Here is a 60948-nt window from a genome sequence, read left to right as displayed (position 1 = left end):
CACCTCTTACTGGGAAGATAGTGGCAGCTTATAGTTTCTAGGGGTGGGAGTGATCTTTTTTAAGGATGTGGTCGTGGGTAGAATTCCATGCTCCCAGAGAGGGCTCCGCACTCACGCATCTGTACCTAACAGGACTTCATGAGCTATAAATAAATAAATAAATAAAATGAATAATGAAAAAAACCACATACAGTTGGGATGGAAACAGGTTGAGGAGGATATGAGCAGAGTTAGTGGAGCAGATAGAGGCTAAATATGACATATGACAGATTTTATTGTATGTTTTTTTTCCTTTTTTGAATTTTTTTGGTTTATTTTTTTATATTTAAAAAAATTTACATCTCCTCCCTTCTTCCTCCCCCTTCCCTCCCCTCCCCTCCACCCATACCCCCCTCCCTCTTCAGGCCAAGGAGCCATCGGGGTTCCCTACTCTATGTTTATATGAAATTCTCAATAATAAAAGAATTTAAGACAAGATTTTGAAGAAATTCTAAAGCTGGCCCGAAGGAAACCTCCAGCCTTTTGTTTTCTCAGCTCTTCTGTTATATTTTGCATTTAAATTTTTTTCAGTCAAAACTAGGTTTTATGTTCCAAATATCTTGTAAAAGTTTCCTCAAATTAGTGCTCTGTAGAAGAATACAAGCAGCTAAGGTTGCTGTCTTAGGTCACTTTTCAAGGACCCATCTAAAACAATAACTTAGGATCAAGTCTTCAGTACAGTGGCTAAAGTGATACCCAGGTTTTGAAAATGTTCTGCTGTTGTGGGCACTCGCTATGAAGGGCACAGCAAAAAACAGGCACGGGCTACATGAAAACAAAGTTGTTAGCGAGAAGAGTTGGCACAAAGCTGTTCACAGATGCCACCAAAACTCTCTAATGTCAAGGGCAGCTCTGGCCCAGTGCATGCTCGAGGCACATCTGGGAGAGAAGACCGTGTGGGACCAGGCCTGAGGGGCTGGTACTGACCTGGCAGCATCTGCATGAACTCTCCATGGATTGACCATCCTAACGGTGATGTTGTGGGAGGCTGAAACAGTCTGACTCTAGCACCAGAAAGCCTCCACCAATCTCTCACGAAAAAAAAAAAAAAACACTTTCTGCTGTTGCTTTTACAGAAAAAAAAGAAAGCTATATTGCGATGTGAGGCAACTTCTACTTATTAGTAAATGACTCATTTGATACTCGGCAATTCAAAATGTTAACCAGTGATGTCCCCCTAAAGTGCACGTTTCCTTCAGCAGCGAATGTGAGGGAACCCAAGTCGCACAAAAGGAGTCTCCAAGAGTCAGAGTTAGCAGACATCTCTGAAATCATCTTTATTCTGCTTGCAAGGACACAATTATTAGTTCCGATTTCACTTGTTCCCATTTAAAAGTTCCAGAGCCTGCCACATTAAACAACGCCTTCACTAGCAAACTGCTATAACATGACATTATGAAAACACAAATGTTAAGCAAGATAACCCCTTTTACAGCATTCAGATTACTGCATTAAACATTGATTTTTAAAAGGCAAGTGAGTTCATTGGCAGACATCTGATTTTTATTCTAATAAAATATGGTTAAAAAAACGAATGGCACTCTAAATAAACTATAAATTTAAGTGTCAAAACTTGTGCAAAAATTAAGTCCCAAATCTTCAAGTGTGGGAAAGTTACTTTGTGATAATGACTCAAAGATACACATCTAATCAGTATTCTGTAGAACACAGAACCACAGTACGAAGACTGTGCAGTGCAATAAGAAACTGGAATCTTTAGCATCTAAACAGAATAGATATGGGTGTAGTTTTTCAGGCAATTCCTCCAAGTTACACAAAACATTCCAGTCCCTATGCACTCCTTGGGACACATCGAACTGAGCAGCCCACATGTGAAGACAATCTATCCTAACCATCTTTCCTACACAATACACAGAAATGTATATATACACACTGGGAACTGGTTCATGGGTTCTATTCAGAGAGGACAAAAGCAATCTGATAATGAAAGATCAATAATGATTGGCACTGCTGTGAACCACAGGGGATAAAATGTCCCACAAGTAGGTATGGTATGGTTTTGATACTGAGAATAGTGGCTGAACAAATCAAATTTAAACCTGAATTTAAAAAAAAAATGATAGCACAGTCTGGTTCATGTTACATAATGCAGGGGTGCAAGCAGAATACACATACCAATCAAATAATTCCCCAAACTCAGTCAAACAATATAAATAAGTTATAAATGAACATCATACACAATGTGAGCAAAATCCAACAGTCATTGAACTAAAAAGCATGGATGCTATACCAGCAATGGTATTTAGAAAAACCTTCAGTATTAGAAATTATCAGATCGAATCCAAAAGAACCTCCTTCCCCACCCCCAACAAAAATGACATAGTATGGGACCATCCTTTACACCACAGCCTTAATAACAGTAGAAAGTGATCCCGAGCATCTGCATACATAACCTAGACGACGTCATGCAGCGGTCCACTCCTTCCCGGTTCAGCCTTTCAGTCCCCATATGATGAGACAGATTATCACAATTCCGACCACGAGGATAAGAACGATGATGCAAAGCGTTTTTCTGGATTTGCGCTGCAGAAGCAAGAACAAGACACAGTGACAGATCTGGTGAGGCCACTCCAGTGGAGCTGACAGAAACTTGTCTACTTCAGGAACAGTTTGCAGCCCTGCCATTCGGGGTTGCGATTTTTCTTCTTAAAAACCTATACAACACATTTATTTTAAGAAATATTTTTCTTAGAATAAATGTTGCTTTTTTATTTTTAATTGCTGGTAGCATTCCTGGGAGTATGGTTGAGCTTAAGAAAGAAGAAACTGGGCCAGGAGAGATGCCTTATGGTTGAGAACACTGATGATTCTACCAGAGACACAGGTTCAATTCCCAGCACCCACATGGTAGCTCACAACTGTCTGTAACTCATGCATGTAGTTCACAGACATATTCAGGCAAAACGCCAACACACTGTCAGAACATGGTCCAGGAATAGAATCGTGGGAGGAAATTCTGAGTGCTTGTAAGAAAACAGAAAGAAAATAAGACAAGAGTTTTATGACCTTACTTCCTTAAAAAAAATGGAATTTTTCTTGGAATGATCTTCTGTGCTCCTCCCAGGTGTAGCATATAGGAGTGAGTTTACTTCAGAATATTCATTACACCGGCTATTGTTACTTGTGTACATGTCTCTACGGAAAAACATGTTCTTGCCATGTGTGGATTGTCCATGAGATTGTACACTTTGCTCGGGTGATTCTTCCTAACCTCGAGGATGAATCGTCTGGTGCTCTGAATAAAGCTGGCTACTACATGAGACTCTAGTTTGCCTCATTTTCAAGCTTCAATCTCCTGGGTTTAACCACCTTTAGAGCAGTAAAATGCACATAAATTAAATAATAAAATTTACTGATAGATAATAGATAGATAGATAGATAGATAGATAGATAGATAGATAGATAGATAGATGGATGGTGGATGGATGGATGGATGGATAGATGGATGGATGGATGGATGGATGGTGGATGGATGGATGGATGTATGGATAGATGGATGGATAGATAGATGAAAGAAGAAACCATGTCAGGTACACATTGTACAGTGGCAAAGCATTTGCTTGGTGTACAAGGCCCTGGGTTAGATTCCATGTTCTATCAAACCCCATAATGCAAAAGAAGGGAGGAAAAAAAGGAAAGCTACTGGTTTACGTGGTACAATTAACCCCTAGGAAAGAGGATAGAGCATAGCCCCCAAATGCACCAGTGTCACATAGTGCCAAATACACAGAGGTTTACCTGGTGGGGAAAAATAGCACTCATTTAAGTTTCCAGGTTAGAGAGGAAAGTAAAAAGCAATGGAAAATATCTAAGAAGTCACAATATTGTAGCAACAAGGCCCATGAAAGGGGTCATTACAGCAGCAACAAAAACTGATGTGGTAAGAGGAGAACCAATGGTGTGCTATGACGGCCTTCAGAGGCTGCAGAACAGATCCGCCTCACTCTTAGTGAACAAAGATCAACATACTGTACAACTGTTAATAGTTCACAGCCATGATATCTGTATAGTATCTGAAGCAAGATTTATATTTCTCAGACACATATGGACTCCCCATGTTAATGTGATTACCTTGAGAAACAAATGTATATCGATTTGAAAAGTTTCTGCTACCTGATGACATAGTATGTAATGATTAACGTCACTCCTAGCTAATATAGCTTCCAGAGACCCTGGAGAGGCCTTTCTAGTACAAGGACATCTGTCACTCAGTCTGGAATACCACAGACAAGAAAGAAAAAGTGGTGGGTCAGACAGGAGTGATACACACTTTTAATCCCAGCATTTGGGATGCAGAGACAGGTGGAGCTCTGAGTTCAAGGTCAGCCTGGTCCATCTGCTGAGTTCCAGGATAGCCAGAGCTACATAGAGAGACTCTGTCTTTAAAAAAAAAAATCAAAAGTAAAAAGTAACGGGGAAAAATGGGAAACGAGGGGAAAGGCTACCCAAGAGGTCTCTTCTTATGTTGGGCTATCCCTGTCTCATCGGAGACTATCATGGGATGTAGAGGGCACAGCTTACAGATAGCACTAAAAAAACCCAGATTGTTAAATTCACAGATTGTTTCTTCTTCAGTGAATAAACTGATACTCTTTTCCATGCAGAAAGATGTGAATGGACAATGTTACTACCTGGTAATCTTCATTAGTGTGTAAAGCCAGCCTTCGTAGAATCTGTCAATAGAACCCATCTTCATACACAATACAAACCCTTCCTCTGTAGGCCCAACTTGCTTCTCAGGCAACAGAACTCATTCTTGTGTGAAGGTCACAAGTGCTTTGCTAAAAAGATGAACTCTGGTGTAGCCACGCCTGAAACTTTGCTATGATAATTCTCACATGGAAACTTCCCCCAAAGTTTTTCTGTGTTTCACTATGTGAAAAATAAACTGCTTAGCATCTGACTCCAGAAGTTTTTGATCCAGTTTTTGAAGTTGTACTGACCCGTTTCATTTTCACCTTACCCGAATTGTTCCCCTGCCACCCGTGATGCTTGTAGGGACCCGCACAATGGGAAAAGCATGGAGTGGTAGTCTCTTGCAAGCTTCCTGATTTCCTAACTCTGTAGATCGATGTTAGAATAAACATGTCCAAACCAATTTACATTGACTGGCACATTTCTGATCTTCCCTTTCCACAGAATTCTAAAGTCAGCATACGCAGCTACTTCAAGCATGAGTCAAAACTCTTAAGTTGTAAGAAAATGGATCACAGTTAACCTTACCTGATAATCTGCCGCTCTTGACAGCTGCTGGTTCGCCTGTTGAACGTGTACCTCTGCACTTTCTACATTGGCTTCTATGCTGTCTTTAAAATAAAATGCACACATACATAGAACTGTTGAATACAAACTGATGTGCCAATAATAAACCACCAAATTTCATTCAGCAGACATTTAAGGAAAAGACATGATCCAACCAATGTACAAATGCATAAACAATGACCTTAATCATCTTCTCTAGCTCTACTGGACACAACAAAAGTACTGCCATTTTGCAAATATCAGATCAGCACGGCACAAGCTCCTGTTGGTTTCTAACCCTAGAGCTTGTGCTCTCTCAAGACCAATGTGCAAAACAGATCAACCCCCTTCTCCCAAGGCCCAAAGTCTTTTGTCATCACATAGGACAAAAGCTACCTCAGCTTCCCAAAGAACAGTCTCCTCAGGACCAAAGAAGGATCTAAACACTAGAGTTCAGTCCTTTGTATATTTATTTATTCGAATTGCCCTGCTAGTTCTTAGTGTTCCTCAGCTTTGTATTTGTTTCTGTATCGCAACTCACCTCAAATCATTCACCTAAACATAATGCTCTACCTACTTTGCATGGTACAAAGGTCAACTTCACAGCAAGGATCTGATAACTTTAATTTATTCTGTTTTCATTAACCTGACGGCAGTGAAGTGTAATTCCCACCCACAGGCCTTTAAAGGATGGCACCCTCCTTTCTGCTTTACTCTATCCCAGGGATGGAACAGACACCGACTCGCGGACTGGAGGCCCTTGCTCCTCCCTACGACTCTCAGTTTTAAAGGTTGTTGTGTCACAGTCTTCCAGCCCTCCCCAGCAGCAGACATTCAACACTCATAGCTCTCATAGCTTCTTCAGTTTTTGGCTATTTTGACCCCTGACTCAGGGATGTTCTTTCCCATCCTTCTTGGAATGTCATAGCTGGTGACTGCATCATTCAATGCTGAGCCCTTCTAACTAATGCCCTGGTCTCTCTATAAACCAACCACTTACTCGTGTGTGTGTGCACGCACATATCTGGTGTGCACATACTTGTGCACATGGAAGTGAAGGCCGTAGATTGACTTCCAGTGTCTTTCTCATGACTTTTTGAGACTGAGCCTCTCAGTAAATCTAGAGCTCATTAATTCAGCAAGAAAAACTGGTCAGTGAGCTCTAGGCGTGCCCTTGTTTCTGCCTCTTTAGTTCTAAGATTAGGACAAGGGTAGCAGGTGCCCACATCTTACTCAATCTTTTTATACAGGAATCTGAACTCAGGTTGTCAAGGTTTGAGAACCAAGATATTTTACCAACTGAGCCATCTCTCCAGACTTACCATACTGTGTGAGGTGTGTGTATGTGTGTGTGTGTGTGCATGTTGTATGTGCATAAGTGTATTTGTGTACATGCCTCCTATGTACAGAGGCCAAAGAAGGGCTCCTGGTTCTATCAGTCCCCACCTTGATTCTTGGAGAGAGGGTCTCTCAGGGTCTCTCGCTGAACCTAAGTTTACAGAGAAAAAACCTCAAAGATCCTGCTTTTGAACTTCACAGTTCTGGGGTGAGGAACATGTGTTGCTACAGCAGGCTTTCTCTCCTGTGGACTCTGATCTCAGAGCCCCTGTGCCTGCACAAGAGCTCTTACCCACTGGACTCTCCCTCCAGCTCCCACCCACCCATTTTTAAACGACCTTGTCTATTACCCCACCCACCCACCCACCCATTTCCATGGTTACATCCCAAACCTAAAGCTTTGATGTCAAAGGTCTCAGTACCCTATCATCTAAATGTGCTACACTAGTCTATGAAAAACTATTTGGTAGTTGGTTAGACTAATGACCAGGCAAATAGCTAACTATTTTCCCCAAAACAAGACAATATACACAGCTACAAATATCATGAGTTCCCCCAGTCCTCAGCATGATGAGCACCAGACGTGGATAAAAAGGAAATTGAGGAGGCTCTGGAAGTAGGCTAGGGTGCCACACGGGCCTCAGGGACTCAGCAGTAGGAGGTCCTGATTAAGCTCCTAGCTTCTGAAGCGAGTGAAGCTTGCTTCAACCAGCAGGATTGCAAACAGAGGCAAGGGCAGCAAACCGTAGAGACTATGCTTTTGATTTCAGAGGAGCCCAACGGGACAGAAAGGAAGTGGTTTCTTGCTTGAGAAAGCTGCTTCAGGTGAACTCAGGTAACTTGTTCCCACCTCACAGTCCACACCAGCAGGACTTACCAATCACATCTCCTTGCTCGTGAATCATCATTCCCAAGTCTTTGAATATTTCATTAATGTCCATAATATCAGCCTAAGACAAAAAAACATGCATTATTATGCATTATTAGAAATTTAGTCCCCACTCCCACAAATGAGGAAATGAAGAAAAAGAAAGGAAGAAATTTATGCCTATTCATACATATATAATATGCATTTAGAAGTAATATATAAACTTTGGGAGCACTAAAACATATACTACTATAAGCAACCTTAACAAAGAGCTCCTGGACGGTCACTAATTGTCCAAAGTAAATCTGTGACACCTGCTGTATCAAATAAGGTAGGATGGAAATTAAGGACCTATAACCCTATAACGGAAGATCATGGGGTACTACATCCAACCTGATAAGCTTTCTTGTTAAATGAAATATTTTTTAAAGAATATTGATATTCTTATATTTCAATGAAAAATCACCCATCAATTTGACAATTTCAATGAATAAAACATTATGTATAAATGCAAAGCCCTACATTAATAAATTTGAATACCCAACAGACTATGTGAAATTATAAATGTCACTAGTGGGTAAACAAATTATAAATTTATTGGCTAAAGAAACTATAGCTTTACTTTTCTTCAATAGATACCTACTTCTTTGTTCCAACTAAAGACTCTCGTTATTTAAGTGTGTAAGGATTTTGCACGCCTATCACGGTCTTAGTTTCCCCATCTGTAAAGTGCCAGTGATAATGACAGTTAGCAAGTGTAAGGAACTTTTATGAGGACAGAATGAGAAAATTAGCAGTTATCACAGTTCCTTGGCGCATGGGAGACCTTCAGTGAACTGTAGCCACTGGTAACTAGTATTAGCCCACTTTTGGGGGGCTAGGTCAGTTCCACAGGAACAACAGCTTAAGAAATCCTTCATCTCTGATACAGCAGACACCCTAACACAGTTCTGTCTGTGCTTCTGTAAACATCTTATGCATGGAGGGATAGTGTCTGTGTGCTGACGGATGTCAGTTTCCCAGAGTCCCTGGACAGATGCTTACTTCTAACGGTATTTTCTCAACACAAAGGAGAGCTGTGAATGATTTAACAATGTAAACGAATCATGGCCTCTCGCCCTAGCACCAACAGCATGAGTTCTTAAACAGGAATTATTCCAGATGCTATACTAAAAATTTCACCAAACTGGCAGATGTTCTTAGCGTTTTCTTCCCCAGCATCATCCAAGTGTGAAAATGTTCAGAGACAGGAGCAGCAGGGTAAGGGGCTTACTTCCAGCTGCCTGATTGAAGACTCTCTCTCGTGAATAAGGCGGAGGTCATCCTCTGTAATTTCTTCATCTTGGACCTGCACTTGAGGCTGTGTTTGGCTAAAAAGAAAGAAAGAAAGAAGACAAATTATCGACTAAACAGGACATTTTCATCCTCAAGACCAGAATATAGCTCATTTTAAAAAGTGTTATGAAATAAGTTAGGCATGGTGGTACATGCCTGTAATCCCAGTATGCAACAGGCTAAGGCAGACGGATCTGTAATTGAAGGCCAGTCCTAGCTACACAGTGAATCCCAGGCTAGCTACACAGTGAGATCCTGTCTCAAAAAAAAAAAAACAAACAAACAAAAAAAACAAACAAACAAAAAAAAACTCAATAAATAAGCAAAAACTTCGAAGTATAAATAGATATTTACTCAAATTTTATTTCATTTTCATTATTGTAATATTAAGCTGGGTGTGTCACCCCAACCCTCTAACACCCCTATATCCAAGAAGTCTGGGATGACTGGAAGCCCCTAGCCTGGCAGTTGCCCTGGCTTGGACTCCAACTCTCAGCCTGCCAAGCGGTGACCCCTGCCCGGGGAAGGTCAGGACCACTCCCCAGGCTATTTAGGCTTGAACTGGAAAGAAGAACACATGGTTTTTGGGTTTGCGTGGATCCCCCTTCTGTATCTCTCTCCCTTGCCATGCTCTCCCGGCCACCCGAGAGTGCAACATTGATTAAACATGAGCATTTGATGTGTTTTAATCTGGTCTGATTGGATTTCTTTGTGCTGGCAGAGCAGCTTGTCTTAAGATTTTTCCTAACAATTATACTTATGATTTAATCATATATAGGTTTAGAATCACTTGTGTCAAAAATTATACTTGGCAACTTGACATAAGAATATTTCACTCTTAAAATTAAATAAATAATTTTATTTGAGTGTTCTATTTATACATTATATAACATCTTATAATTATTTAATTTTTCCAAAATTTACTATTTATTTATATATAATAAATTATTTATCTATAATACAATAAAAGCTCTCATTCTACTCCATGGACTATAATATATAAAAGTTGAAAAATTATATGTTGATTTATAATTTTTTTTTTTACTTCTTACCTTTCCCAGGACACAAGATTCTTTTCTCTTGCGCTGTCTTCAGGAAAACCACCCTGAATAATTTAGTTAGAAGACAGAAAGGAAGCAAGAATAAGGACAAGTAAACACACTTATATTTTCCTTTAGATGACTAATCTGTATTTTAAGTGGGTATGTGTTCATGTGTGTGTGCATGTGTGTGTGCAAACATATGGGGGTGTGTGCATACATATGGATGTGTGTGTGTGTGTATATATATGGTGTGTGCATGTGTGCAAGTATACATACGGGTGTGTGCATGTGTGTGCACATATGGGTGTGTGTATACATATGGGTGTGTCCATATATGGGTGTGTGCATGTGCAATAGGAGCAAGGAATAATAAGTTCTTGTTCTAATTTTCTAGGTCAACTGCTTAAGTAATGACAAAATAATATATTAAACTGACAAGGAAGGAATTCACTATTTATAAGGACAAAATAATAAATATAATTTAGCTAATACTTAATGTCGTTGTAAAAGCTCTACATTAAAGAGTGAAACATCAACTAACGGTGGATCCTGTGAGAATTTAAGACTAGATTAACTCAGAAGTTCACTTCAGATCATCCTTTCAATTATCCTTTCCAGGCTCGTATTCATTCTCAGAATTCCTTGGCATATGCGTTACATTCATCACCATGCCCTGGCATACACTAAGCACCAAACTGACTTGCCATTTAAAGACCACCTGGACTTGACATCTAACTTTTAATAAAAACATGTTTTTCCATTTTTGTGTAGTCTATACTCTGCTAATGCTCCACAGGAAGTAACTACAACAATACACACTATTCTTCTTAAAACCCGAGGAGAGAGTCCTTAAAACAGTCACAGATTAAGGAGTGTCACAGACACCAGGATGCTGCAAAGGCCACACCTTTACCACGTCACTCCCAGTACTCACCGATACCCTGGAGCTGGCTCTCACTCGAGCGACAAACTCCTTCTCTCTCTCAGCAGCTTGCCTCTGGGCCTTCTGAAAGTTTGTCAGAGATGTTGTGAATTCCGCCACTAACCGGTCCTTCTGGATCTTTCTTTGACGCTAGAGGGAAGGGAGAAAGAAGCAGCCTGCTGAAACAAACTGAGAAGCTCACTAGGATTTACAGCAGCCACTTCGCTACTCTGAATCTTTATGTGATTCTGAAGTTGTCAGTCAGCCCCCAGTTATGGCCTCCAGTTACAGACACTATCTGGTGGACTTTCAGGCACCTTTCTAACGTGTGCAAACACTTGCACTTTTATCTTGAGGCAAAAGGCATGCCCTGCAGGATTTCTCACCTTAGACTTTCATAGTGGCTGATAAGAGGGTCATGGTTTTAAGGCTAATTTTGGGTAATCCCCTTTTAGGCAAATAAAACCTATACCCTTATATATATAATAACTTGCAGTAAGTAAGCAAGGAGCTAACTGTACCCTCAGGCACATCTTAAGTGTGTACATGCTGAGGGTGTGTGTGTGGCAAGAGCCCTGCAAAGCCAGGAAGCAATTAAATAGGAGGCATTTTCTCAGCAAGCAGTTAATTATGGGCCAGAGCAGCTACATGGAAATAATTTCTGCTTTATGCAACCACATGATACTACCTGAACAACTAAATACAGTTTTGTGTTCTGGTAACTAATCTCAAATACCATTTTTTGTTGTTGTTGCCTAACTTCCTTTGTAGTATCATTGTTCAAAGATCCGGCCATGCACTTAATTTCTTTTACATTCAGGACATCAAAACATGGGTCTGAAAGCCTGGTACCTGTTCACTGGGGGTGGTGGGCAGTGATCCAAACTCTTTAATGTACTTGTCTGTTTCTTTCGCAAGTTGGTTGGTATATTGCTGCTTCTGCTGCCTAAAGCGAAATGAGAAAAGAAAGAGAGAAACAGAAGGCACACACATTATAGCCAAAGAAAATCTCTGCCACATGTATTAACCATAGTAAATGGTTGTAGAAAAACTAGGTCTTTGTCAAAGTATTTATAGTTTCAAACTATAAACTGTAAAAGTACTAATAGTTTTTCTGAACGGGTTGTCAATTTCTTCTTTTAAACCATATCTTTATGTTCTATTTTTTTTTCTGGGGCAAATACTAAGAGCTATGATATAGAAGGGTCTTCATTCACCCAGAATAACCAAGCTAAGAGAAATAAATAAGAATTGTATAAATAAATAAATAAATAAGAATTGTAATTACCTATAAGCGAAAATCATTAGGTATAAATAAAAATGACTCCAGTAAGAAGGGCATGTAGTCAAGACACTGATGGCTATCTGGTTCTTTATATTTGAGAGACTGAATATGTGTACAGCTCTTATCTGTGCCTCCCCTCGGAGGGCATCTGAAGAAGAAAGAGGGTTTTTTTGTACAGTTCCTAGGTATGAGATAGATCTTGCACGTTTTATGTCTTTGTGTGAACACTTACATTCCACAAACACAAAGGTGGAGGAGAAGCGGTGATAGTACAAATTTACTAGTAGTTAAACTTGATATGGAAAACCTAACAGGGCTTCCTTATAAACAGAAGTGGATATAACAAAAGGGATAAATTATACCTATACCTGCATCTTCCTATGTATCGTATGGAGGAAAAAGTACAAATTTTAATGGGAAGACTTGATATTCAACAATATAATCTTGCATTAAAGGGGTGCTGAGAGACCAGGGCCTTCCTTGTGCATTCTGTAAGTTACACACGGACTGTCAAGAAGATGCTCAGATGCAGATGGCCACACAGAGCTCTAGACACCAAACGTCCTTGCTTAGACTTAGACCTCTAAGTCTCTGGAACAGGAGAGTCAAAGTTCTCAAAAGGCAACCTCTATGATCACGTCTACGGATTCAGAATTTCCACTGTTAACTGCACCAAAATAATGTGACTATTTAGTACGTACCTCCATTGCATTTCATTTCAATGAATGATGGTGTACCAGCTATGACTCACCCCAACATCTACTCTATCGTAGAAAATAAAATATAAACTACAGACAACTACAAGTACTTCAAATGGTACTTTTTTAAAAAAAAAAAAAAACATGAGTTTCTATATATCTTTTCATATCTTCTTTGTATTTTTGTTCTAGCTAATTGTTGTATGGACATAATACTGTATGTGTGCATGTCTCTGTGTGTGTACACACATATGTGTATGTGGGTTTGTGCATGTATGTATGTTTGTGAGTTTACTTGTATGTGTTTGCGTGTTTGTATGTGTATGTCTGTGTCCCTGTGTGTGTGTGTGTGTGTGTGTGTGTGTGTGTATCACTTGTACTCTGAAGCTATTAAAGTGCTGAGGACTTAAGAGGTCCTGAAAAATATTTGGCAGAGCAAGGCCCTGAACGAGAGATTTTTCTATGAGAAAACTGGAAATGGTTCTAGTGTGTACATCACTCATATTTCACGAAGTTCAGACGGACGAGGAAAGATGAAGAACACTATAAAATGTATAAAACACACCAGGTACTATTATTCCTCTACTGGCATATTTACTGAAACATATGCAGTGTGTGTGTGCGTGTGCGTGTGCGTGTGTCGAGTCTCACTGTGTAGCCCAGGCTGGTCTGGAACTTACTCTGTAGGCCTAACGGGCTTTAACATCTCAGCAATCCTCCTGTCTTATTAATTTTCCATAATTTTTCCCAATAAAAAGCCACTACAAAAGCAGGTTCTCTTTTTTCTGTCTTAAAACAAACACAAACAAAACCAACAAGCTGGCAGTGGTACGATGCACACCTTTAACCCCAGCACTCCAGAGGCAGAGGTAGAGATCACTGTGAGTTCCAGGACACCCTGTGTAGTTACACAGAGAAACCCTGTCTCAAAAGACAAAAAAAGCAAAACACAAACAAACAAAACCAAACAAAACTTACAGCTGTTGCCTCAATTCTGGTGAATCTTGAGGTGTTCCAAGTTGATTCAGAGTCCTTTGTATATCCACAGCTATCATAATAGAGAATTAATGGACAATTGTTATAAAACTTTTAGCCACAGAAAATATTACATTAGAAGCAATTGTGCAATTAAATGATGAAAAGAAAGAAAAACAAAGGCATGGTGATAGATAATAATAATCGCAAAACAGAAAAAGTGAATGGTTTGTTTCTATCTAATCAGCAACAGCAACAGACTGATTTCCCAAGAGAAAACTGAGTGGGAACACTGACATGTAAAACTGTGCTCATGACCCAAAATGGCAATCCATTTTCCATGCTACAAAGACTGTACTAAGAGGAGTGCATGTGAGTTTTACTTGAATCTCCTAGCATAAAAATTACAGGGCAATTACTGTGGCAATGACATGCTTTATTTTAATATAAAGTGAGTATTACAGCTTTAAATGAGAAATACATAACAAAATTACAAACGATTCCTGTCATTTGTGTAACAATTGATATAGGTAAGAGTAACTAAGGAATGCTAAGGCCACAAGTAGTCTCAGCCATCCCTGAGAGATGATATTAAAGAGATAACCTTTCCATTGATAAATTCATTGCTTGAAATGTAAGCTCAATGTCGGCACCAACATGGGACAAAATGGCACTGTGAACCATAGGACAGAACGTGATGAGAGAGAGTCACAACAGTCCTTACCTAGTTTTTCTTTTGCCAAAATGTTTAACCCAAGTCTAACCGTGAGAAAAAAATCAGACCAATCTAGCCTACTGGCTAATCTATAAGGCAGCCGGTCTGGACTTAAAATATCAAAGACGCAGGAATTTTGTGTGTGACAGAGCCTATCACAGCCCGGTAGAGTGTGATTCAAGGATCTTTCCAGACATTTGTGGCCACCATATTCTTCCTTGTCTTATTCCACTGAAGATTAAAGATACAGACATTCCTGGGAGTATGCGAAGTGAAAACCTACTGTATAAAGGAGAATTCATAAAAGTTAGAAATTAAGGAAAAGTGAGAGAAAGTTCCAAGAGAGCAAAGAATTTTGAAGACAGACAAAGGCCGTTGAATTCCTTGTCTAGAGTTTTTACACGGCTATGGCAGAAACTGGACAAAGGTGAGGTAACTCTTAAGCTTGGTTACTTCTCTAGAGTATCAACAGGCAAGACAATGGGGCCCTGGACATTCTCTTCATGTTGCCCTGTCCATGGGCTACCTACTAAGTTATGGGATGTTGAAGCCCCTCTATCCATTTCTGACATATGTTTTATTAGCTGCCTGTAAACTGTTAGTCCTGGCCAATGTTGCCATTACTGATCTTGCAGGTGTCTTGGGTCACACATTTACATGATCAACTTGTAGCTTTACCATGGTAGAGACCTAACTATATCCCAGCCACCAAGATACAGTGTCAGTCCTTCTTGGCCACCTCCTACTTAGCTCTTTGTCTATGGGGAGTCGGGAATGGTCTCACAGGTAGAAGCCTACTGTTCAAAGCCATTCTTACCCGCAGTCTTGTCTGCCATAAATAGCTACATTAGGATCAAGGATGTGCAAAAGGACAACAGTGCTTTCTGTGTGTTCCCCCAAAGTGCTCACGGGGCCAGCTGGCCACCTTAACTGGTTGAGAATCCTGTTTGAACTTTCTGCCTCCTGCCCTATCCTTTCTCTCCACTGTTGGATGCAGGGTGTGCTGCATACAGGTTACACTTAGACTCTGGTCCACAATCTGAGGAATTCAGTTCTACTAGAGAGAAGGAATGTCCAACTAGAGATCACTCACTAGGGACTGCGCTGGGCACATGGACAGAACAGATCTTACTTCAGCATCCCTGTGGAGAGAGTAAAGATGATCCAGCCTATGAAAGCAGAGGCAGTATGCCATTAGGAACTTTTCTTCTTTATATGGCTTACATTGGGGGTTTTGTTTGTTTTTGTTTGTTTTGGAAATTGTACTTATTGTAGGAAACAAAAAGGATGAAGCATAATAGAAACATATCTGGCCTAACACTCAAAAGTCTTATGATAGTGGTATCTTTTTAGTTTGTTACATCATGATCAATAAAAAGTAGCATCAGAGAACTAATCTTTAAGGAGTAAAAATCCTAACTGTTAAAGTAACAAACTGTGTGGAGACTATTTTAGAACAGCCTCATCAGATGAGTTTGAGGGGAGTTCTAGTAGCCACCACAGACAGAAAAGACCAGAATCTTGTAATGACAGTTATAGCAAAAGGCTTTATGCACAAATTCCTTACAAATCAAATACCTTGATGAACAAACCTCTTTTCACTCTGAAGCAATTAAGAACCATGCTATTGTCTTAGAGGATGCATTCAAATGAGTGCGCGGATGCAGGCGAAGGGAAGACACGGGATTCACACAGCATCCACCCCAGAAAAGGGAAGAAGAGTATCATGAAGACCCAAATAAAAGATATAGAAACAGATGCTACAAAAACTGAGTCAAACAAGGACCTAAAACATCTGTGTTCTTCTGGAGGTCAATCCCCAAAGCAACAGTGGGGTGACATCTCTATTACTTGGTGTAGGAAATAGAAAAGTAACCTCTAGTTGGGAGAGTTAGCTATCTAATTCCGTACTAAGATGTGGAGTGAAATGGACAGATTAGCTACTATACACCGCAAGTAGAAAGTAAACTCTTTTTAGGCAAGGACTAGAACTATATTTTATCCATTTCTGTATTTACAGGATTGACCATACTATTGATACTCAATAAATACTTTTATAGCATAAATACAAAAAAGTACTGAATAGATTAAAATTTATATAAGAAACTACATGCATCTAAACATATAATAAAACCTAAATCTAAAACATAAAACAAAAGTAAGTGAGTTTAAAATTGCCAACTGCTCAATTGTAATTAATTCACTCATTCGGCAATGACTGGCTAACCACTGTGGGTCAAACACAGTGGGAGGCTCTGGATATAAACAGCAATTCTGCAGCATCCTTTGACTCAAGTAGGTGTATGCTTGAAAATCAACTAAATCATCAAACACTGGATAAGGTCTATGGAAACATAAATCTGAAATTACCAAATATATATATATATATATATATATATATATATATATATAGAGAGAGAGAGAGAGAGAGAGAGAGAGAGAGAGAGAGAGACTCAATCTCATTTTAGAAAGGCATTGATAGTCATAGAGAATAACTGATGTCCAAGAAACTGTATGTATTTGGTAAAGTAGCTGGGATTAAGAGAGCGATTTCCTGGCTTTCAAGGTGGTATTTTTCCAGTGTGACAGAAGCACTGACAAAGGTCGTGTCCAGGTCTGAGTGTTCGGTCACCATGAAGGAGACAAACGTCAAGTGCGTGTAACTTAAGGAAGCAATAGGGATAAGTCAAGTGAAGGATGTGTGTACCCAGCACCCTGAGTGAGTTCCAGGCATCACAAGTCAAGTGGAAGATGTGTGTACCCAGCACCCTGCGTGAGTTCCAGGCATCACAAGTCAAGTGGAGGATGTATGTACCCAGCACCCTGAGTGAGTTCCAGGCATCACAAGTCAAGTGGAGGATGTATGTACCCAGCACCCTGCGTGAGTTCCAGGCATCACAAGTCAAGTGGAGGATGTGTGTACCCAGCACCCTGCGTGAGTTCCAGGCATCACAGGTCAAGTGGAGGATGTGTGTACCCAGCACCCTGCGTGAGTTCCATGCACAAGTCAAGTGGAGGACGTGTGTACCCAGCACCCTGCGTGAGTTCCATGCACCACAAGGGGATAGCAAGGCCCACTGGATACAGATGGAGCCAGCCTGCTTTTGTTTCCTGTGGTGCTATGAACTAAGCACTAGAGTCGTCATTTTACACACTACTGTCACTAGCACCATCCTGTGCCAAGGCCATCAAATGCCCCATGAGCTCAGGATTTGGTTTTGTACAGTTCCCCAAGCTAAAAAGGCTATAAGAAGGCTATTAAATACAAAAAGTAAACACAAACAACAAAATGAAGAATTTGTAGAAAATTGTACAATGACTGCAAAAGTCTAAAATATTTACTATTTGATGCTTTAATAGAAAAGCTGACACCCTGCTCTGATTATTAAATATTAACTAAATTTTGTATTCACAGGCTCCCCTCAGAACCGAATATACTAAGAACTCTTTATATTACTATGTCTATTTGGCATAAACACTTACCAATGTGGCAAACTTTCCACAAAGGGCGCCTAGGCATCAAGGTGAACCCCTATAATTTTCCCGAAGGTACGTGTTGCTATTGCTTGGGAGGCACAGGCTTGAGCAGGCTATTCTTATCCACTATGTTAATTTAGAAGCTGGATTACAGTTACTCTGCACCTGCTAATGAACTTCTTTGTAAAAGACTCCATGCCTTGCACAGATGTTTTTCTCTTGAAGAGGAATGGGGATAACTGGCTTTGGCCCAGCTCAGTTGCCCTGGTAGCATGAAGATGCCTGAGGGAAAATGTACCAGCAGAGAAAGGGCAAGATGACTCTAGGCTGATGGCCAGCAGGCTAGAGAGCTGGACAAAACCCCATAATCCTCTCCATCAGTGTATGGTTCCTTTCAGTTTATGGTCTAGGGGTGTTCTAAGTTTACAGGACAGTCACGTTCCATTTCAATTGTAATAAGTTCAATTAAAGAAAAACATGATGCGTAAATATTAAGGAATACTTTTCAAATCACAAAAGTCTACAAAATGCAAATCAAGACTTCTATGAAAATGAAATAAGGAAATCACTTCTGCCGCTGTCTGCCATTTTGCACCATTTGTACAAACATACTACATTTTTCATAACAGAAATATTACATCATCTCCAACAAATTCACCCAAAAGTGCTTTATTGTTTCATCAAAACCAGGTAGTTCCTACCCTCTCTTCCTGTTAAACACGTGTGGGTGTGCTGCCCTCTAGTGGACTAGGACTTAAATGCTTCATAACGAAGTGGATGCCCTTTCAGTCAGAAAACTGCAGATGGGGTTAAGTGGACTTGCAGCCTGGGCAATGTGGAGCTCTGGTAAATGTTTGACAAGGGAGGATGACAGGCTGTTGGGGACTACAGATCCTGCTCTAACCCACACAGAGCACCTCAAATAACCCCAAACAGCCAAGGGCAGAATGTACCATCATTGTTAGCAGAAAACATCTCTATCACTGAATCCAGGATGACACAGTTGCAATGCATCAGAAGCAAAATGCCTGGTGCAACCCTGGTGTGACCCTGATGCTCCCCAGAGGACAGATGAATCCGCCCGCACCTACCAGGAAAGGCCACCTGCAAGGACATCTGAGTCAGCCCGACTTGGAAATGTGATTCCACTTCCTGCTGCTGACTCTGGGCACTTACCGCATCGCTCCAGCCACAGCCTGTACTGGGGGCCCTACCCGCAGCAAGCCGTGGTCATGAGTCAGAAGCAAACAGTAAGAATACCCTTGCTGACCATTGCGACTCATGCCTGAGGGCAATTCCGCAGCATTAATGTCTTGGTTCGTTTTATGTCAACTTGATACAAGCTAAAATGATTAGGAAGAGGGACTCTCAATTTAAAAAATGCCTCCATGAGATCAAACTATAGACAATCACAGAGCACATTTTTAAAGGCAGTGTTTAATGTGAGAGGCCCCAGCCCATTGTGGGTGGGGCCAACCCTGCACTGGTGGTCCTGATCTCTGTAAGAAAGCAGGCTGAGCAAGCCATGAGGAGCAAGCCAGCAAGCAGCACCCCTCCATGGTCACTGCATCAGCTCCTGCCTCTAGGTTCCCACCTGCTCCAAGCTCCTACCTTGGCTTCCCTCAGTCGACTGTGATTCAGGATAAACCAAAAAGACCCTTTCCTCCCCAAGGTGCTTTTGATAGTGGTTTTCCATCACAGCAAGAGTCCCCTAAACTACAACAAATAACCTACAATATACTGCCAAACTTAGAGGGAATCATAAAGACAGCAACCAGAACACACGAGTTACATCCCTTTTTGCTTTTTTTTATTGAGAATTTTTAATACAATCTTTTCTCATTTTACATAGCTATCCCTGTTCCCACTCCCTCCCCTCCTCCAGCTCCAGCCTTCCCTCCACCCCAACCCCCCATCCAGTCCTCAGCAAGGGTAAGGCTTCCTATGGGGAGCTAGCAAAGTCTGACACTTCGAGGCAAGACCAAGGCTCTCCCCCCCACCCCCTGTATCTAGGCTGAGCAAGGCATCCCTCCAAAGAGAATGTGCTCCTAGACTCCAGTTCAAGCACTAGGCATAAATCCTGGTTCCACTGCCAGTGGCCCCCAAAACTGCCCAAGCCTCACAACTGTCCCCCACATTCAGTGGGCATAGTTTGGTCTATGCAGGTTCACCTGCTATTGGTACAGAGTCAGTGAGCTCCCACTGCTCAGGTCAGGTGTTTCTGTGGGTATCCACATCATCTTAGTTAGGAGGAACGAGTCAGCGGCGAGTACCCGCCAGGGGTATGTCCGCAGCAGCTGCTGCAAGTGACGTGACTGGAGCAGAACTATAATAACTTAATAACTTAAATGTTAAAGACTCAACTCTTCCTTCATCGGTTTCCACCTGTGTTACAGGGTGGTGTGGGGTATTAGAAGGAAATGAATGGGAAAACTCAGAAATGACTTACATCTCTCTAAGACATTTACTAGTAAGTTTGAGAGCTGAAATTCAGGTACATCATGGAGTACGGGGTGTGCAGGGAATGCTCACTTAACTGAAAATGTGTAAGTTATCAACAAAAATGGCTTTAAGGCAGAAAGTCAAATGAACTTGGCCTGCTTAATATCAATAAAACTGTGCTCTAATTCCAAAAGTGCAGGACACAGATGGAGAAGTTCCCCAGAGAACACACACAATGGCTGCTGAAAACTCAGTGGCCTCTTTTCAAAGTGCTTTATCTCTTGTCCTGTCTGGTGACTTCCATAGAAAGGGGGCTATTCGCCTGGGAGTGCTCATTCACTGAGCAAACCATGCCAGCCATTCCCTGGTAGGGAGGAAAGAAAAGCCTCTGCATCCAGAGGCTCAGTCCCTGGTTTCCGGCCCTCTGCTGCCCAGCTCAGCATCCCTGCAGACATACAAGCCTTCACCCTTTGTCTGTAAAGCAATCTCAGGTCTGGAAGGAGTCTAGTTTCCTCATCAGCTCCCCACCCCACGCAGAAAGGCACATAAGTCACCCAGGTAGCACACACCTGCAGTTTACTGCCATGCTGGATTAATAGAGTAAGTCTGTGGGTCTGGTTCTTAATAATATAGCTCAAAGCAAGTGGGGTTTGTTTGTTTGTTTGTTTCTGCTGGTTTTGTTTGTTTGTTTGTTTAACCGGATTTCTAGATGAGCAGAGACAACAGGCTGGACCTCTTGGCAAGGATATTCTGCATTCCTGTTTTAACACAGGCACTGCTGAGCTGCTCTGCTCTTGGGTAAGTTGCTGGGTTGCTTGGTGAGATCCTGGTGCTACAGAGTAGAACTGGGGAGGAGGCCAGCAGAGGAGGACTGGGCTGTGGGGATGTTTGGCACTTTGCAGTAATCCAGCATTCTTGACACGTGATGCTTGTGACATCCCCAGCTTCCTTCTCTCACACAGGAGGGAGCCCAGCCATTTTGTCTGAAAGCGGCAGCAGAGGACCAGCTGTGTGACCAGCTCACCTCAAGCATATATGGTGATGATTTCCAAACTCGTACCCCTGTCCCAATGGCTGAGCTCTGCTCGTTGCCAAGATACCACTCAGGTGTTTCTAAGTTACTGAAGACAGATGTCTGTTTCCTTTAGGACTGCAGCAGAAGCTTGATTCTGAATCCTTTCCTGCCTTCTTTCCATACCTATCCAGATGCACAGATTAGATGCAAATGGTAGGGTAGGAAATCCCTATGAATTATATTTTTAGAAAAATTAAAATACACTTAAGACTGGATAAACACAGACCAAAGGGACAGAAATAAGCAGATACTGGGCAGGTAACAACACGGATGGGCAGGGACCACAGCGAATGCAGAGTCAGGTGAAGGAGTAAGAGCTGCTGTCGCTCACAGATGCTCAGTGTGAATGCAGCATCCCTAATCCAAATTCAAAACTCATGCTGAACATGTGCACAGTGACACAGAAGAAAACTGTAAACTATGAAATATTTTCCTGTACAAAATCAGTATAAAAATACTGTATATAATTATCTTTAGATTACGTGTTCAAGGTATATATGGAGCATAATTAAGTCCCCACCTGAAACAGGATGGGAGAAGAGAGAGAGAAGAAAGAGAGAGGTACCCACCCACTAGCTAGTGCTGGGCAATAAAAAATGGGCAGCCTGCTGGCAGAGGAGGGTAGAACTTAAACGGAAGGCTAGCTGTTCTCTAAAAGGAGAGGAACAGTTGGGAAAGAGGCGGCTGTGTATCTTGGGACACTAATATTATGGAGTGATCAAGGCTTAGGAACAACCCTCCAAAGCCAAGACAATCCTGGCAGGCAAAGAAGAAAGTCATTAAGCCACCCCCACTCCCTGGGCAGAGCACAGCCTGGGGAGGAGGGGTCCTTGAGCAGAGAAAACCCGTCATTTTCTTTTCCACATGTCAACCTCCTGACTGGAAAATCAAAGTCATCCCCCCTTCCCACTGTAGGATGACAAAGAGGCACTGCAGCTACACGAAAGATGATCCTAAAATGTGGAAAGGAAGACCACAAGAGAACCAGAGACCTGTTTAAATAATGAGCACTAAAGAGGTTAAAACTAGAGGCACTCAGGAAAGAAAAACAAAGAAAAGAGAAGAGAAGAGAAGAGAAGAGAAGAGAAGAGAAGAGAAGAGAAGAGAAGAGAAGAGAAGACAAATTCTGAAATGAAGTCTGAATAAGTACCAGAGGAACTGATGTACAGAAAGTGCCAAAACCCATTTCCTATGTCCAGGACAGTTTTAGGCATTCTGGTAGGTCAGCCACATTTGCCTCTTTTGATAGCTGTAGCTCTTGGCTCACTCTTATCTTGCTCAGCCAGACTCCTGTCTTAATTCCTGAGGATTTCAATACACAAGTGGTTGAGCCTTCCACTGCTCCCCCAAACGATTCCACCCTTGACCATGGCTAAATGCTCCTACAGTGTCACGTGCTGTGCCCCCTGCACAACTCCAGTGTCATGCCAGGCACATCCCTTACAATCACCTCCTGTGCACAGGGCTCCTTCCCTCTGGCATGCTGACTCCACAAGCCTACTTACCAATCAGCCCTGCTTCTTCCCACCTTCCTCTTTACTGGCCTTTTGATACAACACACATGCCATGGTCCATCTGCTGTATCTGCTCCCTTGCACACATCCTCTAGCCTAACCACTCTGACACATGTGAAACCATGCCCCCTCTGCCTCTGCACTGTGACAGTGAAGCCTCTACCCAAACCCCAGTTATGGCCATGGCAAAAAACTTTACAGTGGCCCGTGAAGCCAATCTAAGCTGGTACTGGCTCCTCTTCACCTCTAATACCTCAAGTGAGCTGTCATCAGAACAGTCCTCTCTCTGTATTGTCCCCATTCAAAACATCCTCACACTGCAAGATGCATTCTGCAAGTTGCTTCAATGATGAGTTCAAGTATCAGCTCAACCATTAACTCCTCAGCAAATCCACCTGGCCCCCAGATACTGCCCTCATAGATACAGTCCTCTGTAGCATACAGTATGGTTTTCTTATTGCTATTGTTCAAACCACTTAATCTTTTATTTTAACTCACATCTTTATTTTATGTCTTTTCTCACTAAAAATTCACTCTACCGATGTAAACATCTGTTTTATTCACTGGCAGACCTCTAGCATCCAGAGTGTCCAGTACACAATAGATGCTTCATATATTGGGACAACTTGCACACACACACACACACACACACACACACACACACACACCACTCTGAGACAATACAGCAAGATCTAAACATGTAATGTTATATGAATCAGAGTGTCCTAAGACCCGACATAAACTTCCTATAACTGTATGAACTTGAGCAAGCAACTTAAGCATCCCAAAACCAAGTTTTCTTATCGAATAGATTTGATGGTAAAATCTGATAACAGCGTTTTTAAAACACACAGTACTTAACACAAGACACGGAATATACAATGTAAGGTGTCTTAAATGTCTAGGTTAAGGGTGGGGAGCTTACTCAGTGGATAAAAAGCATGAGACCCTGAATTCAAATCCTAGAAGACATGTAGAGCAAACACAGTCACACATTTCTATATTCCCAGTGATCCCATGGCAAATTAGAAGGCTGAGACAGGACAGTCCCCAGAAGCTCACTGGCCAGGGAGCCTGGGCATCTGCAACACACAGCAAAGCACCCTGTCCCAAGTGAGTTCCTGAGGTTGTCCTTTGATCTCTACACTATGAAACACATGCCTGTACTTACATACTTAAATATAAACACACACAAACATGCAAACACAAAATTTAAAAAAATTAAAAATAAAATACTAGGTTAAGGCATCAGATGCTATAATCTCAGCACTCTAGAGGCAGACAAATTACAAATTTAAGACCAACAGGAGCCACATAGCAAGAATCATTCTCAAAGAAACACAAAGAGGGCTTAGAGACCCGCCTGAAAGACAATATAACCAAAATCGCCAGATATTTCCTGACCAACCTCCTTCTAACCCGTGCCTAGCAGCAAGGCAATACTCTTGAGTCTTCCCAGTGATCAGGCCTCAGGTGGGCTGTATTAAAGGCAAAGGCTTCCACATTCCCAAGTAGTGGCTCATGACTATAAGCAAATCTTGGTTACATCTGTGGGCGGTCTCTTTGACTTCACAAGGGATGAAGAAAAATTCATCTCATAGAAGTTAACGGTCATACCTCACATCACTAATTCATTGCTGGTTTCTTCAATGACCATGATAACTATACCATAGAAGGAAGACTAGGAACCATAAATATACCAAAGCAGAACACTATGCGTGTCCTATGTGGGTTCTTCCAAAGTAAATAACAGTATCAACTACTTTACAAAAAAACCCTGTTTGGTAAACACATAAAAGGCAATTACTCTATAATGAAAAATATTGCTCAGGAATTGGTGAAGAACAAACAAGCAAACAGTTTGATAGGGAAACAAAAACAAGGACGAGAATTGTCTAAATAATTCCAGGAAACAAACACTAGTCAAACCTAAAGAATAACTCAACTTCCAGCCGACCAAATGCATATGAAGCTATATGCACAGCTAGCCACAAACGGTAACTTCATAAAAGGGAAGTAACACTGTGGCTCAATCAATCACTGGACACAGATTATACTCATGGTGAATAAAACTAATAATAACTGTATCTATGTAAGTAAATGTAGCATCATATGAGCAACATTGCATTTAATCCATGTAGCTCTCCAAGGATGCATTGCTACAGACAGCATACCTGTCAAGATTCCCAACTCATAAACATACATGGAATCTTGGGATAAAATTTCCATGAATACAAGATTGTTAAAAGGTAGTTGTAGTATCCAATAATGAACCACATGAAGGTAGCAGATGCAGTAGAAAAAGTAAATAGAAAAAAAACTGTGTATATTATAACATCATTTAAAAAAATTTCATATAAACATTTTGATGTTTGTAACATTAAAACCTTTGTCTCAAAGACTAACATTTTAATGGGGACACAGGGAAAAATAAATATTAATTAAACTTCAAATTTTTCTGATAAAAGACACTATAAAAACAAAGGAAGAGGAAATTATTAGAGAATAGGTCGAATAAGGCATCACTAAGGAAATATACTCAGACCACCTGAATGCCCCCAAACGAGTCATCTGAAAAGAAAGCAAACACCACAGCCCTGAGGTTAAAAAGGGTCACTCCAAGAAGGTGCAGAAAGAACCCAAGGAAGATGATCAATGGGGGCAGGAGGCAGATTAGGATATAAGCGGTATAGGACTCCAAGCTTGATTACAGAGCCAAGAAAGTCACAAATGAATTTTAACGGGGGGAGGGGGGTTGATCCAAAGTTTTAAAAATCTGCCTTGTTTATGCTGCAAGAAGACTGTGTAGGCAGAAAAGGAAGCAGAGAGAACAATTTGGAGGCTGCTATCATTTGAAGTCGTAAGAACAAGGTGAACCTGTTTGCGGGTGGGTAGCTGTAGAAATGAAGAGACATGGTCAAGATGACATACAGAACCAGTGGGCTGTGCACGTAGATTGGATCCAACCGGGGAAATCTCCAGATCAGAGTACACCAAAGGGAAGAGAGTTCACGCTCAGGGCATCAGCCCCTACATGAGTCACACCCAGCGAAGTGAGAAAGTTCCAGGAAGTACCTTAAAGCCACCCAGTAAGAAAAAAAAAAAAAAAAGAATTCAGTGGATAAAAGAACAAACAAGAGTGTATTCATGCCTCACAAACAGCAGACATCATGCTCCACATGCAGGACAAGTCACCAGAGAGAAAAAAAAAGAAAAGGTGTCTTTCTCTTTAAGATTCCCATGGATAAGAAATATTCTCCTACCTCCCTCAGGACTGTGTCAACAATTCAGGCAAAATTATGACAACACCGAAGCTACTGGTATGCAAGGGGGGGGGGGGGGGACAATCTCAGCCCCGTATTTTCCGATGCTGTGGCAGGAGAAACAGGTATATTGGACTGCACAGGAGGAGGGAAGGAGTGAGTTTACAACTCCTTTCCTCCACTAACCACCCTCTTTTCCTCCAAAAGACCCCTGGAGAAAATCACTTCCCGTTTCCGAGTAAACAAGGTTCCAGCAAATCTGCTCACTTCTTGGGACTGGAGTAGTTTTTACAGGGAAGCTTGCTCTGGCTTCAAAAAGAAAAGTCAAAATACTAGCTTCTTTATATGTCTCTTTACTAAACCAGAGCATTTTTTCTCCCAGACCAACAAAAGGACTTATATTTTGAAAAATAATTGTATTATTTCTTAGAGAATTTCAGACAATGAATTTGGGCTAGACTTACTCCTAACTCCTCCCCAGTTTGCCCAGCCCACTCCCTCTTAAGAACCTATAGAGATATCTGACTTCATCTCAAGGGCCTAAGAACCTTATGGCATCAAGTACTAGGCAGAGATTCTTCTTAATAAACAAGAGCAGCATGTGTGAAGTCAGAACAGCTACTGAACAGCACGGAGACGCTGTGTTCCTTCTAGAATTCTAATCAATATTATGCTTAATGAAATAGTTGAGTCTGTAGCAGGCATATGACTTTAAAAAATGAAACAAATGATTTTACTACAAAACATGTTTCTATTATCTTCTTTTAACATTAATAGCAAAGGCTCAAATTTTTACATGTACCTTTCCAGAGAGCTTCAGAAAACAAACCTATGTGGAACAGCAACTGTGATATTATTATAAAGCTTCAAGCAGAAATTGCTGTACTCAATTTCTGATGGGAAGGCTTTTTAATTTTTTTATTTTTAGAGTTGTTTGCTCTTTATTTTATGTGCATGAGTGTTTTGCCTCTATGTGAATCATGTGCCTGGGAGGAGGGGTATCAGAAGAGGGTGTTATATGCCATGAAACTGGAGTTACAGATGTTTCTGTTTTACTCCATGTGTCCTGAGGACTGTACCTCAGTCTACCCCAATCCTCTGCAAGAACAGAGTGTATTTTTAACTGCTTAATCCCTGATGGAAAGATTTGGTACCAATGGATTTGATTAGTTTATTTTCTTAAAGTTTTTAGCCACCTATGAATCTCCTTTAAAAAAATACTTATTCAAATACCTTTATTGACAGATATTATTTTTGACAATTTCACACATGTATATAATACATCTGGTTACTCCCTCTTCAACCTCCTATTTCCCTTCTGCTTTGGCCAGCCACTCTTCTTTACAGAGCTCTTTTCCATACTCTACTTATTGTTTTGTCCCACAGAATGTAAGTAGGGCCATCTGTGTGATTCTGGGGGATGGGAAGCCTCCCTCAGCCAATGACCTTTTAGAGGTTGGACCAGGTTAGGGCAAAACCTTTTGGTACCCAGAGAAAACTGCTGGCCCGCCCAGCTCTCTCCCTTATTCCTGCCTTACACACCTTGAGGTTGGACTTTTTGTTTTCTGTTCAGTGAGTTTTCCCGTTACAGTAAAAAAATAATAACTAAAATCTTTTGGCGTTATCTTGGGATCATTTGACTAACATCCTCACCCCCATTTAACATGTTCAGTAACATCTGGGTTTGGAACTATCCATCAATGGCATAGACTTAACATAACAACTATGTATGGACACTTTTTTCCACAAAATACTGTTTCATAGTTATTCTCAATTCTATTTATCAATTTCCTTCAATCCTTAAATTAATTCTGGCATGACTCACTCTAGAAACAATTATGCCTATAGCTCTCACCTTTAACTATGATAAAATACTCCATAATCCTTGTGGTACTCTGGAACAGTAGTTCTCAATCTGTGGGTCGGTCATAACCCCTTTGGTGTCTGATATCAGATTCCTGCTTCTTAGATGTTTATACATTATGACTCATAACAGTAGCAAAGTTACAATTATGAAGTATCAATAAAATAACTATTGGGGGAAACCATGACATGAGGAGCTGTAGTAAAGGGTCACTGCATTAGGAAAGCTGAGAACGGCTGCTCTGCATGCTCTTAGGAATGGCTGCGTCCATTATGGGATCTTGTAAATATTCACTGCAGATCTCAGGGAAAATGCGGAAAAGCACCGCCCTGCCCGTGTAAAAAGGGATCTCAGGAGTCCCTGAGACTCTGGCTGTGATGCTGCATAAAGCTGGAAGAGACCTAACCCACCCATGAAACCCAAGAACACCACACTCTAGGAAAAGAAAGAGCTTGTTCAAGCTCACGTTCTTTGTCTCTGATTTTAGACAAGGTACAAACAGCTTGCTAGATTACAGAATGTTCTGTCCTCTGAGTTTCCTTACAGCTACATTCTCAAAAAAAATCCTGATTCAAATTGGAGAAATGCAAATTAAGCCACAAGGAGTTAAAAATGTTGCTGAAGTGGACAAGATTTCAGGTTCTTCACCTTGGAGAGGAATTGGAACTATGTGACCTCTGACACACCTGCTGGAGGAAGCAAGCACTTCCAGAAGCTTTGGTTGTTTCTACTAACACCAATCAAGCTCACAGCCTTAGACGCATTGCTTATAACAGCAAATGGCAGAAACAAAACAACAACAACAAAACGTAAAAATTTCAGATGCTGGCCGGGCAGTGGTGGCTCACGCCTTTAATCCAAGCACTCAGGAGGCAGAGGCAGGCAGATCTCTGTGAGTTCGAGGCCAGCCTGGTCTACAAGAGCTAGTTTCAGGACAGGCTCCAAAGCTACAGAGAAACCCTGTCTCGGAAAACCAAACAAAAAAAATTCAAATGCTTGCACATAAGTAGGAAAGGTAAACTGGTATAAATGCTCGAATAAGGAATACTACAAGTGGAAACCATTTTTCATTCGTTAAAAAAAAAATGACCTGCAGCCACAAAGATGAATGCCCCAGACTCAGAAGAGAGTGAAGCCCAACACAAAATAGAACACATTACTCAACTCTATCAGATGAGCCTTAAGAATCAGGTAAATTTATCAGCAATGCTGGAAACTAAGATTCTGCTTATCTTTGATGGGCACGGAGGGCGTGTAAGCAAGTGCAGGACTCTGGGGCTCAGAATGCACTCCTCGATCTACACGATATGGCGGTGGAAAATGACTGGACTGCATATACACTACGTAATAATACATGCATATCTCGTCAGGCATATACACTGCGTAATAATACATGCATATCTCGTCAGGCATATACACTGCGTAATAATACATGCATATCTCGTCAGGCATATACACTGCGTAATAATACATTCATATCTCGTCAGGCATATACACTGCGTAATAATACATGCATATCTCGTCAGGCATATACACTGCGTAATAATACATGCATATCTCATCAGGCATATACACTATGTAATAATACATGCATATCTCGTCAGGCATATACACTATGTATTAATACATGCATATCTCATCAGGCATATACACTACGTAATAATACATGCATGCCAGCTGTTTAAAGGAAGAGTGCTATGCTGAAGGTTTCAGTATATTTCTCCTGTTCTTCAAAATTACAAGTTCTCTTTGTGTGTTCTAAAGATTCTTTTCTTATGAGGTCTTTGAGGAAGCATGAATGATCCGTGTAAAAATACCATCCTCTGGTCAGCCCACAAAGGCTTGTTGACCTCCTACATCACAGATAGGAGTTGTCTTGAGGAAAATACCGAGAATGAGAGAATGTAATGAGTGGCTATCCCAATTCCAGATATTCTAATAAAAATGCTACTTTTGACCGCAATCTCAAGCTTTGAGAAACTGTCATTTCTGAGATGCATGCTGAGACCTAGGAGTCTCATTTACATAGCGACTCTAGCCTGCTGGGAAACCTGGAGCTGAGAAGGACTAAACGCCACAGCAAATCCCAGACAGAAAGCACTGCCTATGGCCGCAGGCACAGGAGGGAGGGCTGGCAACACAAATATCTGAACAACTCTGTGAAGATCAACAGCCTACAGCAAGGGATAACAGTATCTGCTGCACCATTTTAATGCTCCATACTGGAGTCACATAGAAATCTATAAAGCTCTAGTTTGTTCCATCTGTTCAACCTGTCATTGAAAGGTCAGATTGTTTCAAAGTAAGTAAACGTCTGTAATGTGTAGCATATACGTGTTACATCTATGCGTAAACACTTATAATGTCTAAATATTTTGTTTACTATAAATTATATCACTGCCGTAGCTAAGTGTTTACCATTGACGCAGATTTATAACAGTATAGATCCTCTTCAGCAAAAAGTGGAGTGTTTGAAAAGCAAAATCCACTGAAGTTTAAACTACTATGCCCTGGGGCTAAGGATGCTGGAGACACAGCTCAGTGGCAGAACACTTGCTTCACCTGTATGAGACCCTCAGTTCAATACCCAGTACCTAATCAAAACAAAACAAAACAAAAAACCCCTCATCTATCCTATATTTTGCAAAACAGAACTTCCTTCCAGAACACTGTTAAAAGAAAACATTATATTCTTGCTGTTATTCTTAAGTTCCCCAATAATAAAAAAAAATTGTTTTCTCTTTGGAATAAAATAAAGTGCAAGACTCAATAGTAGTATAAGTCTTTATTTATCTGATCGAGACTAGCAGGAATATAAGCTTTTCCCACTGCAGCCCCGGGAAGCCTTGGGTCCTGCTTGAGCAGATGCTTGCCTTGCAGATGCCTGCCTTCCAGCTGCCTTGCTCACAATACCTTCTTCCCTAGACTCGTTTATAAAATCAGGTACTCTGGAAAGACACGAGTTAGAAGTTGCAAATGTTAGTGTCAAGGAGGAGCACCTATGGTGCAGAGAACCCTTACTCCATGGCGCCTGTCTGTATTAATAGCACTGTCAGACTGCGGGAACGGGAACTGAAAGCTCACACTTCTGCCTTTCACTTCCACATGGGTCTGCACAGTTCTTACAGAACGGCAGGCTAGGTGGGAGGCAGTCACGGACTTTCACTCTGAGAAATTCAGAATTAGAAAACAAGCACAGCAACGTTGGTCTCTACAGACATGACCAAGTTTCAGATTTGCATTCTGTCAACCAGTCCCGACCTCTCCACCTCCCTCTGGACGGCGCCTTCACTATCTCAGGTGTGCATGCCACACAAGCCCGTCTTCATTATCTCAGGTGTGCATGCCACACAAGCCCGTCTCTGTCCTCCCTTTTCTTACCGGATTCTTCCTTCCTAGTTCACAGAAAGGCAAATGTACTCAGGAGCAGACGATGCTTCCACCAGTATCACACCTGGCTTCACCTTGCAGAGGAGGTGAAAGGCGAACCACTCTCTAGCTCAGTGGTCCTCAACCGTCCTGATGCTGTGGCCCTTTAATACAGTTCATGTTGTGGCGACCTCCCACCATAAACCCACTTCCGTTGCTACTTTATAACTGTAATGTTGCTACTGTTATGAGCTGTAATGTAGACACCTGTGCTTTAAGGTCTTGGGTGGCCCCTGTGAAAGGGTCATTCAGCCCCCAAAGGGTCATGACCCACAGGTTGAGAATTCCTGCTCTAGTGGCACATTCCCAGGCCCCCAAGGCCTTGAAAGACCTTTCTTTGAAAATTACACACTAAAGTTCTAGAGTTTTCCCTTTCTAGTGAAGAAATGCACCCCTGCTCTGACCATCATCGACTTCCAGGGCAGAGGCTGTTAGTTGTCTACAAAACAGTGGGTCACCCTTTCTTTCTCAAGTAGGACAATCCCCAGATCAAACACACTCCTGGCAGAGAGCGTCTAACACATAAGCATGGGCAAGCAGAATTCTGGGATGTCTTTCTAAATGGACAAAGCAGTTCTTTTTACCCTGCACTTGTATATATAATGAGATTACTCTCTCTGCTTCTCCCCCATCAGTATCTCAGATGAAGCCTCAACATTCTTCAAAAAAAAAAAAGTTACCTCATCTCTATTCTTAGTTCTCTGATCACTCAAATTCTTCATGCTACTTTCTTCCCGACTTCTACGGTTCTTAACGCCCCAGTCATTTTCTCTAAATCCTTTCAGATCTAAGGTTTTAAATACCACTTGTGCTGTGATCCCATATTCTAAATTCCAAATTGTGATAGTGTTCCCAATTTCCAAATTCATATATCTCAACTGTCTGGTATCTCCATTTAGAGGTCCAAAAGACACTATAAAATTTACTTGACCAAGGGTGAAGTGATCCAGTGGTAACATACTTCCCCAGGGCTGTAGCAAAAATGTAAAAATGTACTAGAGGGAAACACAATCCTCGCTAACTAAACTTGGATGGTAGTGTTTCTCATCTTGTTCATGCTTGTCATTAACTCCTGTGCTCTGTGCAAAAAGTATGACCCCTCTCCTTGCCTCCAAGGCCCGCCGACATATACCTGCAAAGTCCTCCTGGCTCTGTGCCTAACCACACTCTTCCTGCCTCTCCATCCTCATCCACACAACCCTGACACATGACAACATCTCTCAAATAGACCTCTACAAAGACCAAAAGATACCCCCTTGTCCCCCTCACATCTGTCCCTTAGTAGCTACCCGAGTGATGTGTCTCGTCTCCTCTAGGCTTTCAGTGACTCCGACTGCCTCGTACAGTGAATCTAAGCCCCTCCAGAGCAGAAAAGGCCTGAGGTAACTCACCCAGCCTCCTCTCATTTCCCCTCGGGCAACTCCAGCCTCAAGTCCAGTGTTTTGGACACAGAAGTTTGTTCTTCCTCCCTGTGTTCTGAGCAACTCAAGCTCTCGAGTGCTTTGGGGTGTTTCCTGCTAGTGAGCTCCTTCTTGGGACCTGCTCCTGTAGCTGTCTCTGCCAGGCCTTCCTCCTACATCCAGGGTGCATCTAAACAACAGAGCCCCTCCCCCCCCACACCAGCTGACTGCTTCCTCATCTCTTTCTCCATGGTCTCCTCACGGGAGACCATGTTGCTTATTAACTTTTATACCATATGTTGCTGACCACTCCACTGTACTCTATGAAGGCAGGACCGTAAAGGCTTGCTGACAGCTACATTCACATTCTCTGAGACAATCTCCAATGTGTAACAGATACTCAAGGAGCTGCTGTTCAATGTGCCAAACAGAATATCACAAATAAAAGTCACTTAGTCTGAAACATCATTTAAATATTTAAATTTTTGGATAAATGACTTGGGAATTACCTGACCACTATTTCTAGTCTCTTGGTTGCCTCGCTTTTAAGAGGCAAAGCCATTCCTTAGCAATTTGGATTATACAAAAGCCCTTCCTCCTTCTCAGCTTGGGGTCTAATTCCCAGGAGCTGTGAACTTGTGTAGTATCCCCCAATGTATAGCTTCGATTTCATACTTGACAAGGCAGTACTTTGCGTATCTGAAGAGAGTGACTAGATCTTTCCTTGACTTAATGATGTCAGTCTTCATTAAAAATTATCATAATTACTGAATTGAATCTAGGGCCATGCATACTCTAGCTGAGGACCCTATCATTGAATCATATCCATAGCCCTCTTCCTACTTTTTATGTTGAGACAGAGGTTTCACTAAGTTGCACAGGTAAGTCCTGAACTTGTAATCTTCTTGTCTCAGACCCCTCAGTATCTGGAATTATAGGCCTGGACCATGGGGCTCAGCTTGAACAGTTGGGGGAGCCTTCTGCACAACCCAAGAGTGCTATAGACTGTAATTACGTTGGATACTCAGTTGTCATCACACTATAGCATTAACCCTGGCTCAGATTACCATGTTTCATCAGGCTGGAACAACTGATCTCTTTCACAGCAAGCATGGCCTGATTTAAACTAGCCCTCTCTTCCTTCCAGCCCAAACTTCTACAATCTCCAGTTCAGGCTCCTCCTGTCCTGTCTAGTGTTTACCACTCCGGTAATCTCAGAGTGCTACAGTCAATCCTCAGTCTTCTGAATGCCTGGCAGCACTTAATAACATGAGCCAAGAGGATCTATGCTATCTTGGCATCCTTTCTTGCAAAAGGTCTAGGTGTCCCATGTGTGTAAACGGAACCATCAGCCCCCTTAAACCTTACACCGATGATTACATTCACCTGAGGCCAATCAGTTTCTTGTATAACAAGCAGCAAGGAAGCCATGGGGAGATCAGAGCAATCTGAACCCAGAAGAGCAAGAAGTTGGAATAGTCTTGATGAAGCTCTTAACTGCCTGTCATGAAGAGCATAATGATAGCCACTGACAATAGCCAAAGAAAACACAAATCACTCTAAGTGAGAATGGACATCAGTACCTTCTAGGGACATCTATACAGGAACTTTATTCCCTTGACCTCCAAAAGTACACTGCCATCTCATTTAAATCACTTGTGTAGGACAGTTAATGATAAATTAAAAAAAAATAAGATCATTTGAAAACATTGTGCACTTTAGGAGTGTGTTAGCATGCTGATAAGGGTGAAGAATAAGTGGGTGTATTAACACGTTGTCAGGGTGTCCTGGTGTCATATGTGGTGGCGCACAACTTTAATCCCAGCACTCCAGAGGCAAATACAGGCGAATCTCTGTGAGTTTGAGGCCAGCAAGTTCTGAGCCAGATATATATAGTGAGACACTGTCTCAAAAAAAAGAAAGAGAGAGAGAGAGAGAGAGAGAGAGAGAGAGAGAGAGAGAGAGAGCTGGCAATATCCCAGAGCACTGACAGAAAGATGCCTAGAATAGTCTAGAGTGTGTGATTAGCTGTGATTCTGGGAATTAAACTGAAAACCAAAACCTATATGCCTATGAATATGCACATGCATATACACGTACATGAACTTATGGGTAAAGTGGGTCTGTTGGCTTGCTTTCTCTATAGCGAGGGAAGTTCATTGGGGAATCTACACCATCTTCCATAATATCGCCACAGATTAATATCCCCTTCCGCTATAGTGTGAATGTCATGTTGAGGCTTGATCCCCAAAGCGTAGTGTTGGGAGGTGGTCCTGAGAGGTGATCAATATGTTCCTTGGTCTCTCTGGGCTGGATTAGTCCCCATGACAGCGGTGGACAGACAGCAAGTGTGGCTACCTCACCTCAATCTCCTGTTCCCTTCTAGCCAGGTGACATCTTGTGTTGACGGGTCCTCACCAGAAGTCAAGAAGATGCTGGTGCTGTGTTCTTTGTCTTCCAGAACTGCGTCTAAATAACGTATTTCTTCACAGCCTGTCCATCTCGCGTATTTTGTCACAGCAACACAGAAAGGAACGGAGACGCCTGCAGACTCCTTTCCTGCCTCTTTTCATTTTATGCCACATATTCACCAGCACAAAGTTAGCCTAAGCACTGTCTGCTCAGAAAACTTTTGACCTCTTAGTAGTGCTCATTAGATTTAACCTTTGAGACTAAGCCAATGGATCTCAACTTCAAGACACAGGTGGTTGCAGAGTAAATACAAGCATCGACCTGTAAATCTTTTTATTAATGAAACAATGCAACTTGGGCTTGTGCTGGCATTCTGCGCTTCTTTTGAATTATCTCTATACTAACTCTAAGGAGCTCTAGCCTCTTCAAATGTGTTCCTAGAAGAATGCTCCTTCCTCCCCCCTCCCCGAACTGCTAGAGTTGTATCAAGTTTACCACCAAGTTCAATTAAGAATTGAAAGCAACAGTGAAGCCATTTTGAAACTGAACTCACAGCACTGTGTGATCTTTTGGATGTTAGAAGAGATGCGTTGCGCCAACTGGGCAGGGTCCCCACCAATCCCCGGAGTGTAAGACATGGCTGGTAGGCTGACCGGCTGATTTCATCAACTGCAAGTAGGCTATAGGGTTTTCAAGGAGTCACCTGAAAAATATAGAAGTTGTACAATTATATTTTTTTAAAAAAAATATTGGTGTCCATTTCCCAAATTACCCACGTGGGTGTTCAGAGTGCTAAAAAGGAAAATTATTACTGCTGCTATTTTCTAGAAAACATTTCTAAAACCTAAACCTATAAGTTGTATACTTAGGTATGATTAGTATGGAGAACAAAAGCTTAGACATGAAGACCAATTGGACCGATCTAGAACATGTGGGAGAGACAAATGATATTTATCAAAGGATGGGCAAGCTTGTTGCCAGCCCTGAACCAAATGATTCATGGCTGGTATCAGTGGGAGGCAACCCAGAAAGGGAAGGAGAAGAATGACCCAACGGTTACAACATATCTGTGAAGTGAGAATAGTTCACAACTTAACTTCACAACCTCCCCTTTAAAGTCCTCCTTCACAGTTCTTTTGAGCAACCTGCGGCTTATGACGATTAAGTAACAGGTGCAAAGTAACAAAACCGCCCATTGATGGTGAGATTTAAGCCCCAGGGTTCAGGTTCCAAAGTCACCCATATTTGCTAGCATAGAGAATAATCTCAGAAGAATAAGTCTTGGTTTCCAGATTTAGTTTGACCATAATCCAGTACAAAACCACTGGGATTTCTAACAGATGAGAGTACAAGGATACTAAGATCTGGCTATGCTCAAGTGTCCTAGGCTTTGTACATAGTTGTTACAATGTATCATTTAGGAGACAAGTTGTAGAAAAGCGACCTACATATTTGTCCTATAGTGATATAACTACGATATTTTTGATGTATGATGGGCTGAATCTACAAACAAGAAGCACGATGGTAGGGGAGGCACAGAGGGACAGTGATGGGAGGAAATGCAGCAGCTAAGCTGATATGACTGGTCAAACCAGCTGGTTCTATGCCTTGTAGAATGTGCCTGGAAAGTCTTGGGAGCTTTGGTATATTCTCCACTCTTCTCCCGTGTTCCATGCAAATCAGGTCCTAGAAACAGACTCAAACCAGTTTTATTAAAAGCAAATCGGAACCTTAACGAATAGCTGGCCTACAGCAACAGGGTAGCAGGAGAAAACTCCCTTTCAGGAAGCAGGAAATTAGGACTGCAGCCACGTAAAAAGCTGGGAAGCAGGCTGAGTGTGAGCAGACCTGAAAAGGCAGGTATAATGTATCCTTGTAGGCTCAGCAAAAGCTGGGAAGCAGGCTGAGTGTGAGCAGGCCTGAAAAGGCAGGTATAATGTATCCTTGTAGGCTCAGCAAAAGCTGGGAAGCAGGCTGAGTGTGAGCAGACCTGAAAAGGCAGGTATAATGTATCCTTGTAGGCTCAGCACTGGACTCACCAAATCATAAGGACCTTGAGTTCAAAATTGGCTTAGGCCTGGAAGTCAATTCCTCCAACACCATTTTAAGCATTCTGTAAACCAATTAGATCTCTCCATTTCATATCACTAAATTTTTGAGCATTTATTTGTATGTGTGTACGCACGCACACGTGCCTACGTATGTGTATGTGTGCTACCGTGAGTGTACGGAGATCAAAGCACAACTTTCAAGAGCTGATTCTCTCCTGTCACCATGTGAATCCTGGGCATCAAACTCGGGTCATCAGGCTTGGCAGCAAACACGCATACCTGCTAAGTCAACTTGCTAACCCCATCCTTTAAAAAATAGGATCTTTATTAAGATAAAATTCATATACTATACAATCCAGCCATTTAAATTAAAACCCAATAAAACCCCAATGGTTTGTAACACGTTAACAGAGCTGTGAGGTAATCACCATGCAACTTTTGAAATGCACAATCCTCTGAGAAGCAGGTCCCCAACTTCTGTTTGGTCCCCAACCTTCTTAGCCATAAAAGCCATCAATCCACTTTGTATGCTTTTCTACTCTGGGTGTTTTACATGAGTGAAATCATGCAACATATGTTCTTTGTGACTTGTTTCTCCTCCTGGTGTTTTCAAGGATCACCCCCCTGCAGCATCTATAAGTACCTCAATCATTTTAATTGACAAATAATACCATAATAAGTGGATAAAGACCATTTTCTCTTGGCTCAGTGGCATCTTTCTCTCCATCAGTCAGGCTTCCCAAACACCTGCGTCTTACAACCACAGTGACTCCTCCTTTAACCATGGGCACAAATAAGTATCACATGCATGTCTACAAGTCACACCCTTAACACTCTTCTCTCTCTAGTGTCTGTATGCCTTTAAAATTACTAGAATTCACTAACTGCCTGTTCAGCAACTGCTAGTATAACCAACAACCAGAAATCTCTACCTTGGGCAAGACACTTAGCATCTGGGCCTCCTGCCAGGATCTGACTAAGATAATGCACATTGGGGACAAAGTGCCTTTCCACTGTATGCAGAGGACAAATCTGCTGTGTTCCCACACCTGCCCTCATTAGAGGCACACAGTCACACGCTGCCCTGAAGCCTAATCTCCCTCCCACAAAGAGACTAATATCAGAGTCCTGCTAATTCATGCAAAGCATTTTGGCTTTCTCTTACTCTCAAAATCCACGTACATACAATAAGTTCAAACCTTAGCGTTTTCTTTTATCTTTCCAAAAAGTAAGTCACTCGGTTACAATCACAGCTTGCTGCTCTCATCCCAGGATTCAGGCAAGCTAATTGGATACTGTCCCTGTTGGTGACACAAGGGGGCTGCACTCACTCTAAGTGCTACCCACCCTTCACCTGTTCAGACTTTGCCAGAGGAAGGTATGGAGGTGACCACCTCAGTGTACTCGAGTGGTGTGAACAGCGATCTGAGAAAGCGCTGAGTATTTCCTGCACATGGTGCCTTTTATGATTATTCTTCTTATGCTCCAGATAAGGATCATTGTAGTTTTTCACAAAGAAACTGAAGCATCGAGGTGGGCAGTGGTGGCGCACGCCTTTAATCCCAGCACTTGGGAGGTGGAGGCAGGTGGATCTCTGTGAGTTTGAGGCCAACACGGTCTACAGAGAGAGTTCCAGGACAGGCTCCAAAGCTACAGAGAAACCCTGTCTCGAAAACAAACAAACAAACAAACAAACAAAAACATAAGAAAGAAAAAAAGAAATAAAGGAAAAAAACCCAAGGCATCACTGAGAACAAATACCTTGTTTATTTATGAAAAGCAAAGGACCTAAAATCTGAAAGTAAATCTGGGAGCTCACATTTTAGCAAACACTAGATGAAATCCACTTGCTTTCTGTATAACAACTTATAACAGGTAGACCAATTCAGCTCCCCAGCCAAAACCTGCCAACTTCCTGTAAGGCCCACAGGCAGTTTTGTTATCCTAGCTCCTTCAACAAAGAAGCCTTAAGTGGATAGAGGGAATACCACACCCTCCCTTTCGTGCTGCTCAGCTAACAAATGATAGCATTTAAAAGACAACAAGAGTTGGCTCTCCTGATAAAATACAAAATAAGAGGGACGATGGCCATCTTTGCTGTAAAGAAAACACATACAAGTACATAGCGGTCGATAAATGACTTAAAAGGCTATGACTTATGCAGTGAGCTAATTAATGCTAGGTTTATGAAATGTTTGCGCTCTATAGCCATTCCCCGGTACCTAGCTTGAGCTGTAAGGCACTAAATTATGTTTTGCTGGAAACCCATTTGCAATTCCTAGTGCCTTTGACAAAATAATTATAGAACTCATCACGTGCACCTGCGCAGCTTGTAGAGCAGCTACTATTGACACTGACTACAAAAATGAATTAAGGTAAATGGAAGTCACCCAAGCCACCCTCCAAGTGCTCAGAAATTATTACGTGGCCAGTGGCCAGAGGCTTGGACAGTTTGCATATCCATTTCTATCACCACAGAAAGTTCTACTGGACAGTGTCCAGCTCAACATCTTAGCAACTATCTTTCTAATGAAGATAATAGAAACACTATAAGGTGGAAGAGGAGAAGGGAGATCAAAGTGCAACACCCACAATGAGAGCGGGCTAAGACTGTGTCTAAAGAACAGAAAAGAAATGAGCAGAGAAACTTTTGATACAGATTGTTGAATGTAAAATACTGCCCCGCTGTGACTACTGGATATACTGTTGAATCTTTAAGACTGCCACTGAGCAGAAACCGGTTTAAAGCCTGCTCAAAATAAATGGTCACTTTCACTTTCTTAATCGTGAACACCAGCCTACCATCCTGGACTTCCTTCTCCTTTGACCCCTCGGTTCTCATTCGGTGGTGTGAGGTAGAGGGGAAATTGTGGAGCGGTTCTATTCTCTAGGACTTGGCTGGAAAACAGGTCAGGAATCAATGTTTGTGGCGGGAAAGAACAAGTGCACCCATTTCTGAGAACACATCCCCAGCCTCAGAGCAAATATTAGCATTCCTAAAACACTGGATTTCACGCTTATTGCTGCTTTGGCTTCTCTGGCTGCCATTTTCCTGTCTCTAGAAGGCCCTTGCCGTGGTCCTCACGTGACAGCTCCTTTTCTCATTAAGCTGTTATCACATGCTAGAGATGCCAGATCTGAAATGAGAAGTCACCACTATTGCTCTCTGTCAATGTAACTTCTGCATCAAGCCACTAATAGTCCTTAAAAGATCCAAAGATTCACACTGCTTATTTTCAATCCCTAAGACCCCCAAGAGAGGAATCGATCATAGGGGATAATCAATGGACACGAGGGTGCTCAATCTCCCGGAAGGGTATTTTTGTTCCACACACTACCGAAGTGCATTTCAGCCCAGCTCCTTCATCAATTAAACTATTATGCTACACTATTTAGTTTCAGTTTAGTCCACCAAGGATTTCCCTCCCCCATGGTTTTACACATTAATAGGTCAAGTTACAGAGAACCACAGCGAAATTCACTCCAACTTAACGGTAGGTGTTTGATCTAAGAGTAATAGTAGACATCGCAATAGTATTTAGTAGTGCTGAGGACTGAACCAGGGCCCAGTGCATACTAAACAAGCCATTGGGATACACGTAGCTCAATGTAATTTTTAATCATTTCCAACCAGCAGCGCTTGGATGAAGCTGAGATCATAATCAAAATTAGAAATGACTGTTAATCGGGAGCAATGGAAGTAGCAAACTAGCGGGAGGAAAACGGCACAGATGAGTTAATACAGTGTCACATTAACTTCCCCTGACACTGGGAAACTACCGTCGAATTCTTAACTAGCCACAAGCCTGGGGCCAACTTCAGCAGCAGCAAAACCAGAGACTTTCACATCACAAGACACAATTTAACAGTTTTATCAGTCTCTGCCCAGTGCGGTTCAGAGTACGCCTAAAAGAAATGCCCACCTCCAACAGGACCACGCGTGTTTCATGGTTACCCCCCACTTTTTTTTCTTGATTGTGGACCCCGTGAAAATGATAATTATTGCCAGAATACAAGATCTGAAGTGACCAGAAAAAAAAAAATGAGATCTGTCTATAAAATCCAAACATGTTTTAAACATGAAAAGGAAAAATTAGTATTTGACTAGAAGGCTCCTATCTCTACCCTTTTATGAAGGGGGCGGGGGGGGGGATGGCTTTTAACCTAGAAAACACAGATGTTAATTCTTGAAATACTTTTGTTAAGGGACTTGGGGTAAATCAAAAGACACGGACAAGGTAAGCCAAGGAAAGTTAGCTTGTGTAAATCAAGGCCAACAGCACAGCAAACTCAAGGGGCCGCAGAAAGAACCTGTGACCAGGTGACCAGGGCCCATTGCCTTTGCTTTTCTGTTCTGGAAAGGGAAGTTGGCAGAGAATGCGGAATAGGGCAGTCGCCTGCCTGCCCGGAGCTGGCGATAGGGTCCAGCCCCCAAGGCTGACAGGCAGTCCGTGTCCCCTGCCGCGGGCCCGGCAGTGCACGCGTGTCGCGTCCCCGAGTCCGCGGCGGGGCGTGGGAGCAGGAGAGGCACCGGCCAGGCGTCCCAGGGGAGCCCGTGTCTGCGCACCCAAAAACAGCCACCGCGATCTGAGCTTCTGGGGTGCCCCTCCCGAGCCCTCCGGCTCTGCAGCCTCCCCTTACCGTAACCTCACAGGCTTCCTTCTCCTCCTTTCCCAGCCGCCGTCACCCCGGGGCCCAGAGCCCTCCGCTGCTAGTCTCAGCTGATGGGCGGTGGCGCGTGCACGCCCACTGCGCATGCTCGGCGGCACAGCCTGGGGAAGGGGGAGGCGGGGCTCGTTTCTCTCCCATTGGCCAAAACAGCTAAAGCTAGAAGCGACAAGCAAAATTGCTAGGGAGCCCTGCTTAGAAGCCTGACACAATAATGCGTATGTGCAAGAGAAAAGGAAAGGATAAGGAAAGCCGTCTTCTTCTTTTTTAAATTTTTTTATTTAAAAAATTTGCTTTTCATTTCAAACCAACCCCAGTTTCTCTTCCCTCCCCTTCTCTCCCCCCCCCCTTTCCCCCTTCCTATGCCTTATCCACTCCTCAGAGGAGGAAAGGCCTTCTTTGGGGAGTCAACAAGGTCTGGGATACCAACTTAAAGCAGGCCTAAGTCATCGTCCCCCAACCCCCATCAAGGTTGAGCAAGGTATCCCATCATAGGAAATGGGTTCCAAAAAGCCAGGTCATGCACCTGGGATAGATCCTGGTGCGACTGCCAGCCCCCCCCCCCCCCCAAGTGTTGCTGTCACCCACATTCAAAAAGTCTAGTTGAGGCCGGTGCAGGTCCCCCAACTGTCAGTCCATAGTCCGTGGACTCCCACTAGTTTGGGTCGGCTGTCTCTGTGGTTTTTCCCATCACTGAGACCTGACTTCTTTATTCAGTGATGCCTTCCCCGCTGGACTCAGGCCCCATCAGCTCCGGTGGGTCCTGTTTCCTGTCAACTTTACAGTCGGCTTTACAACCCCACCTTAAAATGTCACTGCAAAAACATGTCAAGGCAATCCTAGCCGATCACTAAAGAACAAATGAAGAGTCACCTCTAGGTGCCCACTTGGGAAAGATGTTTTCTTAGTTCATGCTCTTCCTGGCATCCTTGAAATACAGGATGCTTTTTTTCCCAGGCTTTAAGACCCCGGAATGTTCCAACAATGGGAAGCATCAGTTGCTTGGAGGAAAGAGATTCTTTGCCAAATTAATTAGAATCTAGATTGCCTTAACCTTTGCCTATATTTCAGACGGCGTTATTTTCTGAGAAGAGCATGAAAACATGTGATTCCAAAAGCACAAAAGAATTTAAGTGTGGGTTGGGGGGGGGAGTGGATATCCAGAGAAATGTGAGATTACAGATTATACAGAGCAAAATCATTGGTTGGTTTTACACATGCAAGCATACATGAATGACTTAGGTCAGACTGAAGCACTTCCTCTTCCAACTAGGATCCACAAGGTGGAGTGTGCACACCAGTCAAAGGATGTACACACATTACAAACAATGGGATTCAGCTGGAGCCATTGTGAACTTTTGAGTTCTGTTTCATTTTGTTGGGTACTGGAGTTTGAACCAAGGGCCCTGCACATGGGAAACGGGTGCCTTAACTGTGTTCTGTCTCTCCAGCCTTTTGTTTTTGAAACAGGGTCCTCTTAGGTTGCTCAAACTTTGATCTCTATGGCAGAGTCAGGCCTTGAACCTGCAATCCTCCTGCCTTGTCCTTCTGAGTAGATAGGACTACAGACCTGTTTCACTCAACCAGATTATTTGAGGTCTTGTTTTTAGGTGCAAGAGATCAAATCCAAGGCCTTACATTCTGGGAAGATGATCCACCACTGAACTATACCCGTGTTTCGCTCTGCAAACTTTTAGAAATATTAGCCCAATATAGTGGCATTTTATGTTTTTCAAGCTAGTGAGGAAATTCCACTTTCTGTTTGAAGCCTCTCTGTTTTTCAAAATAGTTACAATTTTAAAAATCATTCTTTAACAAGGCAACAACCTCTGCACATAGAGTCCCTTTCATACAGCCTGACCCTGTGTCCTCACTACACAGATTAAGGAACCTGAAACACCAAACACCTCCAAATCACAGAGATAATTTGGAACAGCACAGGCTTGAGTCCCAATCCAGACTCTAGAGTCCTTTCTACCGCCTCACTCCTTCAGCAGATATCTGCAGGGGGTCTGCCCTGCACAAACTATAGAAGATGGCCATTTTCCTATGGGGTAGTGGTGTCCTTCACACGATATCACAAGCTCTTCTGTAATGGAGACTTGCACGGAGCACAGTGCATCCCAAAGATGGGTGGCCTTACTGTGGAGTCAGTAATGATCCTTGAAGTGGAAACAGAAACAGAATTTTTGAAAGTTATATAAAAGTTTCACTAGAAGGCATGATGGAGAGGGGCGTTCCAGAAAAAGAAGACATGTACAAACATTATAATATGCATAAATGCTTAGTTTATTTGAATATAACATGGTACATGGATTCAAAAGACAGTACACCAGAAATGCAAGTGTGGTTTGTTTTTTTTTTTTAAGCATCTGTCCTATATTAAGTAACTGGTGAGAGTTGAGCTTCTACAAAATTTTAAGAAAAGGTATAAGATGTTCTTAATTCCATGCCACAAAGGAAATGCTGGGAGAAGCTAGAAAAATTAAATGAAAATATGACAGAGAAGAAAGGCCCCTAGGAGGTGTTTGTGATAATTGCATGCCTTGGTAAAGAATTTCATTTGGAGATCTCGAAGGGCTGCACTAAGGCAAATATGATAGCAAGGGTGGGAAGGTTAACGTGATAAATATTTAATAAGTCTTGCACATCGACTGGTTTTGGAGAAAGAAAGAGAGGATTTGTGAATTGGAGCTAATATCTTAGTGTGCTTTTTATATGCCCTTCTGAGTTACTTTTCTAGAGCCTTGGGCTGGGTGAAGGGGAGGGCATGGGGCCCTAGAGAAGCCACTGAGGCTCAGAGACCTCTTTAGGTTGCCCTGCTTGCCAGTGACTATACTGGGACCAAAGCTCACAGCTCCATATCAAACCCTGGGCTTGTTCCAAGTTGTCATTTTAAAAGACATGTTATAATTGGATTCCTTCCTGGTCATATGAATTCAAAGAGAAAAATTAAGTGTAATACTCTATTAAACTTAGAATTCCAGAGAGTAAGTGGATTTTGAAGGAGTTCCTGACAATTGTGGTACTACATTTTATTATTTAGCAGCTAGTTAGTGAGGTTCAGACAGATGTCCTAAACCCAGTAAGGCCTAATACTTCTCAGCTAGTGATTAAATCAACAAGGCCTTAACAAGCAAACATCTCACCTCCCACAAAGTAAATGCTTCTACACTTCTGGGAGTCTGTCTTAGTTGCACTTCTGTTTCTGTGAAGAGACACCATGACCAAGCAACTTACGAAAGAAAACATTGAATTGGGGGCTTACTTACTGTTTCAGTGGGAGTTTATAACCATTATGAAAGGGGAGCATGGCAGCAAATAGGCAGGCATGGCTCTACAGAAGTAGCTGAGATGTTATATTTGATCCATAAGAACAAGGCAGAGAGAGAACTAACAGGAATGGAGTGGGCTTTTGAAACCTCAAAGCTGCCTCCAATGATACAGCTCCTCCAACAAGGCCACATCTCCTAATCCTTCCCAACAGTTCCACCAACTGGGACCCAGCATTCAAACATATGAGCCTATGGGCACCATTCTCATCCAGATCACCGCAGAGTCTGTTACCTATGGCCAAAAAACAAATTAAAAAATTAAAAGAATTAAAAATGCTATTTGGGTTTCTCGGAGTCAGTTTTTTGGGGAATTATTTTGAGTTTGAGAGGCAATGAGAACAAGTCATTGAACAGCTATCAGCACTGTTCCATCCCTACACAAATATCTCCCTTTGCAGGCTAGGGAACCTCAACTGCTCCTTTCATCTGTCTCTAAATAGCATTCTAGTGGATGGAAATAAATAATAAATAGTAGCTTCCTTTTATTTACTAACAACTGAGCTTAAAAAAAAGCAAGATTTTAAATAATTATAGTGTAACTTTGTGGAAAATCTAGAGAAATACAAGATCCAAAAATTGATGTAAGAGGCTGCTTGTTTGTTTCCCGGCTGCCCAGACTCCTGAAATAATCACACAGAAACTGTATGAATTAAATCATTGCTAAGGCTATTAGCTCTAACATTTTGTTGGCTAGCTTTCACATCTTAATTCGACCCATTTCCATTATTTTATATTTTACCATGAGGCTCGTGGCCTACCAGCAAGGTTCTGGTATGTCTGTTTCCGCCAGTGCCTCCATGTCTTCTCTCTGACTCTGCCACCTTTCTCCCAGCATTCAGTTTAGTTTTCCCTGCCTATGTCTTTTCTGCTGTGCACAGGCCTAAGACAGTTTCTTAATTGACCAATGGTATTCACAGCATACAGAGGGGGTTCCCACATCGCAAAAAGATAATCATATATAGCAAATCAAGGAATGTATTGGTAAGTGAGATACACAGTGTGACTTAAGAAAATTTGTGATTTATAATATAATGTGAAAAGCATGTTTGCTTTTTGAGGGCTGTGCTAGAGAAACAGCTTCTTGATATTTAGCAGGTGAGAGTTAGTTTGGGATACCATAATCTAAAGTTCCTCGCAGTCTCCTGGGCCGACTTATTTTCTGCATCGCACAAGTGCCTTGACGAAGCCTGCCGCAGGTTTTTCTCTGCTGTTGAAACCCTTACATTATAACTAGGCATCTAAAACGGACACTTAAATTGGGATAATCTTTATAATTACATCTGTCCATATTTGTTTCTATAAAAATGATAAGACTGGGTGGTGTATGAATAGTAGAAGTAAACTCAAGCTTACGATTCTGAAGGCCCCTGAAACTGAGACCACGGTGCTTTTCATTACCTTGCACATCCACACGTCAGAGGCCCTGAGAAATGACTCAGTAAAGACATGGACATCATTCTATTTGTTCTCACACTCTTGAATATATCTCACTATGAGTATTTTCATAGTGACTATCTAACTTTTGACATTTTGAAGATTGAACAAGCATGTGTCACAACAGCAGTCTTCATACAAAGCCATGAGTGCTCTCACGATCTCTTCTCAGCCCAGTTATCTCCCAAAGTCCTCTTTAAGTCACATTAGCATAGTGTCTTAATTATTTTTTTTCCTGTGGCTATATAAATTCTGTGGCCAAAACAACTTTTAAAAGGAAGGATTTATTTTGGCCTACACTTTGAAGTTAGAGTCGACGGTGACAAAGAAGTCCCAGCTGCAGGAACATGAGGCGGTTGGTCACATTGCATCTACAGTCAAGTAGCAAAAAGGGACAAATGCCTGTTGCTCAGCTTGCCTTCTCCTTTCCAGTCCAGGATTTAAGTTCAGGGAATGGTAACACCCACAGTGGGTGGGTCTTCCCACCTCTGTTAATCAGATCATGATAATCTCCCACAGGCGTGTCCAAAAGGCCTGTTACTGGTAGTTCTAAATTTCACCAGTTGAGACAATCCATGGCTTGTTTGACCTGGGGACTCCATTTTAACCCACAAACCTAAGGACACACATCGAACTATAGCCACTTGTTTTTATCGTTAATTTTCCAACAGTTTCCATGAGCCGCCTTCTTTTCTCCGGTGAATTGTCCATTCACTGTCCACTACGGCAGCAATGAAAGTGGCAAATCCAGTTCTGCTCCACTTCATTATTACCATGGCAACCACTCACCCCTTGGAAGCCTAAGCTGGAAACCAGTACTTCATGATTGCCGTAAGCCCCAAGTGGATTGCTTCAAAAGGGCAGGGCTTGGCAGTGAGAGGGTGTAACTTGGAGGGTGGGTGAAGGAAGCTGAAAGTTGGTCTATAGAGAAATGTTTGAGCAACATGTGACATTTTGAAAATGAAAGGTCATTGCACATACATTAACCAGAGGCCATGATAAGAGGCTTTGGAATGAAGTAGGCATGACATTATTTGATTCAACATTTCTGAATATATCTCACTTGAATATCTTCATATTTATTATTTGAGAAGAATTTTGTGCTGGCTAGTTTTCTGTCAACTGTAGGCAAGCCAGAGTCATTTGGCAAGAGGAAACATTTATTGAGAAAATGCTGCCACTAGATTGGATTGTCGGCAATCCTATGGGCAAGCATTTTCATGATTGATGTTTGATGGAGGGAAGGCCAAGTTCACTGTGGGTGATGCCATCCCTGGGCTGGTGTTACTGGGTTGTGTCAGGACTTATAATGAGTAAGCTATGAGGAGCAAGCCAGTGTACTGCATTGCTCTATGGCCTCTGTGTCAATTTCTGCCTCCAAGTTCCCGCCTTGAGTCCCTGCCCTGACTTCCCTGGATAAAGGAGTACATGCTACGAGATGGAATAAACCCTTCCCTCTCTAACCTACTTTTGCCCATAATGTTTCATCTCAGCAATAGAAACACTTAATAAAACTTTCAAGTATTCATTATAGAAAACATCACTCTCAAAATTAAGTCCAAGGCTCTTTATCATGGCAGGCTTTCAAAAATGATGCCCAAGCTTCTTATGGTGACAAACCACATCTACTATGTTTTGGGCCGTCTCATGTTACAAATGTTTTGGTCTTAGTCTCCTGCCTGCTGAACAACCCATTCATTCTTAAAGGTGTCCCAGTTCAGACCATACATTGTTGAGTCACCTTACATCTAAGGACCACATGCTTTGGATCCTGACTTTCCATGCACTGTAATACACCGCTTTAAGGAACTTCTCTGTCTACTCCTCTCTCCTCCCTGGCAATGGCTCAACCACACAACTGGGGCTTTTCTCATTCCTGTCAGTGGCTCACAGTTATCTTTTACTATCATCTGCTGTTCCCACTTCCTCATTTTACCGTGGTATATATTTTTTTTTAATTTTAGAGTAATTTTAGACATAGGAAAGTTGTAAGCTGAGCATGGTAGTTCATGCCTGAAATCCCAGATCTGTGGAGGTCATGGCAAGAAGACTGCTGTGAATTTGAGACCAACTTGACCTACATAGAAAGCTAGAGGCCAGGCCGAGCTATAGAGTGAGAACTTGCAAAAGAACAGGCATAGGGAGAAGGCATTTGCCATTAAGTCTGGCAATGAAGTTCAATCCCCAGTACTCAACACGGTGACAGATGAGAAGTGATTCCTACAAGTGGACTTCTGAACCTCACATGTATGCATGATGCATACACACAGTCAAGAAATAAAGAAATAAAGAATGTAGAAAGGAATTTAGAAGAGTCCAAAAGATCCTTCAGAATTTGTTTATGATGCTCATTCAGATGTTTTAAGGTAAGCAACTTAGATGATTATTTGTCCAAAATAAGCAATGAACCTGTGCACGGTAGTATCAATTAAGCCCCTGACTTCAGCTAAACAGCTCCACTAATGTCCATTCGTACTGGGAATCAATCCAAGAATGCACACTGTATTTATACAGGGTTTCCTTTTTCTCCCCCTATCAGCATCTGTTTTCCTTGGCTTGACCTTGACACTTTTTAAGTCAAGCATTCTGCATAGCAGGCCTCTGTTTAGCTTTCTCTGATGAGTTCTATAATTGGGCGGGATTAAAGGTGTTTGGAAAGCAAACTGGAGAGAAAGTAACCCTCCCTTCACATTATGTCACCTCATACAGAAGAGGACACAGGCATGACCTGTTGTTGGCAAGGACAGTTTCAGTCTCTTGGTTAAGGTGGTGTCTGAGTTTCCTCCAAGAGCAAAGGACTATTTCCATTTCCATATTGCATTAGAAAAGCACTCCATGCCTGCTTTAGAATCTAGGGGTGTAGACGAAACCCCATATTTAGAAGGGAAGACTATTAACATAAGGGGCTGAGCATGTGTCTGAAATCTCAGTACTTGAGAAGCTAAGGCAGGAGGATTGCTGTGAGTTTGAGGCCAGCCTGGGGTCCATAGTGAAGCAATATCTCAACCACTACTGCCAACAAGAATAACAAGAAAAGTGTACTGGAATATACTGAAACCACAATACTATTAACCAGTCTTTGAAGAGAAAGGCTTTGAGATGGTGCACATACCTCACATTTACTTGTAAATCAATTGAAAATTCATCACCATGGTTTGAACAGGTCCTTTAATCTTACTTCTTTTTTGCTGGTACAAGATGTTCCAGGCTTACCTTCAACTTTTATTTCCATTCCTGCTCTACACTCATTCATTTTACTACAAAGACCTGTTCTTTTATAATGTAAATAATACTTAGGAACCAAGATCAGAGAACTTACTGCTATTGCAATGTATTTTCTTGGAGATAGATAAAGCTAGGAAATAAATGTATTCTATAAACGCACCCATACACACACACACACATCTATAATTCCATCGACTTTGTATCTGTGAACAGGCATTTATGCCCATCTGTTTTGCTTTAATCCAGTACCACAGGCTTCACCCTAGCTGGCTCTCCATGTTTTGTAGACTTCTTTCTCCAGCAAGGAAGAACCTATTCACCATGAGCTACAATTTATTTCATTATTGATATAATATACATGTTGTTTCCAAGTTGCTGGCTCATGCACATGTGAGAAAAAAATCAGGAATATAATGCTCATAGGCAATTCTTTTTGGCTTTCAAGATTTAAGTCAAAACAATGCTTTCAACATTTATCAAGGTCAGTTCTTTGTCCCAGCCTGCTTCAGTGCAACATGACACATTTGTCTTGCAGACAGATTTGTTTGTTGTGTGTCTGTATTTCTTCTTAAGGTACTCAAGCACATTGGCTGATTTTTTTCTTTTTGTTATTTATGCATGTGTGTGTGTGTGTGTGTGTGTGTGTGAGAGAGAGAGAGAGAGAGAGAGAGAGAGAGAGAGAGAGAGAGAGAGAGAGAGAGAGAGAAAGTAAGCAGATTTTTGACAAACACATGATTCTTTTACCTCCTCAGTGTGGTTCAGAACATTTGTATTGCCCGAAAAATTTTCTTCTACACCCTTTAATACAATATGTCTTCTCCTCTAACCAGAGTAGCTATGGTGTCTTCTCTTTCTAATGAAGCAGGATAGAAAGACAAGGAACTCTATGAGGACTCAAGAGGGAAAGGAACCAGGTTGAACTTGCCAGCAATGAAGCAAGAATCCAAAGCAATTAGCAACTGCTCAAGGCCTTTCTGCCTTCCCAGCATTAAGTGCTGTCTTCTAGGAATCTCACCAGAAACACTATTTGCGGGAAGATTACTAACCCCTTGTTCAACCCTAGTGACTTCTGGTTCTCGGTTATTAGGTTATAATTCCATCTGAACTGTCTCTGGAGCCACTTCACATAAAACACTTATTGAAATAAAAGTATGTGTGTGCAGGACATTCTTAGTATCCTTTTTAGATGTAACTTGAGAACCAGCATATATTAAGACAAGGAATTGCAATACGCCTTCAGGAATCCGTACCCACACTGGGGTGTGTCTTTCTGTCTGGGACTGTTGTTACAGAAGTCTACACCCAGGCTCTCAGGTGTGTTTCATTCCTCCCCTGAGCTCCTGTCTTCATACCCTTACTAAAAATCTCCAGCTGTGCTTCAAACTGCATAGCCAGAAATGCTTTTCTATACTGAAGCCACAAATTCTAGTTTGGCCTAAGTCAAGATTCCTAAGAGTTTCAAGCAGCTCCTTAAATTGCTCTAGGTGAGAGGATAGTGCTGTTTCTCGGTCCCATTGCCACTGACTCCAGTACAAAAATGGAGTTGTACAGTGTATTGCCTTTCCAGTCTTTTGCTTCACTCAGCAAAATGTTTTTTAGATGTGTCCACATTGTTGTTAGAATCAATACTTTGTTCTGTTTTAGTTGCATGCTCTGATATGATATAGCATATTATTATTATCAGATGGCGACTTCTAGTTTGGGGTTATTATGAAGAAAGTATCTATAATTACCAGAATACAGTTTTTTAGCAACAAAATATATTTTTTTCACTTGACTAATTATCTAGAAATAATTAGGGGCTAAAGGATTAAATGGCATACACACACACACAAATAAAATGTTAAAATGAAAAGAATAAAGCTACCATCAGAAAGAGTGGTTTACAAACATAAGTGAGTTCAAGATGGTTCAAGTATGCAAGGAATTTACTGGTTTTTCTACTTCCTTCTCTCATCAATTACTAAAAACCAACAATCAAAGTCTCCAGTTAATTGAGATTTTTATCTACTTTTCTTTCTGTGCCAATCAGGATTCCCTTCACAAGTTTCCCAGGAAAGATACTGTGTGCCTGCCAGTGCAGGGTGGCTTTCGCTTCTGGTAACTGATCTTGTATTATTATGCAATGCCCCCCTTTTTCTGTTATGGCAATCCAGGGTTCATACATTCATTTTAGATCCTTCAGTTTTCATTTTGTTGAGATTTATATGGTATATCTTTATCTGTTTTATTTTACCATCTTCACATCTAAAGTGTGTGGTCTGTACAGAGTATAAAGTTTTTTCTTGACGTCTGTCTTCAAATCCTTGTCTTCTAATTAGTACATAGTACTAACAGTACTAATAATTAGTACTTTTAATTAGTACATCCACATGTGAAGTCATTGACGTGTTCTAATTACAGCATCTTTTTATTTGTCTATTTGCTCCACTTGTTTTTTGCTTATTTTTTCCTCATTTTCTTTTTTCCTGAGTTTCATTAAAAATTTGTAAAAAAAAAAAAAACTCTGTATTTTATCTCTACTGGGAAATTACTATATGTGTTTATAAAAAACAAAATTTATAACTTCCAAAAATGTATTCCACTTCCTTCAAACCAAGTGCTCTAAGAACCTTGTGGCAGTTCCTTCTCAAGTCTGGTTCTCATTCACTGAGCTATTGTCATAGACTGCACTTTAAAAACCCAATGTGTTTTTAACCTTTCAAAATCATTAATCTTTTTTGAGTTCATTAAGGAAAACGGGGTTTATTGTATTTTTATACAATCCGTGTGTTACTTTCTTCAATTCTACATAGAGAACCAAGTTTATAACCTCATTCAGAGTACTTTATGCACATTGTGTTGTCTCCTTGAGGGGAAACGGGCAAGAAAAGCAGAAACTTCACAAATGTGCAGACACGACACCAAGTGAACAATTTCTCACTAAAGGAAAAGAGAACATCTATATGCATGACACATGCTTTGTGTTCTCTTACTAATATTAAAGAGACACACTTCATGCAATAGTTTCTAATGGTGCAACAAGCAGACTCCTTTTAATTACCATAGCAGCTAATTCTTCTTGACTGTGGATAACATTAAGTTGAAATCAGTTTGGCCTAAAATTGCTTCTCTACATATTAAAATTTGTCTTAAAGGTTTCTTGAAACCAGAATTTGTTGTGATCTTGTCTTTTAATGGAGCAATCGATCAAAACCAATCAAACAAAAAAAAGTGGGGGCTGAAGAGAAGGCTCAGTGGTTAAAAGCACTAGCTGCACTTAGAGATGACGGAGGCTCAGATCTCACTGCCCATGTGGCAACTCATAATCAGTTATCACTCCAATTCTGAGGGATCTGATGCCTTCTTCTGACTTCTGAGGACATGAGACATTCATGTGGCATGACGACATGAATACAGGCAAGACTCTTACACATATACAATAAAATAAACAAATATAAAAGAATAAAAGCAGCAAGCAACTAAGAACAAATCCTGCCGACTTCTCTGGAGAATTGCTGTTGGTCCAGGAACAGCTGCCACATTCAGAGTCACTATCTCTTGATCCAACTGCCCACTGTACTTCGCCCTTGGTTGATATTGTTTGGGGGATTTAACCAGTTTTCTGACTACTTACTTCTCCAGTTACCAAGTGAAGAGTGTTGAAGTTTCTAGCCATAAGTGGACCAGCTTCCTCCCTTCTCTGTCTATCCTGGTCTACCTCGTGTGTTTTGATACAGCCTTATGAAGTGAATACACACTTGGGGTTGTTATACCTTCTAGTGAATTATTCCCTGTATCTGAACTAGTCGACATCAGACCCGGGGCTTACAGAGGAACTAATTCTGACTCCACTAATGCTCCAGAGCTTCTCTAGTGCTTTGGGCCAAAGCAAGTCTCCAACTGTGCCTAGTGCGTGGTGTGTGTGTGTGTGTGTGTGTGTGTGTGTGTAGGGGGTACATTTGTTGTGGTGTATTCACCTATGAGGTCATGTGCAGAAGTTAGAGGCTGGTATCTAAATGTCCTCTTCAATTGTCTCTTCAGCTTCCTTTTTGAGACAATGTCGTTCACTGAACCTGGAATTTACCAGTTGCGCTACACTGCTAGCAGATTAGCCCTAAGGGCTGAGGGCAAAGAGGAGATCCATGTATCTCTACCTCCCCAAAGTTGGGACTAGAGGCACAACACTGCTGTGATCAGCTTTTTAATGTGGTTCTGAATTCACATCCTCATGCTTGTACTGCAGGTGCTTTATCCACTTAGCCCTCTGCTCAGTCCCTAAGAATATATTCCTATCTATCTATCTATCTATCTGTCTGTCTGTCTGTCTGTCTGTCTGTCTGTCTGTCTGCCTGCCTGCCTGCCTGCCTGTCTGTCTGTCTATTTATCTGTGGTATGGAAGGTCCTTCTGTCTATGTGCTGCTTTCATTGGTTAATGAATAAAGAAACTGCCCTGGCCTGTTGATAGGGCAGAACTTAGGTAGATGGGGAAGACAGAACTGAATTCTGGGAGGAAGAAAGCAAAGTCAGATAGAGACGCCATGGATCTGCCCGAGACAGACGCTGGGAATTTTACCCAGTAAGCCACTGCCACATGGCAATACATAGATTAATAGAAATGGGTTAAATTAAGATATAACAACTAACCAATAAGAAACTAGAGCTAATGGGCCAAGCAGTGATTTAATTAATACAGTTTCTGTGTGGTTATTTAGGGTATAAGCTAGCCAGGTGGCCAGGATGAACAAGTGGCTCCTTGAAACATATCTGTCTGTCTGTCTATCTATCTATCTATCTATCTATCTACCTATCTATCTATCCATCCATCCATCCATCTAGATATATCTCCAACTTTGCCTGGCCCCTGTTTTCCTGTGAGTATCTTTCCCAAATTCTTTTCTTATGTCAGTCCACTTCCACAAAATCAATTTAAGTGCTACTCTGGAAAAATTACCAAAATCTGAGAATAGACAACCTACAAAAGTTTTAGTGCAATTTTGTTAAACATAAGACCCTAAGCCAAACTGGTAGGCTAAGATTTCACAGTACTCTCAGGGAAGCAGGAACAACCTGAAGGGGACATTAGGACAGAAAAGATGAAAAAGACACAAAGTGGCAAAACCCCGAGAATCCATGCTCAGTCACCTGGGGCATCCAAGTTAAAGTTATTAAATCACCAGGCTTGAGGCAAAATCCTGAGGAATGTGATGGGGAGGTGGAAAGCAGGTTAGTAAGATGTTTTTTGCTGCTTTCCTTCCTTTTCTTAAATTGGTGGATAATAAGGCATTTCTTTAAATGCATACATACATCTATTTTTTCCAGAACACAGGGGACAAGGGTACTTTTTTTTATTGAGCTCTATATTTTTCTCTGCTCCCCTCCCTGCCCCTCCCTTCCCCTTCAACCTTTTCCCAAGGTCCCCATGTTCCCAATTTACTCAGAAGACCTTGTCTTTTTCTACTTCCCAGGTAGATTAGATCTATGTATGTCTCTCTTAGGGTCCTCATTGTTGTCTTGGTTCTCTGGGATTGTGATTTGTGGGCTGCTTTTCTTTGCTTTATGTTTAAAAACCACTTATGAGTGAGTACATGTAATAATTTTCTTTCTTGGTCTGGGTTACCTCACTCAAAATGATGTTTTCTAGCTTCATACATTTGCCTGTAAAAATCGAGATGTCGTTATTTTTTTCTGTTGTGTAGTACCCCATTGTATAAATGTACCATATTTTTCTTATCCATTCTTTGATCAAGGGGCATTTAGGTTGTTTCCAGGTTCTGGCTATGACAAACAATGCTTCTATGAACATAGTTGAGCACATGTCTTTGTGGCACGGTTGAGCATCCTTTGGATATATACCCAAGAGTGGTATTACTGGGTCTTTAGAAGGGTTGTTTCCTAATTTTCTGAGAAATTGCCACACTGACATCCAAAGGAGCTGACCCAGCTTGCATTCCCACCAGCAATGCAGATGTGTTCCCTTTACCCCACAACCTCTCCAGCATAAGTTGTCATCAGTGTTTTTGATCTTGGCCATTTTTACAGGTATAATATGGAATCTCAGAGTTGTTTTTATTTGCATTTCTCTGATGACTAAGGATGTTGAACATTTTAAGTGTCTTTCAGCCATTTTGGATTCTTCTGTTGTGAGATCTCTGTTTAGGTCTGTACTTCATTTTTTATTGGATTATTTGTTCATTTGATGACCAATTTCTTGAGTTCTTTGTATATTTCGGAGATCAGCCCTCTGTCTGATGTGGGGTTAGTGAAGATCTTTTCCCTTTCTGTAGGCTGTTGTTTTGTCTTGTTTACCATGTCATTTGCTTTACAGAAGCTTTTCAGTTTCAGGAGGCTCCATTTATTAATTGTTTCCCTCAGTGTCTGTGCTGCTGGGGTTATATTTAGGAAGTGGTCTCCTGTGCCAATGTGTTTAAGTATACTTCCCACTTTCTCTTCTATAAGGTTCAGTGTGGCTGGCTTTACGTTGAGGAAGAATGAAAATAGACCCATATCTATCACCATGCACAAAACTCTGGTCCAAATGGATCAAAAACCTCAACATAAAGCCAGAGGCAAGGGCTCTTAATCATTACTGTTTTTGAGGATCATGGGGCCCAGGTGAAATTTAGTACTGTTGAACCCCGGAAATAGCCATAAGATAAAGAATAAAATTTGTATTGGCAATGAGTCGGAAGAAGGGAATGAGTAGTCTTACAATGCTGCACGTTTGTAAGAGAAGAACCTTTCTGCAAATGCATAAAAGTTACAGATGTAGTTGATTGAGTCTTTAACACATCAACACTTCATTTGGAAATATATACTGAGTGTCTGCTGGGAAACCATGTATCACAGTAGGGTTTTTAAAAGCTTCCAGGTCAGTGAGACGGCTTAGTGGGTAAGGAGGGCTTTCCACCAAGCATGATTTTTTAAATTTGATTCCCAAAACTCACACTGTAGGAGAACTGACCCCCTAAAGTTGTCCTCTGACTTCCACAGAAATGTCATGATGCGCATACCCCCCCCAATAAATAAAAGTGATAAAATAAAAAAAAAAAACCAACCATGTTTGTGAGTAGCATGAAAGCCTGAAGGTGGGGCTTTCCAGGGGCGTTTTCACAGATTGAAGAGTGGAGCACAAGCAGCTCCTGACACAGATCACAGCAGAGTGCTGGGATTCACTGTGTGTTCTTGGAATCAGTGTGCCTGATTCCAGCAGCAGCCCTGGGATTCGCAACTATGTGATTCAGTTCATTCATTTAATCTCTCAATGCTTCTGTTTCCTCACTTGGGAAATAGAGGCAAGTATGTTTCACAGGCTCACTGTGTGAATACGGGCACCCTCCAATATAGATGCAGTAGAACAGCTATTATTAACAGATGTATTATGACTTTATTATATAAACTAGAGAGAGAGAGAGAGAGAAAGAGAGAGTAGAAGGAACAAACTTGTAAACATTCATGACTTCGTACATTTTTGCTTTATCTGCATATGAACTTTTTTTCTTTAAATGAGATACATGAGGGAAATTATGTTCTTCTATTTGAAAGTAAACGAATCATGTAGGATCTTGGAGTGTGGTCTCTAGCAGGAGAGTGGGCAGGAAACGTATTAGATCAGGATGATGTTAATCCTGAGAGATAACTCTCTGATCAGAGTGGTTCCAGGGAGAATCCTTGGATGTGCACTGAGACGGCTTTATAGTTTATTAATACTTTACATGTAAGAGTGACAAAGACATACTCGGAGACTTTTAGGGTATGTGTAGGGTCATGCAGATTAGGAAATGAATGTCATTTGCCATCACTCAATATAGAGTCCATTTGATAGGATACACTTTGACAATGAATGTCTTCACCCAGGCTCCTCCCAAGCCAGCCTCCCCTCCTCCCAGGGTACCAGGCTGCTCTCTTCTCTGAGCAGTTTTATTGTTTACTTGGAGCCTCCCTAAGTGGACTATGAACTTACTCAGGCTGTTCCCTGCATTCTTAGCTCCTGCAGAGAGGCCTGGACTGGGAGGTGTTTAGCAAGCTTGTTTGCGGAGAACGAATGTCACCTTGACTTTGCTAACTCCTAGGTTAGGCTTCTCCTTTATAAACGGGCTAAGATCCCGTGGATCCAGGGTCCAGTTTAGGCTCAAGAGGAGGATGCCTGCAGGGCACCAGGAGGTCTGAAACAGCATTTTAATGAGGAATAGCAGTACAAAGCTGATGAAGATAATAGTCGAAGCCTTGAGTGACTTTTATTGAGGGGGAGATTGGAAGGGAGAGAATCTTGGAAGTGTGGATTGGTATACTTTAACTGGAGACTGGGCAGGAAATGCTCAGGCTCAGGGTGCTGTTGAGCCTGAAAAGACAACACTTTGGTAACAACAATTTAAGGTAGAATTATTTGGTGTGCGGTGAAATGATGCTATAGTTCATTAATAAGTTTTGTTTTTATTTTATGTAGGTGAGTGTTGTTTACATGTATGCCTGGTACATTTTCAAAGTATTTTGTTGCATAGTAGGGATAGGGGAGAGGTCTTATTATTATTATTTTTTTAAAGATGGCTTTTAATGGGACTCACAGAAAATCAGGATTTGTTACTTAATAAGAGTCACAGAGAGTGCGGGAAGAAAAGTTTGTCAGGAATCCAGGACCCAACATGGTCTCTTCCTGAGAGCCTGTCTGCTCTCAACCCTCCACAGTCCATGGTCATCTCTGTTCCCCACAGGCACAAGCCCTGTATTAAGAGGTTCCATGGAAAGAAATAGCCCAGGTTTCTGTTGCTTTGGTTTCCTCTTTTGATCTGTCGGGAGTTGCTCAAGTTGACCACTAAGGGGCAGCAAATTACAGCAAAATGAGAGAGCCCTAACCTGACTTGAAGGTAATATGCTTGAAACAGGCCAATAACAAAGGCATACATCCCAACATGATTTCTACTTTTAGCTATTGTTCTCAAATATAATTTATATTGTTTTTATATACATTATTTCTGAGTTATTGAAAGAATTCCCCCAGAAGCAAGAAAATAGTGCCTAGAAACATGATTTTATTTTATTGTCTTTTAAAACACATTTTCTCTTTTTTTAAAATGAAAATCATTTTATTGCAACGAACTCACAAATAAAAATATCACACTGCAAGACTAGAAAAATCGTTCTGAAACTGTGGGGCTTCCCTCGGGATTTTACACATTCATTGTCAAATATTAAAAACAACAAACCCATGCCAGAGTTGAGACCAGAAAAATGATTAGCTCTGTGTCCTTTTTTACAGCTTGTATCCTTTTCCTTGTTTTCCATCCTTCCCCACCACCTAATGCTACCTGTTCTGGGTCTCCATTCTAAATTTTATAATAGGCTCGCACTTAATCTGTTTACGTGTGTGTGTGTGTGTGTGTGTGTGTGTGTGTGTGTGTGCATGTGATATGCTAAGGTCTAATGTATGCAGGAGAACACACATGATTTTTCTTTCTGAGATTGTGTGACCTCCTTTAGCATTATGCATTCAAAGTTCATCTATTTTCCTGGATATATCTGATCTCATTTTTTTTTGGAAATGAATAATATCCCCCTATATGTATATCAGGTTTCTTCATCCATCCATTTGCAGATGGGCAGCTAGGTTGGTAACATTTCCTTGCTGTAGTAAATAGAGCAGGTTTCCACATGGGTGTGCAAATGTCTCTGTGGTAGGATATGGAGCAGAATAGCTGGGACATACGATTGTTAGTCATTGTTCCATTGCTGTGAACAGACATCATGATCACAGCAACTCTGGCAAATGGAAACATTTAATTGGGGCTGGTTTATATTTTCATCATGGAGGAAGCCTGGTGGCATGCAGGCTGACATGGCACTGAGAGGTAGCTGAGAGTTCTACATCTGGGTCAACAGCTGTCAGGAAGAGAGAGAGACACTGGGTTTGGCTTGGACTTTTGAAACCTCGAAGCCTACCCCCAGTGACACTTCTTTCAAGGCTATACCTACTCCAACAAGGCCACACCTTCTAGTCCTTTCCAGTTGTGCCACTCTCTGTTGACCAAGCCTTCAAATCTGTGATCCTATGGGGATTGTTCTCATTCAGTCCATCGCAGTAGTTCTAGACTTGATTTTCTGAAGACCCTCCAAATTGATTTCCATAATGCCTGCATTAATTTGAACTCCCACCAGCAGCGAATCAAGGTTATTTCTTCTCCACATCTTGTCCAACATTGGTTGTCAAATTTCTAGATGGGGGTCATTCTGACTGAGGTGAGGTGGTATCTCAAAGCAGTTTTAATTTGTTTTCCTTTAAGATCAGGGATGCCGAACACCTTTTAAAAATTGTTCCTGGACATTTTGTGTTTCTTCTTTTGAAAACTTTTAGAAGGGGGAAGAGGAAGGATGGAAGGGAGAGGGAACTGGATTGGTATGTAAAAAAATTGTTTTAAAAGAAAAGAATTGTTAGTATCTCAAAAAAAAAAAAGAAAAAGAAAACTGTCTATCCTGCTCATTAGCCTATTTGTTGACTAGCAATTTTATTTATTTGGTATTTAGTTTTTGAAGTTCTTGGTAGCTCTGGCTATCAGTCTCTTGTGTGAAGTATATAGAGATTTTCTCCTATCCTGAGGGATGTTTGTGAGCAGTGCTGATAGTTTCCTCTGCTGTGCAGAAAACTGTTACTTTTATCTAGTCTCATCTGTTGATACTGAAGGCTAGTTCCTCCTCTGGTCTCAAAGTGTGAGTCTGGAGTTTTTACTTTGAGGGTCTGTGTGGTCAGTGCAGGACTGAGAGTCTATACTCCTGGAATCTGAGATGTTAGTTCAGACCTGCGGTTTTAAGTTCAGTCCCAAACAGTATACAGACTTGGTGTGTCTGGTCGTCAGTATCCTGCCCCAGCAGGTTCACAGAAAGGTCAGGGTTTCCCTCCATCTGGTTA

The 60948-nt window shown here is 41.6% G+C and overlaps 1 protein-coding gene across 1 annotated transcript; it reads right to left on the bottom strand.

Moving 5' to 3' along the window:
- Nucleotides 1-1291: 1291 nt before the first annotated feature.
- Nucleotides 1292-42151, bottom strand: Stx7 (syntaxin 7). The gene is made up of 10 exons (XM_038340458.1): nucleotides 42049-42151; nucleotides 35910-36059; nucleotides 13769-13838; nucleotides 11660-11753; nucleotides 10820-10957; nucleotides 9895-9947; nucleotides 8781-8877; nucleotides 7517-7589; nucleotides 5284-5366; nucleotides 1292-2583 (listed from the first exon to the last, which is right to left on the bottom strand). Exons 2-10 carry the CDS (start codon nucleotides 35992-35994, stop codon nucleotides 2491-2493), a joined length of 786 nt encoding a protein of 261 aa, XP_038196386.1. The 5' UTR covers nucleotides 35995-36059; nucleotides 42049-42151; the 3' UTR covers nucleotides 1292-2490.
- Between the last annotated feature and the right edge of the window lie 18797 nt (nucleotides 42152-60948).

Source organism: Arvicola amphibius, chromosome 8 (assembly GCF_903992535.2).
Source record: "Arvicola amphibius chromosome 8, mArvAmp1.2, whole genome shotgun sequence".
NCBI lineage: Eukaryota > Metazoa > Chordata > Mammalia > Rodentia > Cricetidae > Arvicola > Arvicola amphibius.
Note: the sequence above shows the minus strand (reverse complement) of the source record. Positions and strands in the feature narration are given on the sequence as shown.

Coding starts and splice junctions, on each gene's coding strand:
- Stx7 (XM_038340458.1), bottom strand. CDS start 35,994: ATGTCTTACACTCCGGGGATTGGTGGGGACCCTGCCCAGTTGGCGCAA. Junction 9,948..10,819: donor GAGCCAGCTCCAGGGTATCG/GTGAGTACTGGG, acceptor TAAATTATTCAG/GGTGGTTTTCCTGAAGACAG. Junction 2,584..5,283: donor CAAGAGCGGCAGATTATCAG/GTAAGGTTAACT, acceptor TTGCTTCTGCAG/CGCAAATCCAGAAAAACGCT.